Here is a 60,948-nt window from a genome sequence, read left to right as displayed (position 1 = left end):
ATGGGGAAGGGGTGCCTCAGAGGACATAGGAGGAAAGGAGACAATGCTGACCATCTCCTCTTTTTTTGCAGGGTTACCAGCTGTGCCCGATGCCACCCCGTCCTCCAGCTGTTCCTCTCTGTCTTGGCAGCCAGGGTGTTCCTCTCCTCTCCCTTAGTCAGCAATGACTTTGCGGAACTGGTCTTCTGTCCCACCACGCTTCCTACCAACTTCCTCCTGCCTGAGTCCCGCGTCTCGGTTGGCCAATCGATCTACACCATGACAGGGTCCCGGCAGCTGGTTCCCGGCGGAGGAGGGCTGCTCGAGAGGTTGTGTGGCTTGGGTTGAAGGATGGCCTCACTGGACCTGCCTTACCGCTGTCCGCGCTGCGGGGAACACAAGCGCTTCCGGAGCCTGTCCTCTCTAAGGGCTCACTTGGAGTACAATCACACCTATGAAACTCTCTATGTCTTGTCTAAGACAAACAGCATCTGCGATGCCACCATCTTCCCCCTGCCGACCGATGCTGCCCTCTTGAGTCCGGTGACCCGCCGGGACATCTTCGAAAGCACTTCCTTCCAGGGCAAAGAACAGCACCTCACTTGCGACCTCCTGACAGCCGAAGAGCTGGAGTCCTCCTCGTCTACCGCGTCATCCCGCTACTTTCACGAGATTGAGATCCCGCTGTCGGAGATCTTCACCCGCAAAGCCATGACTTCCTCCGCCACACCTCCGGCATCTGCCGTTACTGCCGCGGCGACGGTCGCAGCAGTGGACGCAGCTTACGAAGAAGGTTTGACCCGTTTGAAGATCCGGGCTTTTGAGAAGCTGGAAGTGGACAAACGTTTGGAGAAGTTCACCGAAGAAGTGGAGCAGAAGATCGCCTCCCAAGTGGGACGGCTGCAGGTGGAATTAGACCGCAAGACCACCGAGCTGGAGAAAGCCAAGCAGGAGAGCCTCAAACTTAGCCGCGAGAAACAAGAGCTGGAAGATCGGGCGGTAGAGCTCTCCCGCCAGGTGGACGTCAGCGTGGAGATGTTGGCGTCCCTCAAGCAAGACCTCGTCCTGAAGGAGCAGGAGTTGACCCGCAAGCAACAGTAAGTTCTCATTTAGGGGTTCTTGGGTTGATTCTCCAGACGGGAGGGCTGTGTTGGCAACCATCGTATCCAATGGTTGTACCGTCTGTTGTGTTGTTCAAGAAGTTTCAACCTCTAAGGCCGTGATGGCGAACATATGGCACGTGTGACAGAGATGGCAAGCAGAGCCCTCTCTGTGGGCACGCCGACCGTTGCCAGCTGGTCTTTGTGGGCACTGGAAGACTGGAAAACGGCCTGTTCTTGGAGCGCTTTTGGTCCTTTTTTTGAAGTGTTTTCAGGTGTTTTGGGGGCTGTTTTCAGGCCAAAAATGGCTGGGAATCAGTCAGAAAAGCCCCAAAATGACTTGAAAAGGGACCAAAAATGCCCACAAAACAGACCATTTCCCTGGCCGTTTTTTGGGCCAAAAACAGCCCCCAAAATGCCCAAACACAGGCATGCATGCACCAGCCAGCTGGTCTTCAGTTTTCCAGTGCGCGCACATTCACACACATTCTGGTTTGGTACTCAGTGCCAAAAAGGTTCACCATAACTGCTCTGAGGTAAGAACTGTCAAAAAGTATTAAGGTATTTAAATTTAGTAGCTGGAACCGTGAGGTGGTACAGGAAGTCCTCGATGACAATGGTTCCTTTAGTGACCGTTGTTATAACGGCACTGAAAAAAGTGACCTGGGACCGTTTTTTCACAATTACCACCTTTCCAGCATCCCCATGGTCATGTGATCAAAATTCAAATTGGCAATTGGTTCATATTTATGATGGTTGCAGTGATCCCCTTTTGCCACCTTCTGGCAAGCAAAGTCTCAATGGGGATGCCAGATTCCCTTAACACACAGGTTATTATCTTAACAATGGCAGTGATTCACTTAACAACGGAGGCAAGAAAAGTCATGAAATGGGCAAAATTCACTTAAATGTCTCTCAACTACAGAAATGTTGGGCTCAATGGTGGTCGTACGCTGAGGACTAGCTGCACAATGAGTCAGAGCACATAGCTATAGCTGATTGGTTAGAGAGAGCCGGCTTCTGCATGAGGCAATCTGTTCTGTGATTGGTTGCTGTGGGTAAAAGGGGGCGTTTCTTTGTTTCCCGCCTTTTTCTTCTGCCTGCTCTGTAATTTACCTCATGATGATGTTCCTGTGTGGATTTTACCTCAGGATGCTCCTGTTTGCCTATCGACTGATATAAATATAGATGATAAATATATTTATTTATCTAAAAGTACATGTCAGCATCCCTGACTTCATTTGGACACCTGGTGTGCAAATTCCTTGACAAAAAATGTCTATGGAGATTTTTAATAATCTAATCATGGTTTTTCCAAAAGGTGACTTGAATTTCTTGGTATTTTTCCTTTGAAAACGTTTTGCTTCCCATCAAAGAAGCTTCTTCAAAAACCAAGAAAGTTCAATTGCCTTTTTGGGACAACCATGACCTGGATGATTGAGAATTTCCAGAGACTTTTTATTGGCTATCAAAGGGCAAACTCAGAAACCGACTCTTCATTGTACATCTTCATATCTTCTGGGTTCGTTGGGACTACAATTCCCAGAATTCCACATAACTCAGAACGGACAACAAGTTGGAGAAATCTGGGTTAAATAAAACCATTAAAATTGTGTTATATTTAAGAACGTAGTTAGTGACAATGCCAGAGAGCACCTCCAAAGGAGAAGGCATTAATCGGGACAACCAAAGGGTCCTTGGAAGGTGGCAGTTCTGCTCCTACAGCGCCCTGGTGGGTGCAGTGGTCAGAGCATAGTATTGCAGGCTGACTCTGCATGCCACTGCTAGCAGTTCGATCCTAACTGGCTCGAGGTAGACTCGGTCTAGAAATTCTGATCATGTGATATGCTTGCAAGCGGAACAACAGTCATAAGGTCACTTTTTTCAGTGCCTTCGTCATTTCCAACGGTCACTGAATGAACTCTTGTGAGTCGGGTTGTGTTTCGAACAGGAAAGCTGCCAAGGGGAATTGCTTCTTTCCAAAAGAACGGAAGAAAATTGGAAATGTCCTAGGTTTGGGATTGACTAGCGTGTTTCATTGAAGGGTGGCTCAGTGGCTAAGACGCTGAGCTTGTCAATCAGAAAGGTCGGCAGTTCGGCGGTTCGAATCCCTAACTCTGCGTAGTGGAGTGAGCTCCTGTTCTTTGTCCCAGCTTCTGCCAACCCAGCAGTTCAAAAGCAGGTAAAAAATGGAAGTAGAAAAATAGGGACCACCTTTGGTGGGAAGATTACAGCGTTCCATGCGCCTTCAGCATTGAGTCATGGCGGCCACATGAACACAGAGACATCTTCGGACAGCACTGGCTCTTCAGCTTTGGAGATGAGCACCGTCCCCTAGAGTCGGGAACGACTAGCACATATGTGGAAGGGAAGCCTTTATCTTTGCCTTTAAAGTGTTTCAAAGTGAAATTGTTGAATTTTTTGCTTTCTTGCAAAGGCTGGCTTTTCTTTCCTCGGGGCTGCCTTGACGGCTCAGCGGTCGGAGTAAGCCTTCAGGAGGAAAGCTATTCGTGAGAGCAGACTTCTTTTTGGAAGCTGCTCCCTGTAGTAACTCTCCCTTTCCTGATCTTTATTTAACACCGGCATTTGCATAGAGATGAGAATCTTCGCTTCGTTTCCAATTAAGTCCCTGAAGCAGATCGGCTAGCTTTATTTTAAGTGCCGGTGAGGTTGTGCCATGTTCATCTTTGAAAATCGTGGAATTCTGGGGTTGGGAGGGACCTTGGAGGTCTTCTAGTCCAGCCCCCTGCCCAATGCAGGAGATCTTATACCCATGATGGCGAACCTATGGAACATGCGCATGCACCTCCCACCGGCCAGCTGGTCTTTGGGTCTCTGCTGCGCATGCCTGGCCTCAGACATATATGTTGGTTCAATGACTTGGAGCCAATCACCAGGAGGTTGTGAGTTCTAGTCCTGTCTTAGTCATTAAAGCTGATGAAGTCACTTCGGTTCGCCAGTTACCAGGAGACAGTGAGTTCTAGTCCTGCCTTAGGCATGAAAGCCAGTTAGGTGACTTTGGGCCAACCACCAGGAGATTGTGAGTTCTAGTCCCACATAGTCATGAAAGCTGACTGGGTGAGCTTGGGCCAGTCACCAGGAGACAGTGAGTTCAAGTCCTGCCTTAAGCACGAAGCCAGCTGAGTGATCTTGGGCCAGTCACTTTCTCTCAGCCCTAGGAAGGAGGCAATGATAACTCACTTCTTGGTGGAAATACAACCTTGTCAAAGGAACTGCAGGGACTTGACCAATGGAGACAATCTCCAAGAATGGGACACGAAACATGAGGCCAGTTCTCAGTGAGGTCAGAAGTTGATTGCTTAATTGCAATTTATTGAATGGGCTATAACGTCTCATTCAGCCATAATATATGAGTTACAAGCCCGAATGGAAGATATCCCAAATATGTTAGTTCTTGTATGAAGAACGGCTGCAGGAATCGGGTATGTCCAATTTAATGAAAAGAAGGACAACATAGTCGTGTTCCAATATTTGAGGGGGTGCCCCAAATAAGGGGGGGGGCTCCACCTATTCTCCAAAGCATCCAAAGGCAGGAGAAGAAGCAACGAATGGAAATTAATCAAGGAGAGAAGCAACCTAGAACTAAGGAGAAACTTCCTAACAGTGAGAACAATTAACCAGCGGAACAGAAATTGCCTCCAGAAGTTGTGAATGCCCCGACACTGGAAGTCTTTAAGAAGATGTTGGATAGCCATTTGTCTGAAATGGTATAGGGTTTCCTGCCTAGGCAGGGGGTTGGACTAGAAGACCTCCAAGGTCCCTTCCAACTCTTGTCGTTCTGCTTCTGGGCACAGCATCTTCTTCGCTACCCTCAAATAAATAAGTGAAAGAGGAGGATTGGTTTCTCTGGGGTTTAAGCATTTCAAGCATATCCTCCCCCCTTTCAGATGACCCCTCCCTCCCTGTGATATATATATATATATATAAATTCCGACCCCATTAAATATTCTGCCTGCTGGAATTTCACCAGCAGTTCCGCACTTTCCTTGTCTGCTCCGTGCCAATTAAACCGGTGCATATCTGAAAGTTCAGCAAAGAATTCCATTTTTATTTTTATTTTCTTGGCCCAGCGGAAGCTTCAACTGTTAACCTCCGTCTGAAAGTGCAGACAGGGAAGGAATGAACAGTTGATGCGTGAGAATTTACCACATAAATAACCTTGAGGAAGACCATGCTGGATAAAAGTCATTCCCCGCCCCCCCTCTGCAAACTGGGCTGTTTGGGAACGGATCCGTCCCCACACAACGTACATAATGGGCCTCTTTTGGGTTTTGCTGCAGGGCAGGCTTCCAAAGACCGGTAGTCCTCGGCTTAAGGCCACCACTGAGCCCAACAATTAGGTGGCAGAGCGAGAAACGGAGCTTTCGCCCCATTTTTTTAAACGACATTTCTTGTAATTGGTGCGAAGTGAAGCTCTGCAGTCGTTAAGTTAGGAACACGGTTGTTAAGTGAACCCAGCTTTCCCATTGACCTGGCTTGTCAGAAGGTCGCAAAAGGGGATCTTCACACACACACACACACACACACACACACACACACACACACACACCTGGGACACTGCACTGACCTCCCTCCCCACTCTCTTCCTCCTCCCACCCATCCTTCCCATCCTTCCCTTCCTTCCTTCACTTCCTCCCTTCCTTCCTTTCTTCATCTTCCTTCCTCCCGCCTCTCTCCAGGCGATCCATCCATCCTAAATTCCAGTCCTCCTTCCCTCGCTCCTCCCTCCCTCTTCTCCTTCCTCTCTTCCTTCCTTCCTTCCTTTCCCTTCCCTTCCCTTCTTCCTTTACATTTTTCCTTCCTCCCTCTCACCCTCCCTTCCTCCCTCCCTCTCCCTCCCTCCCATCTTCCTTCCTCTCCTTGCTCTCCTTCCTTCCTTCATCTTCCTTCCTCCCTCCAGGCCACTCATCCATCCCTCCTAAATTCCAGGCCTCTTTCCCTCGCTCCTCCCTCCCTCCCTCTTCTCCTTCCTTCCTTCCTTCCTTCCCTCCTTCCTTCCTTCTTTCCTTGCTTCCCTTCCTTCCCCTTCCTTCCTCCCTCTCACTCTCCCTCCCTCCCATCTTCCTTTCCTTCCTTCCTTCCTTCCTCTCATCTTCCCATCCTCCCACCCTCCCATCTTCCTTCCTTCCTTTCCTTCCTGTCTTTCTTTCCTTTCTTCCCCTTCCTTCTTTCCTCCCTCCCTCCCTCCCTCCCACTCTCTCTCCCTCCCTCCTTCCTTTTCTTCCTTCTTCTCACCCTCCCATCCTCCCTCCTTCCATCGAGGGGCAGCCCGCTCCCCTGAAGCCAGCCGGCCGAGGGCATTTGGCCCACCGCCTCTGACGGAGCCCCTGAGCCGTTTCCCTGCCGTCCATCGCCATCTCCCTGGGCGGCACCTCCGCCTGTGCTTATTGCCGCCAATTCGTCCTGGCGCTTCCACCCGCTTACTCACCTAAGCTTTTAATTAACACCCTCAGCGTTTCCCTGCCGCTTGCTAGCGGTTTAATGCTGCTCCCTTGCCTCTCCTCCCGATTTTATCACGTTGCTGCCTTCTTCCTTTTTAACGGAATATCCCTCTGGTCTGGTCGGTTTTTCCACTTTGGGGTTTCTGAGCTTCTTCAGTTGGAGAAAATCTGCAGAGACATTTTTCCATTTTTAAAATAATCAATTTTTGATTTAAAAAAAAAAACCCGATAGATGAAATGTTCAAGCCCAGGAGTTTCGCAGGCTGGCTGACCCTCGTCATCAGGAATATTGCAGGGCCTCTGGGTTATTGCTGAAGAAGCTGTCCTCGACGTACGACCACGATTCAGCCCAACATTTCTGTGGCTAAGCGAAAAACCATCGTTTTTTGTTTTTTTTATATAATAAAATGTTTTATTAGTTTTACAGAATTTTGAGGAAAAGGGTAATGGATATGTTTACAAATTTTGACAGCTACATTATGCAGGAAACGGTACTCCCCCCAATTCTCATAACTTTTACATATTAATAAACAAAATGATTATTGCTTAGCTAAATTTTGACAGCCTATTTTACCTTTATATCTTTCAATAATTTCGATCTATTTTGTATCGAACAGAAAAGATTCCCTATATCAGCAATTGCATTATTTTTCTAACTCACTTCTGTGATCTGAGTTTGCTCAATGTTGCCTCCTCCCCCCCCCCCCCCCCCCGCCTGCCAGCAAAGCCTCGGCACCTCGCCTGTCTTGTGTAGCATCGTCAGCTTTATCTAGGAGAGCTTTGTTTTTTTCCATGAAGGCCTCCTCCTCCATGGTTGTATTAATTCTGACTCTACATCGTTAAGTGTGTTGTGTTTTGTTCCTTGCACTTCTCTGTGCCTTAAATAGAGGTGGTCCTCGACTTACGACCACAATTGAGCCCAACATTTCTGTGGCTAAGTGAGACACTCAGTTAAGTGAGTTTTGCCCCAACTTTCTTGCAGCCGTTGTTAAGTGTAGTAGTGCTGTTGTTAAGTGGGGAACGGGGGTCGTTAAGTGGATCTGGTTTTCCCGTTGCTTTGCTGGTCAGAAAGTCACAAAAGGGGATCCCGTGGTCACCGCAATTGTCATAAATGCGAGTCGCTTGCCAAGCGTCTGAATTTTATTCACGGGGGATGCTGGAACGGTCGTTATGTGTGAACAATGGAATCAGCCGCTGTTTTCAGTTCCGTTGTAAATTTGAACGGTCATTAAATGAACTGTTGCGAGTTGAGGACTACCTGAATTCACTGGCAGGTAGTCCTCAACTTACAACCAAAGTTATAACAGAAATACACACACACACACACACACACACACACACACACCAAAGGAAGTTATGACTTCATTCCGAAATTCTGCTGTCTAAGCGAGTCCCACGCATGATTTATCACATTTTTGCCGAAAATTCCTTTGCTTCCTTCCAGTTTTCAGCAAAAACGCCCCAAAATGAACAACCTTTTCGCTTAATGACTCTAGATTCGTTTAACGGCCATGCGGGTCTGCTTAACTGCAAAAAAGGTTGTGCAATCAGGTCTGACTTGTGATGAATCCACTTTATCACCGTTGCAACTTACAACCGGAATGATGCAGTAGCCGATCTGGTTGTTAGCCAAGGACTGTAGGTCATCCTCGACTTACGACCTTTCATTTAGTGACCATTCAAAGGCAGTGAAAAAAAAAGTGACGTGACATTTTTCACACTTACGACCGTTGCAACATCCTTATGGTCAAAATTCAGGCCCTTGGCAACTGATTCATACTTGCGACGGTCGCCGTGTTCCGGGGTCATGCGCTCCCCTTTTTTTTTGCCGCCTTCTGACAATGGGGAAGCCCGATTCGCAGAACAGCGGGGTTACTGGCTTAACAAGGGCAGAGATTCGCCTAACGATGGTGGCTGTAAGGAAGGTCGTAAAATGGGGCAGAGCTCACTGAACAACGGAGGTCTCAACGAGCCCCGGAAATGTTGGCCTCGATTGTAGTCGTAAAGCGAGGACTGCCTGTACCTGTACGTGCCTTTCCAATCCAGGGTCTGATTGCTCCTCTTCTCGCCTGCAGGGAGGTCATCCAGATCGACCAGTTCTTGAAGGAGACGGCCGTCCGCGAAGCCAACGCCAAAGTCCGCCTCCAGCAGTTCATCGAGGAGCTCCTGGACCGAGCCGACCGAGCGGAGAAGCAGCTCCAGATCATCAGCAGCAGCTGTGGGACCACCCCCAATTGCAGTTTGGGAAGATGTAGCATGCCGGGGTCAAAAAACGGCAGCCGGGGCGCAGCGCATGAAGCCAAGGGCGAGGTACGTTTCCCCCAAGAGACAGAGACGGTGGTGTCAGGCAGGACCTCCACTTCCGACCCGTGAGGAACAATTAGCCAGTGGAACAGCTTGTCACCAGAAATCGTGGGCGCTTCATCACTGGAGGTGTTTAAGAAGGGACCCCTAGACAGTCACGTGTCTGGCATGGTAGAGGGTCTCCTGCTTGAGCAGAGGGTTGGGCGAGAAGGTCTCTCTTCCATCTCTTCTCTTCTCCTCCCTTCCATTCTCTATTCTTCATTCTATTCTTCATTCTATTCATGGGCACTCCATCACTGGAGGTTTTTAAAAGGGGACTAGACAGTCACTTGTCTGAGATGGTATAGGTTCTCCTGCTTGAGCAGGGGGTTGGACTAGAAGACCTCCAAGGTCCCTTCTCTTCTCTTTATTCTCTTCTCTTCTCTCATCTATTCTATTCTATTCTGCATTCTATTCTGTTCTATTCTATTCTATTCTATTCTATTCTATTCTACTATTCCTAATTCTTTATTCTATTCTATTCATGATTCTTTGTTCTATTCTGTTCTATTCTGTTCTATTCTATTCCATTCTATTCTATTCTATTCTTTTCTACTATTCCTAATTCTTTATTCTATTCTATTCATGATTCTTTGTTCTATTCTGTTCTATTCTATTCTATTCCATTCCATTCCATTCCATTCTATTCTATTCTATTCTATTCTATTCTTTTCTACTATTCCTAATTCTTTATTCTATTCTATTCATGATTCTTTGTTCTATTCTGTTCTATTCTGTTCTATTCTATTCCATTCTATTCTATTCTATTCTTTTCTACTATTCCTAATTCTTTATTCTATTCTATTCATGATTCTTTGTTCTATTCTGTTCTATTCTATTCTATTCCATTCCATTCCATTCCATTCTATTCTATTCTATTCTATTCTATTCTTTTCTACTATTCCTAATTCTTTATTCTATTCTATTCATGATTCTTTGTTCTATTCTGTTCTATTCTGTTCTATTCTATTCTATTCTATTCCATTCCATTCCATTCTATTCTATTCTATTCTTTTCTACTATTCCTAATTCTTTATTCTATTCTATTCATGATTCTTTGTTCTATTCTGTTCTGTTCTATTCTATTCTATTCTCAACTCCTCTGGGTTTCTTTTTCTTTGCTCTTTCTGGGCAACCTCTGGCATTAAAAGCATAAAAGTCTGTCAGCAAGGCTTACGCGGTGTGCGTCAATGCGAGCAGGGGCGATGTGGGTAAATAGAAACTTCATGTTCAAGAGCATGATGCAATAACAGAGTTGGAAGGGACCTTGGGGGTCTTCGTTTCCAACCTCCTGCTCGAGTAAGAGGCCCCCTACCATTTCAGACAAATGGTTGTCCAATCTCTTCTTAAAAGCTTCCTCTGTTGGAACACCCACAACTTCTGGTGGCAAGGAGTTCCACTGGTTAATTGTTCTCACTGTTAGGAAACTTCTTCTTAGTTCCAGGTTGGTTCTCTTGATTCGTTTCCATCCGTTGCTTCTTGTTCTACCCTCAGGTGCTTTAAAGAATAGCTTGACTCCCTCTTCTTTGTGGCAGCCTCTGAGATACTGGAAGACTGCTATCATGTCTCCCCTAGTCCTTCTTTCTCTTAAATTAAACATACCCAGTTCCTGCAACCGTTCTTCATATGTTTTAGCCTCCAGTTCCCTAATCCTCTTTGTTGCTCTTCTCTGCACTCTTTCTAGAGTCTCCACATCTTTTTTACATCGTGGCGACCAGAACTGAATGCAGTATTCCAAGTGTGGCCTTACCAAGGCATTATAAAGTGGTATTAACACTTCACGTGATCTTGATTCTATCCCTCTGTTGATGCAGCCTAGAACTGTGTTGGCTTTTTTGGCAGCTGCCTCACACTGCTGGCTCCTATTTAAATGGTTGTCCACTAGGACTCCAAGATCCCTCTCACAGTTACTACTACTGAGCAAGGTACCACTATGCTGTACCTGTGCATTTTACCTAAATGTAGAACCTTACTTTTGCACCAAGGGGAACATTTGGCTCATATTTATACCCCGTGGCAAACATTTAGTTTTGCTCCAAGCTCCTTCAAATCTACGTTTCGATCTGTGAAAACATCCTAAGATGATTATTTCTTCTTCTTCTTCTTCTTCTTCTTCTTCTTCTTCTTCTTCTTCTTCTTCTTCTTCTTCTTCTTCTTCTTCTTCTTCTTCTTCTTCTTCTTCTTCTTCTTCTCCTCCTCCTCCTCCTCCTCCTCCTCCTCCTCCTCCTCCTCCTCCTCCTCCTCCTCCTCCTCCTCCTTAAGCAATTGTGCGAGACTAAACGGAACGTTTTTCTCAGCCTCGGCTCTGATAAGGTAGATTGGCAGGCTTTAACCTGTATCCTTGGAGACTGAGTTATACAACAAGTTGCATAGTTACACATAGTTACTGAGCTATGTGTCTCCCCATCTAGAGAGTGTAGTTCAGCAGCCATGTTGGAAGGAGACGGCTTTTGAAAACAAAATGGTTCCTAGTCCTGAAATACGGCCCTCCCACATTTGGGATGTTGGACCTTTTGTTAAGTCCTCTGCCTTGTTCCGATCTCATCCAAGTTAAAAGTAGATGGTCAGCAGCCAGGATCTCTGTGGAGCAAGAGAACCAATTAGAAGGATCTAATTCTCCAGTTTTCTTAGGAATTCAAACATTCCGATTCAGAATAGAGCTGGAAGGGACCTTGGAGGTCTTGTAGTCCTACCCCCTGCTCAAGCAGGAGAACCTATATCATTCCAGACAAGTGGCTGTTCAGTCTCTTCTTGAGGACCTTCAGTGATGGCGTAACCACAACCTCAGGTGGCAAGCTATTCCGTTGGTTAATTGCCCTCACTGTTAGGAAATTCCTCCTCAATTCCAGTTTGCTTCTCTCCTTGATCAGCTTCCATAAATGGTTTCTTTTCCTATTTTCAGGAGCTTTAGAGAATAGGTTGGCTCACTCTTCTTTGGGGCAGTCCTTCAAATATCGGGACAATTGAGAGAAGGTTGAATCAGTGATTGGGGATTCTCCAGGCAGTCTGTAGGTGACTTGTCCACCGTTATGCAATAAAATCAATATTTTAAAATACAAGTATATGAAGGAAACTCCTGTTTAAATCATTAACAGGAACAACTTGCCACGAGAAGTTGTGGCTGGTTCATGACTGGAGGTTTTTAAGAAGAGACTGGACTGCCATTTGTCTGGAATGGGGCTTGAGCAGGGGGTTGGAGTAGAAGACCTCCAAGGTCCCTTTCCAGCTCTATTCTGATTGATCGGTTGGGGGGAGGGGAGACAAAACTGTGTTAAAAAGAGCATCCTGAAGTGTTGCAATCATTATCCACATGCAACGAAAGCCAATTTGAATTCCTGCTCTTTGTCATCATCTATACATCTGCGAAGGTGGGTGGTACCATCTGAGGAGCAGGAACGAGTGATTGAATGGACGTGGGGCGAAGTGGGGTGACCTCCCTGTTGTCTCTCCTTTCAGAGGGACAAGCAGTCGATGGCTGACACAACTCCGCACAGCTCTTATGCCGTTTCCAATCAGAGGTCATCATCCAGCACTGGGTATGGAATCAACTCACAGTTTGCGCTTCTCGTGTCTGGTCGTTTCCCTTGTTCATTTTCTATTCCAATTTAAAAGCATTAAAAACAGTGGGTCCCCAACAAAGATGGCATTCAGCCAGTTCTGTCTGGTTCGGGAGAGCTTGTAGCGGTAGGTGCGGGAGGCTCTGTCCATCCGCCCTCGTGTAATGTGAGAGCTGCACAGACCTTATCAGGCTTGGAGAGCTGCCAGGCCGATCTCTGCAAAACTTGGCAAGGAGTCTCGGAGAGTCACAAACCAATGAAGCGAACTAATGGCCTCCTGCAAACTCCACTCCCCTTTCGTTCCTCTTTTATTTGCTCTGGGAGGGGCCATTCATCGTCCACCTGTGGCCTTACTCCAATAGACCCCTGTTCTTTAGCTGTTCCCTTCGCCTGGTAGCTCTGCACATGCGAACACTGGGAACAGGCTCCACCTGTTCTTCTGCCTCATTGATGTCTGACTCCGAAGGCAGCTGATAACTGTCAGACGGCCCTGGCCCCCTCTCTGCCTCTGACACAGAGCCCTCATCTGAGCCTTATCTGGCTTGGAGAGGTGCCAGGCCGATCTCTGCAAAACTTGGCAAGGAGTTTTGGAGAGTCCCGAACCAATGAAGCGAACTCATTGTCTCCTGCAAACTCCACTCCCCTTTCGTTCCTCTTTTATTTCCTCTGGGAGGGGCCATTCATCGTTCACTTGTGGCTTTACTCGCAAGTCGACCTTGTGCCTTAGCTGTTCCCTTCGTCTGGCCACAGTGGGAACAGGCTCCAGCTGTTCTTCTGCCCCACTGATGTCTGACTCTGAAGGCAGCTGATAACTGTCAGACGGCCCTGGCCCCCACTCTGCCTCCGACACAGAGCCCTCCTAAGAGCCTTCCCCAGACTCCAGGACTGGCCCAGGTTCCTCCCCAACCTCCTCACTGTCCAAATCGGCCGCCAGCTCTGCTGGCCACTGACGGGCCACAACACAAATATTCTCCTTTATTAGATTCCAGATTTTTGAATGTTTAATTTCAGGGCGTCCAGCTGCGCCAAAGCAGTCTCCCAGAGTTCGGGGTGCTACGACAGCGACAGCCCTGAAGCCTATCACGGGGGCGAGAACAGCAATGGGCCCTCCTACCAGTCTCGAGGCTCAGAGAGCGGCTTTGACCGGCCCGGTGGGGTGCGCAGCTCGGCTTTGCGCAGACAGGCCATTCAGAATTGGCACCGCCGGCCGTACCGGAACAGCACCGAGGGTGAGGAAGGAGACATTTCCGATATCGGATCACGGACCACCGAGTCGGAGGCGGAAATGTGGGAGCTGGAACCAAGGGTGACCCCTGAGGTCCAGCAGGTGAATTTCTCCAGGCCAGGACACAATTCCAGGATGGCAGGTAGAGTTATGTCCACTGAGCAGACCAGGGTCCCATAGAGGTAGAGGGTTAATCATCAGTTAACTGTAACAGAATAACAGAATTAATAATAATTGTAAGTTGAGGACTACCTGTATTTAATCTCTCAAAGTCTGCACCTCTGTTTTGATGATACTCATAAACTGCGCTGTTCTGACCGAGGCTTCCCCAAAGCATGAAACCGACTCCTCGTCCCAATAAAACCCCTTTTATTTAGTTTAAAGTGAATTCCTCTCCAGCAAACTCCCGGCCAACCTTCTTTCATGAGATTTCACAACTACAGATCTTTATCAGGCTTGGAGGGCTGCCAGGCTGGTATCTTCCAAACTCCATGCTGTAGCAGCAATTCCTTGGCAAGAAGTCAGGAACGGATCTTCACCCGAATGAATGGAACTCATGGTCTCCTGCAAACTCCACTCCCCTTTCGCTCCTCTTTTATTCCCTATGGGAGGGGCCATTCATCATCAACCTGTGGCGCTACTCCAGTGGTGGGTTTCAAAATTTTTTAGAACCTCTTCTGTAGGTGTGGCCTGCTTTGTGAGAGTGGCTTGCTGGCCATGTGACTGGGTGGGCATGGCCAACTTGTAAAATGTGGTGAAACTCACTTAACAACGCTCTTGCTTAGCAACCAAAATGTTGGCTCAGAAACTCTGGCATTTGAAGCACGCAAGTCTTAAAGCTGTCAAGTTACAAGACCCTTGCACCCCAAACCCTTTAGAAAAAAAAAAAAAACCAGGAGTATTTAAACTTGACAGCTTTAAGACTTGTGGACTTCAACTCCCAGAATTCCTCCTCCAGTCATGTTGGCTCAGGAACTCTGGCATTGAAGTGTGAAAGTCTTAAAGCTGTCAAGTTACAAGACCCTTGCACCCCTAACCCTTTAGAAAAAAAAACCCAGTAGTGTTCAAACTTGACAGTTTAAGACTTGTGGACTTCAACTCCCAGAATTCCTCTTCTCGCTCTTCATCTTGATGATGTGCGGACGGGCGGTGGGAGGGAGCTGGAACTGGTTCTAAACTGCACTGTAGATTTGTGGAACCTCTTCTACAGAAGAGGTTAGAACTGTCAGGAACCCAGCCCTGATTTACTCCCAAGTCGACCCCTGTTCTTTAGCTGTTCCCTTCGTCTGGCAACTCTGCGCATGCGCACACTGGGAACAGGCTCCAGCTGTTCTTCTGCCTCACTGATCTCCGACTCCGAAGGCAGCTGATAACTGTCGGACGGCCCTGGCCCCATCTCTGCCTCCGACACAGAGCCCTCGTCTGAGCCTTCCCCAGACTCCAGGACTGGCCCAGGTTCCTCCCCAACCCTCCTCACTGTCCGAATCTGCTGCCAACTTCCCTGGCTGCTGACGGGCCACAAAATGTGCAGAGTTTCTTGACAATGAAATGAGCGGCATATAAATATAATTAATAATTTTTTACGTCCCAGCCAGGTCCGATGCTGGAAAAGCGGGCCGGACGGAGAGGGGAAGCGCCTCCCGTTCCAACGAGGTCATCAGCCCAGAGATCCTGAAGATGCGGGCTGCCCTCTTCTGCATCTTCACGTACCTCGACACCAAGACTTTGCTCAGGGCTGCGGAAGTCTGCAAGGACTGGAAATTTGTGGCGCGACATCCCGCCGTGTGGACCAGGGTATTGCTGGAAAATGCCAGAGTCTCCTCAAAGGTAAAACAGAGCTTTCTGCTCCCGAGATTGGAGGTTCTTTGCTTTTATTAGAGGTACTCCTCGACTTACAACCATTCATTTAGTGACCAAAGTTAACATGGCACAGAAAAAAGTGTCTTATGACTGTTTTTCCTATTTACGACCATTGCTGTCAGGTTTCCGAAAGATGCCCTAATTGATTCATGAGCCTCGAGCCAAGTTTCAAAAGAAAAACAGTCATTTATTAGGAGCACCATTTTGGCAATACCTATTGCAGTCAGATCTGAGCCTCATTTGAATTATGGCTGAACTTTACCCCTGTTCCTTCCCTCCCCTCAGTCTGTATCATAAATCACATTCTCCAATGAGGTGCACCCCTCCAAAGCCTGCTGTAGTAATCTGAGATCCGACTCTAGCTGAAGGTATGCGTGGAATGCGCTCCCCCCCCCTTTCCTCATCATGGCAACTTTATGAGTTGACATTTACAGCATCCCCATGGCCAGGTGATCAAAAGTCAGACACTTGGCAACTGACTCATATTTATGACGGTTGCAGTGGCCCCGGGGTCACGTAATCCCCTTTTGCGACCTTCTGACAAGCAAAATCAATGGGGAAGCCAGATTCGCTTAACAACTGTGTCACCAACTTAGCAACAGCAGTGATTCACTTAACAACTGTGGCATGAAAGGTCGCAAACGGGGCAAAACTCAATCATTGTCTCACTTAGCAACATAAATTTAAGTCGCGCCCTAACTGTATATACCAGTTGCCAAATATCTCAATTTTAATCATGTGAACATGGGGATGCTACGGCCATTGTTGTAAATCGTTCCCCCCCCCCCCAGTGACATTGTAACTTTAAACGGCCACTAAACGAATGGTTGTAAGTCGAGGACTACCTGTGTGATATTTGTGTCACAAGCTTCTCAGAGTCTCTGAGGGTCTTCTCGATGTGGTGTGAACTGATGTTCCCTTTTCTCCTTGTCCTGGGCTGTCATTCCAGCTTCCAAGTCGAAGCAAAAAATTTTTGCACATCATTCTGAAAAATGTGGCTGTGTTGAGGTGGATTTGCATGGAATATTTATTTTCCTAATGGAGTCTGGATTTGATAGATGGCTTATACTTTTTTCCCCCCAATTCAATATTTGCTTTATGATAATTGCCAGTTTCTTTATTTATTCGCTCTGTCCCAACTTCCTGCTCATTGAACGCATGCCAACTCGCCTTAAAGAACAAAACTTAACATCCCATTTTTTTAAAAAAAACAGTTAAAACTAACTATTCATGAACTCAAACGCTCTGAAAAGAAGGCCTTGAATTCCGATAACAAGGCCTTTTCCTCTGCATCCTTCAGAGCTCCCTTAAAAGCAAATTCGGTTCCAAGGTAGCTTATTTCTTAAACGGGCCCTTTGGACCCAAAGGGACCAAAAAACCAAGGCCTTGAATTGTATCTAGCAAACAATGTGCACAATATGCATGCAATGTGGTGCGACATGGTGCTGTTGTGGCCCGCTAGCGGCCAGTGGATCTGGCAGCATATTCAGCTAGTGAGGAGGCTGGGGAGGAAGATGGGCCAGTCCTGGAGTCTGGGGGAGGCTCTGATGAGGGCTCTGTGTCGGAGGCAGAGAGGGGGTCAAGACCGTCTGACAGTTATCAGCTGCCTTTGGAGTCAGACATCAGTGGGGCAGAAGAACAGCTGGAGCCTGTTCCCAGTGTGCGCATGCGCAGAGTTGCCAGATGAAGGGAAAAGCTAAAGAACAGGGGTCGACTTGGGAGTGAGGCCACAGGTGGATCATGAATGGGCCCTCCCAGAGGAATTAAAAGGGGAGCGAAAGGGGAGTGGAGTTTGCAGGAGTCAATTAGTTCGCTTCATTGGTTCATGACTCTCCGAGACTCCTTGCTTAAGTTCTGCAGAGATCGGCCTGGCAGCTCTCCAAGCCAGATGAGGTCTGTGACCGTAAATTCTCCCTTGAAAGACTTTGCTGGATGTGAATGAGCAGAATTCACAGCCAATTAATAAAAGGGGTTTTGTCAGGACAAGGAGTTCGCTTCAGGCTCTTGGGAAGCCTAGGTGGAGATGCAGCTCACAACAGAGCCCCAAATCTCTGTGAGACAGTGGTTCAGTAAGCTTTGCCCCATTTTACGACCTTTCTTGCCACGGTTGTTAAGTGAATCCCTGGAGCTGTTCAGTTAGCAACATGGTTGCTAAGGGAATCTGGCTTCTCCATTGACTTTGCTTGGGAGAAGGTCTCAAAAAGCAATCACATGACCCCAGGATACAGTCCTAAATATGAGTCAGTTTGCCAAGCGTCTGAATTTTGTTCGCATGGCCGTAGAGATGCTGCAACGGTCGTAGGTGGGAGAAAACAGTCATGCATCACTTTTTTGAGTGATGTAACTTTGAACGGTCACTAAGCAACGTGTTGTAAATCGAGGACTACTCGTATCAGTTTATTGTGGTTGCAAAGCAGGCTCATGTGCTGGAGGCCATCTCTCTCTTTTTTCTGTAGTGTCTTTGCATAATAGCGGCTCTGATAAGACATTTAATCTTATTAAAGATTACTGCGAAGTGTACAGTATAATGAGCCCAGAACACACCGTTGTAGTTGATTGATTGGAGAGTGTGGGCTCCTGCCTGAGGCAATCTATGTGTTAGATTGGGTAATGGAGAGGCACACACAGGCTTAACATTAACCACAGTTCTTTATTAGGTACCACAAGTGAGAACAATCCAGCGAAGGTTGAATCTGACAGCAGCCCTTTTATAGGGAGCTGTCAGACCCTTCGACCAATAGGATTAAACCTCTGTTCCCGCCGGAACAGAGGACCTTGGTGGAAACCACTGTAGTTAGAACAAGTATCTAACATTATGATTGGTTGTTGGATATAAAAGGGGTGTTTCCCTTTTTCCCGCCTTTTTCCCCCGCCTTTTTTTCCCGCTTTCCCCCCGCCTTTTCCCTCCCCCGCCTTTTTTCTCTTCTGTGTACTCTGTATGCTGTTCTGTAATTTACCTCACGATTTACCTCATGAATCGACCAATAGGATTAAACCTCTGTTCCTGCCGGAACAGAGGACCTTGGTGGAAACCACTGTAGTTAGAACAAGTATCTAACATTATGATTGGTTGTTGGATATAAAAGGGGTGTTTCCCTTTTTCCCGCCTTTTTCCCCCGCCTTTTTTTCCCGCTTTCCCCCCCGCCTTTTCCCCCCTGCCTTTTTTCCCTTCTGTGTGCTCTGTATGCTGTTCTGTAATTTACCTCACGATTTACCTCACAATGAAGCGATGTGCCTGACTCTCTTGTTTGTTATATATGTACACATGGTCTTCGATTTACAACAGTTCACTTAATGACCATTGGAAGTTACCCCATCCCTGAAAAAAGGGACTTGCAACCATTATTTCACACTTACAACCATTACAGCTTCCCCAAGATTAAAATTCAGACTCCTATTTTTGACGGTCGCAACATCCCGGGGAATCACTTGATCGCCCTTGGCAACTTTCGTCACGCCAAATCAAGGGGGAAGCCAGATTCCCTTAACAACCGAGTTACTAACTTAACCACTGAAGCTATTCACTTAACAACGGTGGCAAGAAAGTTGGTTCAAAACTCACTTAACATAGGTCTCACTTAGCAACAAACATTGCTCAGTGGGCTCAATTATGGTAGTAAGTCGAGGACTACCTAAAAATGTGAAATATATTTATTTAGAGAAAACTACAATTTCGTGCCGGCGTCTCTGACTCCATTTTTGTTTTTCTTCCACAGTTCCTGGTCATGTTGTCACAATGGTGCACCCAGACCCATTCTCTCACCCTCCAAAATCTCAAACCCAGGCAAAGGGGGAAGAAGGAGACGAAGGAGGATTACATGAAAAGCACACGGTGAGGAAAAGTGCAGCCTTCCAATATCTGAAGAAGCAATGGGTGGAAACTAATCAAGGAGAAAAGCAACCTAGAATTAAGGAGAAGTTTCCTAATAGTTAGAACAATTAACCAGTGGAACTCCTTGCCAGCAGAAGTTGTGGGTGCTCCATCACTGGAGGTTTTGAAGAAGAGTTTGGACAGCCATTTGTTTGGAATAGTGTAGGGTCTCCTGCTTGAGCAGGGGGCTGGAGTAGAAGACCTTCAAGGTCCCTACCAACTGCAATTCTGATTAGATCGATAGAAAGTGGGGAGACTGGTCGTACCATCCAGTGGCCCCTTTTTTCCTGGGTCAAGAGAGGAGCTACTGACATGTTCCAGGCCAAAGACCATCAGCCACTGCTGTTGGCACAGAGACAGGGCACTAGTTTTGGGGGTCCTGGCAGGGGCACATGGGTCTAGGGTTTGGTGTTTCCATTGGGCTTTCGTTTTAATGGGATTATAGGAGGGACGTGGGGATTCAGTGGCTCAGATGCTGAGCTTGTCGAACAGAAAGGTCGGCAGTTCGGCGGTTCGAATCCCTAGCACCACATAATGGAGTGAGCTCCCGTGACTTGTCCCAGCTTCTGCCAACCTAGCAGTTTGAAAGCAGGTAAAAAACGCAAGTAGAAAAATAGGAACCACCTTTGGTGGGAAGGGAACAGCGCCCTCAGCATTGAGTCAAGCCTGCCACATGACCACGGAGACGTCTTCGGACAGCGCTGGCTCTTCGGCTTTGAAATGGAGATGAGCACCGCCCTCTAGAGTCAGGAATGACTAGCACAGATGTGCAAGGGGAACCTTTACCTTTAATGTGATTCTCCATTCCCATTGGTTCGCTACTGAGGTTCTTGGTGGATAGAGGGGCTGCAGTTCATCAATTGAAACTTAATAACATCTGGTACAACGATTCCCATCATCCCCAGCCAGCACAGCTCTCAGGTTCCACTAGGAAGGCTGGAATTTGGAACGAAGAGTTTTAACTCACTGTAGGAAATTCTTCTCCAAGGGTCATAGGAGCCCTGGAGTATTTCTCAGTTTCAGCATCTTTATAAGCTATATGGCCTGCATGCTGTTGGGGAATTCTGGGAGTTGAAGTCCACATGTGCTACCTGGGAAAATCTGGGAGTTGAAGTCCATGTGCGCTACCTGGGGAATTCTGGGAGTTGAAGTCCACATGTGCTACCTGGGAAAATCTGGGAATTGAAGTCCACATATCCTGTATAGGGAATTCTGGGAGTTGAAGTCAATGAGTGCTGGCTGGGGAATTCTGGGAGTTGAAGTCCACACATCTTAAAATGGCTGCGTTTGGAAAACACAGACTTAAATCACCCCTTTTCCAAATAAGTTGCATTAATATATTTTCCCCCCAATTGATAGGGAATTCTGGATAGGGAATTCTGGGAGTTGAAGTCCATAAGTGCTGGCTGGGGAATTCTGGGAGTTGAAGTCCACACATCTTAAAATGGCTACGTTTGGAAAACACAGACTTAAATCACCCCTTTTCCAAATAAGTTGCAATATATACGTATTCCCCCCCCCCCCACTTTTCTTAGCAATTGACAGTGTTATAAGTTGAGAATGTTGAAAATCAAACGCAGGGTTTTTCAAACACAACAGGCAAACAAATCAGGCTATGCATTACGCCCGTGGCTGATCAACGTAGTTGATCCTATTGATTTAAACCTTGTTTTTCTGAAGTGTTTTAATTTGCAGGAAAGGCTCACTAGCAGCCTCAGCAACTCCACAGAGCCATCTAACGAAATCGATTTAAATCATTTGTAACTTTCCTCTTCCTCTTTTGGGGATTTGTCTTGCTAGGGGATGCCTCGAAGCAGGACTGGAGTCCTTACTCAAAGCCTCCGGGAGTAACCTCTTGATCCTACGGGTTTCCCACTGCCCCAACATTTTGACGGATCGTTCCCTCTGGCTGGCCAGCTGCTACTGCCGAGGTCTCCAAGCTGTCACCTATCGGTAAGCGGGGGCCATTGGGGGACCTCCAACCAAATCAGAGTTTATCATCCCGTTTTGGTCACCACGATATGGAAAAGATGTGGAGACTCTAGAAAGAGTGCAGAGAAGAGCAACAAAGAGGATTAGGGGACTGGAGACTAAAACATATGAAGAACGGTTGCAGGAACTGGGTATGTCTCGTTTAATGAAAAAAAGGACTAGGGGAGACATGATAGCAGTGTTCCAATATCTCAGGGGTTGCCCCAAAGAAGAGGGTGTCAAACTATTCTCCAAGGCACCTGAGGGTAGAGCAATGGATGGAAACTAATCAAGGAGAGAAGCAACCTAGAATGAAGGAGAAATTTCCTGACAGCTAAAACAATTAATCAGTGGAAAAATTTGTCTCCAGAACAGAGGTGGGTTGATCCCGGTTAGGCCCGGATCCGGCGAACCGGTAGTAGTGATGATGGGAGACTCTACCTACGCGTCCAGATGCTTCTGCCCGTGCATGAGCAAACCGGTAGTAAAACAATTGGAAAACCACCACTGCTCCAGAGGTTGTAAATGCTCCAACACTGGAGGTTTTTAAGAAGAGGTTGGATCGCCATTTGTCTGAAGTGGTGGAGGGTTTCCTGCCTAAGCAGTGGGTTGGACTAGAAGACCTCCAAGGTCCCTTCCAACTCTCTTATTCTATTCTGTTCTGTTCTATTTCTTTTCTATTTCTATTCTATTCTATTCTATTGTAATGGGATTCTCTCCTTTCATGCCCTGTTCCTAACAGCGAGGACACATCTCTGCAAGTACTGTAGCTATTCAAGAAGACTGACATCCCTGCATTAGCTTCAACCAGGGCTTTTCAGATTTCAGATGCCTGGATTTCAACTCCCAGAATTCCCCAGCTGGTGTGAAGGAATTGAGCCAGAATAAAATAAAACCCTAGACCAGGGGCCTTCAAACTTGGCAACTTTAAGACGTGTGGACTTCAACTCCTAGAGTTGACAAGTTTGGGGACCCCTGTCCTAAATAAAAAAAACAGCCTCCCTATTGGTCTAATGTGGTGTAGGGGTTTCCTGCCTAAGCAGGGGGTTGGACTAGAAGACCTCCGAGGTCCCTTCCAACTCAGTTATTCTATTCTGTTCTGTTCTTTTCTATTCTTTCATTCTTATTTCTATCCTATCCTGTCCTATCCTATTCTGAGGAGAAGGACTGACCCTGTTTGGTTGACCAGCCTCAGGCCGAAGTAATTCCACTTTGACCAAGAAGGTCTTTCCAGCAAGATTGTGCTGGTGTAGGAAAAGAAGAGCTGATGGAGGAGTCAATGGTCGTGCAATGAGGCAAAAAAATATTGGAAAATGATCCAATCATGGTTAGAACAAATGGTGGGAGAACAAATTATGTTTAAACCAGAAACCTTTCTCCTAGGCATAATACCGGAGGGGTTTAAGAAAGATACACTCTATCTAATTATACATATACTGACTGCAGCGCGCATAACCTATGCGCAGTATTGGAAAAAAGAAAATACACCATCAGAGCTAGATATAATCAGAAAAGTCTTGCCCTGTGCAGAAGCAGATAGGCTCACTCTTGAACTTAAAAATAAAGGGGAATCAGAATATTTTGAAGTCTGGAACAGATTTTATGATGGGTAGAAGACAAGATGACAAGACGGGAACAAATGTACATATTGTGATTGGACAGAAGGATAGACAATGTATCAAGTAGTTTAATTGTCAATGGTTGAAACTAGCTGTATATAATGTGAATGTATGGTCACTCCGACTCCGCGGTATTGCATTGCTTTTAAATGTAAAAATAATAAAAATATATTAGGAAAAAAAAAAGGAATTCGCCTAGAGCCCTTACCTTTCCCCAACTTGCAAGTAGTTCTCCACTTAACAATCACTCGTTTAGTGGCCGTTTGTAGTTGCTGCAGTGGCGTGGGGAAAAAAGGTGCTTATGACTGTCACACTTAATGACCAATGGCAGCATCCCGATGGTCAATCAAAATTCTGACGCTTGGCAACTGGCATGCACCTTTGACGGTTGGAGTGTCCCGGAGGTTACCTGACCCCCTTTTGACAAGCAAAGTCCACGAGGAAGCCAGATTCGCTTAACAACAAGGTCCCTAACTTAACAACGGCAACGACTCGCCTAACCACGGCAGCAAGTAAAATAAAATGGGGCAAAACTCACACAGCTGTTTTGCTTTAGCCACGGAAATGTTGGCCTCAAGGGTGGTCGTAAGTCGGGGACGGCCTGTCTTGTGCTTTGGGACCAGTCACAATGGAACCGGGAGAAGGAGAAGATCCCCTCCCCCAGCCCCGTCAGTTCTGTTTTCAGCGCTGCAGATTTGAAGCCATCCTCCCCAGAGACGCATCTGAGCCCCCGGGGGGAACAACGGCGGAGTTGGCAGCGATGCCAACCAGACAGCCCTTGGCACCGCACGGAGAAGGGAGAGGCGGTGTGAGATAATCACAGCCTTTACTCTCTCCGTCGGGGCTGGAGAAGCAGCAAGAGAACAAAAGATTGGGGAGGGGGGGTGGCACCCACCTCGCCGGGGCTTCGCTCTTGGCAGAGTTGGCACTGCCAAGGAGACAGGCTCTCCCCAGTGGGTTGTGACGGGTGATTGTGGTGTCACGCTTGAAGGGAGACACCTTATAATTAGCCCAGCTGGAATCAGGCATTGAGACGGTCTCCGGGGAAGGGGGGTAAAAAAAAAGAGGGAGCAGCCCTCAAAACATAGAACCAAAGAATAACAGGGTTGGAATTGACCCTGGAGGTCATCTAGCCCAACCCCCTGCTCAGGCAGGAAATCCTGGCCCATACAATGGTTATCCATTTCCTTCTTGAAATTCAGACGCTTAACAACTGGCCTGTATTTAAGAGGGTTGTACAGTGGTGGGTTCGTACCGGTTCGTACCGGTACGGCCGAACCGGACGTGATTTGTCGGCCTGGGTAGCTGGAACCGGCAGCGGCCTGACACGCCCCCTATGGCGGTGCCATCTTGTTTTTTTAGTTTTGTGCACGCGCAGAACAATTTAATTGCACTTTGCGTGCAATGTGCATGAAACACAAGTGAACTAGCAGTAGTGCCTGTCGGAACCCACCTTGTGATTGTAATGTCCTGGGATCATGCGATCCCCTTTTGCGACCATCTCACAAGCCAAGTCAATGGGGGAAGCCAGACTCCCTTAAAAACCGGTTGTAAAATGGGGCAAAAATTCACTTAACTGTCTCTCTCCCAGCACAGGGGCTCAATTGTGGTCGTAAACTGAGGAGCACCTGTCCTGTGGTCGTTCTCAGTGTTTCCTGAGCAGGGGGTTGGACTAGAAGACCTCCAAGGCCCCTTCCAAGTCTGTTATCCTGTTTAGGTTTGATCCGTGATTCAGGCGTGGAAGATTATTTCAAATCCTCCACTCTTGCCTGTTTGCAACCTTCTCTGACCCATTTGCTGTGCCGTTGGGTTTCTGCCGGAGGAAATTAGCGGCATAGACAACGAGGCTCTTATCAAAGGTGGCCGCGGCGCAGCGCGAGCTCGAGGTGGCGTTCAGACATGACGCCGCTTCTAAGAATAGAGGGTGCCGGGGACACATCGCTGGCAGGAGAGAGGAGAGCACAGAACAATTTCTCCACTGCAGAATTTTCCAGAGCAGATGGTGTGAAAGGAAACACACAACACCCCTGGCATCTGTTGCGTTGGCATCTCTGTTCCTGCCATTCTTATACTCCAGCCAGCCTGGAGATTAACTCACTGTTGGTATCTAAGAGGGCATCGTGTGGACAAGCTGTTCTAGGGACCATCTAGTGCTTTCCTGGTCCTTCCTTGGCCACATCAGAGCTTTGGTGAGGTAGAACGTGGTTGTTGTGGCCCGCCAGTGGATCTGGCAGGAGATTCGGAGAGTGAGGAAGTTGGGGAGGAAGATGGGCCAGTCCTGGAGTCTGGGGAAGGCTCCGATGAGGGCTCTGTGTCGGAGGCAGAGAAGGGGCCAGGGCCATGTGACAGTTATGAGCTGCCTTCAGAGTCAGCCATCAGTGGGGCAGAAGAACAGCTGGAGCCTGTTCCCAGTGTGTGCATGTGCAGAGCTGCCAGACGAAGGGAACAGCTAAAGAACAGAGGTCGACTTGGGAGTAAAGCCACAGGTGGACGATGAATGGCCCCTCCCAGAGGAAAGAAAAGAGGAGCAAAAGGGGAGTGGAGTTTGCAGGAGACAATCAGTTCGCTTAATTGATTCCTGACTCTCCAAGACTCCTGGTCAAGTTTTGCAGATATCAGTCTGGCAGCTCTCTAAGCCAGATAAGGTCTATGACTGTAAATCCTCCCTTGAAAGACTTTGCTGGATGTGACTGAGCAGAAGTCACAATTAATAAAAGGGGCTAATTAAGGTCAGGGGGCAAGAAGGGGGAGTTTCAGTTTACCTTGGAGAGTTTCTTTTTAGCCTGATTCCCCTTATCTTAATGGCTCTACTTAAGTGTTTCTGTGGTCAGCTTTGTTACTTCTGTAACAGTCCTTAGCAGGGCTGCTCTGAGTTTTCCTTTCAGCTGGTGCTTTTGCCTGGGGTTTTCTTAAAGGGGGAAGGGATGGCTTGAGTCTCCTGGCACTATTTTCCTAGGTTTCTGCTGCTTTTGGGGGTGTACTACTTCCCACACTTGCTTAGCGAAGGAAGCCTTGGGCTCAATGGCAGTCATAAAACGAGGATTATCTTTTAATTCGGGTTTAACGGTCTGGCTGGGAGCAATGCACCGCATTAGATCTGTGGTCCTTCCAGGTGCAAATGCCCCATCCTCCACTCCCTCCCTCCCTCTTTTTCACTCTGGAGAGTCAGATGTACCTGCAGAATTTGGCAGTTTTCTAATCTGTCAAAATGACTCACGCCTTTAATTAAGGCCACGCCAAACAATTCAGGAGCCCCGGGGCTGGAGAGGCGGATGGATTTTTTCCCAGATAATTCATGCTTGCTTATTTTTAGGCTCTTCTGTAGCGTGGAATTGGGTCATGCAACACCACAAAAAAGCCCAAGCTAGTTTTATAAAGGTTGTTTCTTTTAACTGATTAATTGATTGATTTGCCACCTCGAAAACTGGCGGGGATGAGCGGGAATTTATAATGCTTACCTTTTTATGGCGATGTTGGAAGACATGTCCTTCTGGGTTCGGCTCCAAGTGGGGAAAAAAAGACACTGGAGACATGGAGGCTGCTTGGAAAGATGGTTTAATGGTGGACGGGACCACAAGGCTTGAGTTCCTGAACAGAAAAGGGGGATCCCATGCTTCCAGATGTTGGGTGAAGAAGAAAAGAGAGTGAGATGCTGGAAGTCTTGATGATTCTTGATAATTCCTTAATTAGGCTGTTATTTACTGCTGGATTGTTAGTCTGAGATGGTAGTTCCTTGATTGAGGTGTTGTTTATGGCTTGGTTGTTGGTCTAGTCTTAATCCTGGTGTTAATGGCTGTCCTATTTGTGTGTTGATTGTCATCAAGAAGGTAGTTTCATCTTTTTGATTCCTTTTCAGCTTTTTCATTGTCTCTTTTGAAAGGTGTCTAAGCATTGTTTATCTCTATGTGCCAGTTGATGGCCGATTTGTCTGAATGCCAAGCTTCCAAGAATTCCCTGGGTATTTTTTGGGGGGGGGGTTAGCTTAGTCTAGGATGCTCACCACCTTCCTAATGAAAGTGAAGTCTGCCAATCTGGTGGTGCAATTAAGGAGATTCCGTCATGTCCTCCAACGTCTAGTAAGCCTGGCTTATATAAACAAGTGCAGCCTCTGAGAACATACAGATCAGGCAACTGGTTGCAAACCAATTCTCTCCAACTCTGCCCTCGTTCTGTGATTTAAAAAAAAAAACCCAGACAAATATCAATATTCGTTTTCCTATGCAGCTCCTCTACCAGACCTCATCTGTGCCAACTTTCTAGAAGAAATAATCTATATATTTTTTCCCTTCTGTTTTCCGTTCCAGGAGCTCCACCGATCCTGTGGGCCATGAAGTCATCTGGGCCTTGGGAGCAGGTTGCCGAGATATCATCTCTCTGCAGGTGGCACCCCTCCACCCTTGGTAAGAGGCACCCCTGGACATTCACAGCAAAGGTGGGCTCCTACCTCTTCGGACTGGTTCAGCCGAATAGGTAGTAACTCGGCTGGACACGTGACTGTACCGGTTCTATCCCGGGCACCGCCATCTTTATTTTCTGTTCTACGCATGTGCGCATTTCAATCTTCATGGAAAACATGTATTTCCCCCTTTTTGAATGGTGTGCGCATCCCAGTCCCAGAGGGGTCCCAGAGATGGGCTCTTTTTGCCTTCCCCCAGCCTCCAGAAGCACTCTGCAGGGAAGGCAAAAATGCCCCCGTTTTTGTGAAAAACGGCCCGTTTCAAGCCCATTTTTTGCAAAAACGGGGGCATTTTTCCCTTCCTCCAGCCCCGCTGAAGCCTGCAGATCGTTCTTCAGGGCCAGGGAGGACAAAAACTTTGTTTTACTTACTGGGTAGTTTGCAGGCGCTCCCTTAGCTCCGGTGAGGCTGGAGGGCCACCCCCATCAAAACTTTTTCCTCCGTTTCAGTGGACGTGGCTTGGTGAGGAGGGTCATGTGACTGAGGGTTGGCCAGGCCCACTCAGTCACATGCCCCGCCCCCAATCTAGCCCCACCCACCGAACCAGTAGCCAAAATTTGTGAACCCCCGCCCCCCTGATTCATAGGTCTCCTCTTTTCTCTCTTGGACACCCGCCACCTCTGCTGTCTGGAGACCCCAGCTCCGGGGACCGGCTCTCTTCCTCGTTTGTATTTCCGTGACGTGATCTTCACGGTTATTTTCTTTGTCTCTCTTCTTTTAAAAATATTTTCCAGCCAGCAACCCACCAGGTTTAGCAACCGTTGCCTGCAGATGATTGGGCGTTGCTGGCCACACTTGAGAGCTCTGGGCGTTGGAGGGGCCGGCTGCGGCCTGCAGGGACTGGCTTCCTTAGGTAAGTCCAGATTTGGGACCTTTTCTGGGCCAGGAAGGAGGAAGGGAAAGATACACGGAAGGTGGCTTTCTCATGTCTTCAGGCTGACCATGGTTTAAGGCAAGGGTGGCCAAACTTGGCTACTTTAAGACTTGTGGACTTCAACTCCCAGAATTCCCCAGCCAGCCATTCTGGGAGTTGAAGTCTACCCTTCTTAAAGCATCATGGCCGGGGGATTCTAAGAGTTGAAGTCCACCTACCTTAAAACATGCCGGCTGGGGGGTTCTGGGAGTTGAAGTCCATCCCTCTTAAAGCCTGCTGGCTGGAGGATACTGGGAGTTGAAGTCCACCTACCTTAAAGCCTGCTGGCTGGGGGGTTCTGGGAGTTGAAGTCCATTCCTCTTAAAGCCTGCTGGCTGGGGGATTCTGGGAGTTGAAGTCCATCCCTCTTAAAGCCTGCTGGCTGGGGGATTCTGGGAGTTGAAGTCCATTCCTCTTAAAGCCTGCTGGCTGGGGGATTCTGGGAGTTGAAGTCCATTCCTCTTAAAGCCTGCTGGCTGGGGGATTCTGGGAGTTGAAGTCCATTCCTCTTAAAGCCTGCTGGCTGGGGGATTCTGGGAGTTGAAGTCCATTCCTCTTAAAGCCTGCTGGCTGGGGGATTCTGGGAGTTGAAGTCCATTCCTCTTAAAGCCTGCTGGCTGGGGGATACTGGGAGTTGAAGTCCATCCCTCTTAAAGCATGGAGGCTGGGGGATTCTGGGAGTTGAAGTCCATTCCTCTTAAAGCCTGCTGGCTGGGGGATTCTGGGAGTTGAAGTCCATTCCTCTTAAAGCCTGCTGGCTGGGGGATTCTGGGAGTTGAAGTCCACCTATCTTAAAACATGCCGGCTGGGGGATTTTGACCAGCTTAGTATGCAAGGACCGTGGCCTCTTGACCACCCAGGTGCAACATCCAGGCCGGTCAGATTCTCCAATGTTTTTTCTTGAGTTGGACAACCTTTTGTCTGGAATGCTATAGAGTTTCCTGCCTAAGCAGGGGGTTGGACTAGAAGACCTCCAAGGTCCCTTCCAGCTCCATCATCCCATTCTATTCTGTTTTCCCCCCTCTCAGCCCGCAATTGCATGCGGCTTCAAGTCCTGGAGTTGGACCACGTGACGGAGGTCAACCAAGAGGTGGCGGCCGAGGTGTGTCGCGAAGGCTTGAAAGGCCTGGAGATGCTGGTCCTCACGTCCACTCCGGTCACCCCCAAAGCCTTACTGCATTTCAACAGTGAGTAGGAGCTCAGGAAGGGGGAGGGGGGATGAAGGTGGGGGGTGTGATGGGACAGAGATGGTATGGCTGTGAAAAATAGGGGATGTAAATCTGGGTCAGCCACTAGGGGGTGGCAAAGAGCTGAGCCAGAGATGCCCAAACCTGGCCTCTGTAAGAGCTGTGGACTTCAACTCCCAGAATCCCCCAGCCAGCTCTTGATCAATGGTGTTATTAAAAACTGGCAGCCCCGTTAATCAAATAAAAGCACATCATTTATTTTCCATTTTGGGAGACATAGATAGTCATAGATAGATAGATGATAGATAGATAGATAGATAGATAGATAGATAGATAGATAGATAGATAGATAGATAGATGATAGATAGATAGATAGATAGATAGATAGATAGATAGATAGATAGATAGATAGATAGATAGATGATAGATAGATGATAGATAGACAGACAGACAGACAGATGATAGTTAGATAGATAGATAGATAGATAGATAGATAGATAGATGATAGATAGATAGATAGATAGATAGATAGATAGATAGATACAGATAAATAGATAGATAGAGATAGAGATGGATAAAGATATAGATGATAGATAGAGATACATAGATGATAGATAGAGATACATAGATGATAGATAGATAGATAGATAGATAGATAGATAGATAGATAGATAGATAGATGATAGATAGACAGACAGACAGACAGACGATGATAGATAGATAGATAGATAGATAGATAGATAGATAGATAGATAGATAGATTAACCAGATTAATTTATCAACTGCAGTGATTCACTTAACAACTGAGGCAAGAACAACATAAATCCTGGGCTCAATTGTGGTCATAAATCGAGGACCACCTGTATATATATATATGTATATATGTATATATGTATATATGTATATATGTATGTATGTATGTATGTATGTATGTATGTACATATAAATAATTGCTTGACTAAACTCTTCCTGCTGCATAAAGACCGCTAGGCCCTTGGTTGTGAGTTTTGTTTTTGTCTGTGTGTGTGTGTGTGTTTGTGTGTGTGTGTGTGTGTCAAAAAAGCCAAGATGGCGCCCAGAGTCATGTGGTCAAGGACGCCATTTTGACTTTTTTGAACCTCGCCGTCCGCAGTATCAAACTAGGTTCTCTCCCCTTTCAAGGTGTTTGCCGGAACCTGAAGTCCATTGTGGTCCAAGTTGGGATTGCCGATTACTTTAAGGAACCAAATAGTTCGGAGGCCAAGAAAATGTTTGATGAAATGATCAACAAACTCCAGGTATGAGGGATTCCCCTCCCCCACACCATTTTGACTTATGGATGGGAGCAGCGGGTGTCCCCTTATAACAGGCCTCCAGCCCTTCAGTCACAGGGACTAGAAACTTAGATAGTGCAACTGATGGGGATGTGTGGAAAAGAAGAGAAAAGAGGCCGAGAAAAGAAACACCTGAGGGCAGAGATTGAAGGCAGATGTTGTATTTCCAGCTGCTAAATTCTAAAAGGGGCTTCACCGGGTCACAGAGCTTGGTAGTTTTCTTGCAGACGTTTCCTGACCCAACTAGGTAACATCATCAGTGCTCTGTGGATGGATGATGTTACCTAGTTTCTTAATGAAACGTCTGCAAGGACACCACCAAGCTCAGAGAGCACCAAGGATCCCACAGTCATCACCCCCCTCCTCCTCCGCCTCCTCCTCCTCCTCCTCCTCTTCCTCCCACAAGCCACACTCCCTTATGGCACTGATGATGTTACCTAGTTTGGTGATGAAACACCTGCAAGAAAACAACCAAACTCAGAGAGCACCAAGGACCCCACAGTCGTCCTCCTCCTTTCCCCCTCCTCCTCCATCCCTTCTTCCTCTTCTCCTTGTCCTCCCCCTCCTCCTCCTCCTCTCTGCCAACCCATCTCCCTTCTAGCACTGATGACGTTACCTAGTTGGGTCATGAAACGTCTGCAAGAAAACAACCAAGCTCAGAGAGCACCAAGGACCCCACAGTAATTCCCCCCCTCCTCCTCCTCCTCCTCCTCCTCCAAACCCCACTCCCCTCTAACACTGATGATGTTACCTAGTTGGGTCATGAAGTGTCTGCAAGAAAACAACCAAGCTCAGGGAGGACCAAGGACCCCACAGTCCTCCTCTCCATTAGACCAGGGAGTCTCCAACCTTGACAACTTTCAGACTTGTGGACTTAAAATCCCAGAGTTCATCTCTGGGAGTTGAAGTCCACAAGTCTGAAAGTTGCCAAAAGTTAAAGACCCCTGCCATAGACAACCTTCCCTTTCCTTCCTCCTCTTCCTCCTCTTCCTCTTCCCTCTCCAGGCTTTGAAGAAGAGGCCGGGCTTCTCAAAAATTTTACACATTAAGGTGGAATCCGGTTGCTAACCTTGGTGAGGGACGAGCCCGACCGACCGTCGCTAACATCCCCGTTCCGAAAGACTGCCTGGGATTCGAACGCCGGCTTCCGTTGCTCCTGAACTGGCAACCTTGGAAGGCCATCTGATGCCTCCTCATTTTGGAGCAGGTCTTGAGTTCCGCAAGAGATGGGGGCTCCTTCTCCAGGCGGGAGGAGCCGAGGAACACCAGAGGTTGACGGTGCTACCGAAACTCACCCAAGACTGAGAAGAAGATCCGTCCTCCTGTCGTCTCCCCACCGTTTTCTCTCGCTCGCTCGCTCCGCTGGCAGAGGCGGCTGTGCGACCGCCTGCCTCCCACTGCCGCATCGTTTTCGTTCTCCTCTCCCGCCTAAATTTGGGACTGGTTTTCCGCCAGACGGCCGAGAACTCACCGGGACCAGGATCGTGCAGGAAAAATGGTTTTGGTAGTTCCTTGCTGGGGGGGGGGGACCCTCCTGCGCTGACAACACACCATCGTTTCCTGCCGCCCACCCTCTCCCCCAATTCAAAACTCCGCCACGGCAGGCCCCTGTCCTCTTGCTTGCTTTTTATATATATATATATTTTTCCCCCCAAACCGGCATTTATTTTGGATTTATTTATGTATTTTAAGGATGGGTGAGCTTCTACGGTGTAAAGGGACATGGATCTAACGCTAAAAATTTTTTAATTTTTCATTTTGAAAGGATAAAGCAGCGTATCCAGATTGGATATCGCTCTCTGCAGCGTGGGAAACGTTACGGAATACGGCTTAATGGAATCCACGTTTTTTCTGTTCTCCAAAGTGAACATTCACACAGGCACCTCTCTGCTTTTGAGCCGGGATGCTTAACCCCCCTCATCTTGGTGTAAAAAAGCATTTTGCAAGCATTCTGGTGGCCTCCTCTTATCTTCTATCAGTCACTTCATCTTTTCTGAAAGACTGTAATAAATCGGTGTGTCGTCATCGTCGTCCCCCCAGATAGCAGCTCCAGCAAGGGGACCCCTGAAATTTAAGACGGGGGGAGCTGGAGGGGGGTTAGAAAAAAATGGCCTCCTCGGATGTAGGCATCTCCCTGGAGTAAGGCTGGCTTTGTAAAGAGACACCAGATCCACCAACTTTCCATTTTTTATTTTTATTTTTTTAGAGCTCTGTAAATTTATTCTGGACAAAATCTTAGCCGGTTGCTGTATTTGCTGCTTTCTGCCAACTGAATAACGGAGTTGGAAGGGACCTTGGAGGTCTTCTAGTCCAACCTTTGGGAGATATTGGCGATCAAGGAAGGCGGAATTGCTTCCCTCCCGTTTCCTGTATACAACATCGCTTTGGTTTCTTGAAGGGAAGCGAGTTCGAAACTCACAGGGTTTGGTCTCACAAGGAGAAGCTTGCAAAAAAAGCCAACACTCAGCTGTCGGGATGGGGAAGCTGACTTCTGGAAGGTGGCAGCTTCTACTCGGGAGTAGCACATCTTGCCCAGTGAGCTGGTTTCAAAGTTCCGCATGGAAGCTTTTGCTCTAAATTTATTCTTTTACGAAGAGACATTTTTTGGGGGAAAGTCTTGAAGGCACCCAACCTGGCCTTCGAAGAAGTCTTTCCCAACCAAACTCCAGAATTGGGTCGGAAAATCCAGCTGTGCCAAAACATCTCAGGACTCTTGAAAACAAAGGAGAACCTTCGATCTGTGGGACTTCGACTCATCACACCCAGAGTGGGCTGCCCTATTCCTTGTGTGACTCACGACTTCCAAGAAACAACCGTCTCTTCGTCAATGCCAAAGCTGCCGTCGTCTCAGCCTTCTGCCACAAGAATAAACGAGGCCAAGAAAATTGGGTTCTCAAGGCCAGGAGCTGAGAGGAGAACTTCCTTGCATCTTGGCTTTTGGGAATGGCACACACACACACACACACAACACATACGAAAAGACACAGCTGTGCCAACAAATGCTCCGAGTCCCATTGGACCCTTTGAATCTGGACGGTTGCCCAGGCCAAGGTTAGAGAATTGAAGGTGAGGTGCCCCGTGCCAAGGGCATCTAGGTGCCAGGATCATCCCCCCCCTCCCCAAAAAAGTCAAGATTGCCGCACTAAAGCCTTCTCACCAGGGCTTTGCTGGTGCAGCTGCCATCTTGCCTTTTTTGTACCCCTCCTAAGGTCTATTTTCAGGAGCCAACCCTAGTATAGATCAGAGGCAGGTTTCTACCGGTAATTTGGCCTGAGTCGCAGTAAACGGCAGTGTGCGTGAAGCAAACCGGTACCAATGCCGGTAGGAACTCCTCGTTCCTGGCATAGATCTCTCGTTTTCACTGGTTGTCCTCTAAATAATCTCCCCGTTCAGGCCGGGGTGGGTGGGGAGGAAGTGTTTTTTTGTTTGTTCCATTAAACAGGCGAGACCGCTTAGCGCCCAAAATGATCAAGGCGTCGTAGAAGCCAACGGCGGACGTCAACAGAGCTTAAGGTCCAGGCTTCGTTTGGACCGCAGGCCTCAAGTGGTTGAACGGTCATTCCCTTCTTCTCCAAGGACCGCGGGATACAGGGTTGGTTTGGACCAGAAGCTCAGCATCCTGGCCAAACAAAAATTTCTCAGGAGTCTTTGAAAGGAAACGATGACTGGCCGAACACTTCAGGTCCGTGTGGAGGGGAGACGGGGAGGGCCACGCCCACCATTCTTACGATTTAAGAGGAACTTCAGGCAGGAAAGAGAGACAACCTCCCCCCACCCCCCAGCTGCAAATCAAGAGTTGGAGTTTGAAGTCCAAGCTGCAAGCCGTCTCTTCTGGACCCCAAGACAGGCAGGGCTCCCCAATTGATCATCAAGTTAAAATCAGAAGTGGGATTCAGTCGATTCGGACCGGTTCGTATGAACCGGTAGCGGCAACCTGCGGTGCAATCCTGTCCTACATCCCTGTGTTTTTGAGGGTGCTCTTGTTTTGTTTTTGAGGGTGCTCTTGTTTTGTGATGCCGCACACCAGAGGTGGGTTGTCACCGGTTTGCATTGGTTTGGGCGAACCAGTAGTGGAAATGGCGACTGGGTCACCAAATTGGTAGGAATGGTAGGCTCGCCACGCCCATGAACCGGTTCCCCGGTCCCCCATGCCATTGCCGTCATGTGTTTTAGCCATTTTATAATGTTCTTGCGCATGTGCAGAACAATTTATAGGCAACTGCACATGCGCAAGCAACGTGCGGCAGCCACGCGAAGCGAACAGGCCTTGTAACGCCTTGCCGCACACATGCGCAGATGAGCGCAGGCAGGCTGACATTTCCGGCGCTGGGCGAACCGGTAGTAACAGTAAGTGGATCCCACCTCTGGTTAAAGTGCTCGGGGTGCCCTGGGAGCAGCCTAGTCCAGGTGCCCGTTTCTTGCATGCGTGAGACACACTCAGAAAAATCAGAAGAACATCTGAAGATGTCTTCTTCAATCATCCTCCCGTGTCTATGTCAGGCACTACTGCAAGTGGTTAAAGCTCCAGATCTGAGCTGCAAGCCTTGTGATGCCCACTGGAGGGCAGCAAAGAATGCAAATTATTCCGCACTGCTTTGCTGCCCTCTAGTGGTCACTGGGGTCAGTATTCCTGGAGGCTACCTGCATATCTCAGCCTGGATCCATCAGCCTAGATAGCTCTTACAAGGTTGGGTTGGTGGCCCTACAGCAGACCACAACTGGATTGAATGGGTTTGTTTTTGTTTTTAAAAGAAGTACAGTCTCCTAGGATAGGCACAGTCTTGACTACACCCCTGGAAATGGAATGGAGGAACAGCCAGGGGGCAACTGGCCACTTCAGACCACAGGAGGAATTTCTTTTGATTATTATTATTATTATTTTTAAAAGGGGCAATGGCAAAATTCGTATATTTGGAAGGGAGGGTGGGGGTGGGGAAACCGGGAGGATTTGCACCCGGATCGGTCTCCGTCAAACCAGCCTGAGGAAGTTATCAAGATCTCCTGTTTTGGAGGGATTTATTTATTTATTTATGTATTGCCCGAAAGGAGAAAAAAAAGAGTAGGTGCCAAGAATAGGTTAGGGTTACAATTTCTCACGCTTGGCCATTTTAAGAGCAGTGGACTTCAAATCCCAGAATTCTGGGGGATTCTGGGAGATGAAGTCCATGCGCCTTAAAAGTTGCTGGCTTTGCATTCCCAAATGCATAATTTGTTCAGCCTGTTGTGGGCAGGTTTTCCTTTGGAGAGACGGTTGGAAATAAGGATTGCAAGCTTTGGATGTTTGTTTTAATTTTAGGCCTAGCTCCATAGAGGAGATTTAAGATTTTTAGTGGAAAAAATAATCTGGGCCCAGCCCCAAAACTTGTCACAACAAACATCCAAAGCTTGCAATCCTTGTCGTGCATCAAAATGTGTTGATTTGCTAGCAGGCGGGTTTGAGGTTCTCCAGCCAGGATTCCATAAACAGATTTATAGAGTAATAATTAGCATAATTGTCACTTTAAGATGGGTGGACTTCAACTCCCAGAATTCTGGAAGTTGAAGTCCACCCACCTTAAAATGACCACAATTTTTTTAAAAAATGACTATTCTAAAACCTTCCTTAGTTGCCTTCACAATCCTAACGGGCAAGCTTTTAAAAGAGACCAGGGTTTTTAAACCTGGAATGTCAGGTTTGAATAAAGCTAAAGCTAAGCCAGGATACAGATTTCCATGCTCGAGGCGCAATGTTGGAGTCGCAGAAATGTGCTGGCAGAGATTTGGAGATATTTATCTGGCTGAAACGTTCTCTCGAGCCCCTACAGGTAGTCCTCGACTTACAATAGCTCATTTAGTGACCGTCCAAAGTTACAACTGAAAAAAAGGTGACGTAAATGACCGTTTTTCATTCTTGCAACCAATGTAGCATCCCTGGAAAGGGGTGTGTTTGTGGTGTCACATGATCAGAATTCGGATACTTGGCAACTGGCTTCATATTTACAATGGTTACGTGATCGGTTTTTACGACTTTCTGGCAAGCAAAAATCAATGGGGGAGCCAGATCCATTTAACAACCGTGTTGCTCACTTAACAACTGCACGATTCACTTAACAGCAGGTGGTAAAACGGGGCAAAATTCAGTGGTCTCACTTAGCAACAGAAAGTTGTGGTCATAAGTCGAGGACTACCTGTACTTGAGGGCAAGCTGGCTTTAGTGGCCAAATAACAGGAATAATATTTGCCCTTGGATTTTTTTTTTCAGTGCATTATTCAGCTGTCCTTGATCGGCTGCCTCCCAAACCTGTTGGGGCTTCATCTCCCATAATCCTCAGCCTCCCCTTTCACCCTGCTGCCTGGAGGATTCTGGGAGTTGAAGGCCAGATGAGGTTAATGGGTGTAAGGCAGCTTTATTTGCAGAACCAGAAAATCAGCAGAGAAGCGCAGAATCGTCTCCAAAGGCGAAGCGAAACGTTGGTTGCAGAGCTGCCAAAATCCTTTTTTTCATTTTTTTTTTGCCCCCCTCCATCAAATCGCAGCCCTCATCAGCGTCAAAACTCTTTAAAAATTAGTTGCCGGAAAGAAATATTTTTGTACCTTCTTTTTGCACACTTGCACACGCTTCGACTTTCTTCTGTTGTGGGTGGGTGTGGAGCACAAGCGGCCGACGTTCTCCGAAGCTTTCTGGGGTGGGAGACGGATTGAAAAGGAGGCCACGCAGCTCCAGAATTCACCGTGGACCGAGATGCCGGATGGTGCTGGGATGAGAACTCTTTCCCCCACCCCCCCATAGAAAAAGGAAAAAAAATACAAGCCACCTTCCGGTTTGCACAAAAGGTAGCCACTTTGTCGGACTACAGAAAGAGCGGGTGACCTAAGCCCACGGTCCTGCCAGGCGGCACGGCTGAAGAGTCAAGGATGCCTCAAAAACCAGCAAAGAAAAAAATTAAATAAATATTAAATTCAGAGTGCAAAAAGAGATATAGACATAAATATATATATATATGGATATTCACCAGGGAGGTGGGAAAGCCATCTTCCTGAGTTTTCACATTTTGATATTTGCAAACCAACCTCTTTTCGGATCACGAGCATTCATCACCGCCAGCCGAACTTTCCGAAACCACAGGACAAGACAACTCCGAAACTTTTCCTTCCGCACGAGAAAGCGAGTTTGAAGGCGTTTCAAAGCAGCAGACCAAAATCAGGAGAGGTTTTCCGAAAGCTTATTTATTCAAGCATGTGTCTAAAAGCTTTGTCCTTAGTGAGGCGTTTCCTTTAGGGGGGGGCGAAAGAAGATCGTTGGGGTTTTTTGGGGGTGGGTGGAATTCTGTTCGTTCCTCATTCATCTTTTCCAGAGCGGGGTACCAATCGCATCCATCCACTCATCCTGGCTCGCTGGGAAAAAAAAAGACCAGATGCATAGAGAACTAAGAAGAAAGAAAGAAAAGAAGAAGGATAAGGACTTGAGCATCGCACCTTTATTTATTCATCTATTTATTTATTGCGGGGAGGGGGGAATTTTAGGGGTTTGTTGATTGCCTGGGCTCTGCAGAAAACCTCGCTGGGGTTCTGAAAATTTTTGAAAGAACGGGGCAGGGGGACCCCCTGATTAATCCAGGGGTGTCCCCCAGGTAACTGTGAATCGAGCTGGATAATGTACCTCCCTCTTTCTCCCAGCCAGGGAGGTGGTGGGAGTCAGCCCAGGAAAAATTGGGCAGGGGTGGGGGGGAAATGGGGAGGCGTCCCAGGGGAGATGGGACATTCAATGCCAGCCTGTTTTCCAAACGGAAACCTTTGGGAGAACACAAAAAATGGGGTTTTTTTATTTTTATTTTTTTGCACTGGCCTCCAGATGTGGAGAAGGGAGGCCGGTTGGAAGACAAACAGGGTAGGGCTGATCAGAGGCCAAAGGGATTTTTTTTTTAAAAAAGATATGTAATCCTCAGTTCCAGGGTTTGGAAGATCGGAGAAAGCAAGTGGATTTCTGGATGGATGGATGGGTGGGTGGGTGAGTGGATGAGCGGTCCTTGCCATTTTCCTTTCTCAAAATAATCGTAATTGTGGTACTCTTTACAGGCAGTGTTTTTTCCCCCAAATCCGGTAACTTGGAAACGGGTGGATTTCAACTCCCAGAATTCCCCAGCTGGCATACTTTCAGATGCTTGTGTTGTAGCCCGCCAGCGGCCAGTGGAGCTGGCAGACTCGGGCAATGGGGAGGTTGGGGAGGAACCGGGGCCGGTCCTGGAGCCTGGGGAAGGCTCTGATGAGGGCTCTGTGTTGGAGGCAGAGAGGGGGCCAGGGCCGTACGCCAGTTATCAGCTGCCTTCAGAGTCGGACATCAGTGAGGCAGAAGAACAGCTGGATCCTGTTCCCAGTGTGCGCATGCACAGAGCTGCCAGACGAAGGGAACAGCTAAGGAACAGGGGTCGACTTGGGAGTAAGGCCACAGGTGGACGGTGAATGGCCCCTCCCAGAGGAAATAAATAGGAGCGAAAGGGGAGTGGCCTTTGCAGGAGACAATTAGTTCATTAGTGGGAAGATTTGCTGATCTGGGAGAGTCCTTGCCAAGTACTTCCTTGTACAGCTTTGCGTCTGGAAGCTACCGATCTGGCAACCATCCAAGGACTGATAATGTCTGTGTTTGCAATTCACCTTTGCCGGGACTTTGCTGGATGTGAATGCTAGGAATTCACATTAGCCAAATAAAAAGAGGGGGGATTTTTTGGACAAGGAGTCTCTTTCATAATTTGCTGAAGCTTAGGTCAGAACAGCTTGGACTTCAATTCCCAGAATTCCCCAGCCAGCTGGCTGGGGAATTCTGGGAGTTGAAGTCCAAGCATCTGAAAGTTTGCCAGTTGAGGGATTCCGGGAGTTAAAAGCCAAGCACTTTAAAGCATGCTGCCTGGGGAATTCTGGGAGTTGGAGTCCAAGCGTTGCAAAACATACTGGCTGGGGGATTCTGGGAATTGGAAGCCAAGCATCTGAAAGTGTGTGGGCTGGGGAATTCTGGGAGTTGAAGTCCAAGCATCCTCACATTACCAAAGGTGAAAACAACTGGCGTTTTAACTGCTTGTGGTCAGATGCAATTGTGAATGTCTCTTTTACTATTGGCATCCATTTGTGGGTTTTGGGCCTTGGGGAACCCCATCTTTGCCATTTGGGGGTGCAAGAAAAAAAGGGCTAGGAAGGAAACTAGATCCATCCTTTCCATTTGGGGGGGACATCTCCCTTCCGTGCCAAGGTTCTTTTGGGGGGTGAGTGGAAAGGAAGGGGAAATTAGAAATATCCATCATCTCCCCATCCTTCCCCCCCTTCCCAAAACTCATTAATGTCTATTGCAAATTTGAGGAGATTAAACTGCTCCCCCTGCCCCCCCAAAAAACAAGTCAACCTGGCTTAAAAGGGGTTAATTCTGCATTCTTCTGCATCGTCACTAACGTCTCCATTGCTCTGAAGTCAACTTTCAACTGTTGAAGAATTGTGTGGGGTATCCAACCTTGGCCATTTTTAGTCTTGTGGACCTCAACTCCCAGAATTCCCCAGCCAGCATGGCTGGCTGAGGAATTCTGGGAGTTGAAATCCATAGGCCTTAAAGTGACCGTGTTTAGACACTCTTACTGTACTCAGCATTTCTCAATCTTGGCAGCTTTAAGATGTGTGGACTCGAACACCCACAATTCTCCAGCCAAACACGTTGTGACCGAGGCTTCCCAAGAGCCTGAAGTAAACTCCTTGTCCTGACAAAACCCCTTTTATTAATTGACTGTGAATTCTGCTTGTTCACATCCAGCAAAGTCTTTCCAGGGAGGATTTACAGTCACAGACCTTCTCTGGCTTGGAGAGCTGACAGGCCGATATCTGCAGAACCTGGCCAGGAGTCTCGGAGAGTCAGGAACCAATTAAGCGAACTAATTGTCTCCTGCAAACTCCACTCCCCTTTTGCTCCTCTTTTATTTCCTCTGGGAGGGGCCCTTCATCGTCCACCTGTGGCCTTACTCCCAAGTCGGCCCCTGTTCTTTAGCTGTTCCCTTCATCTGACAGCTCTGCGCATGCACACACCGAGAACAGGCTCCAGCTGTTCTTCTGCCCCACTGATGTCTGACTCTGAAGGCAGCTGATAACTGTCAGACGGCCCTGGCCCCCTCTCTGCCTCCGACACAGAGCCCTCATCAGAGCCTTCCCCGGACTCCAGGACTGGCCCAGGTTCCTCCCCAACCTCCTCGCTCTCCGACTCTGCTGCCAGCTCCGGTGGCCATTGGCGAGCCACAACACACGGTGGAATTAAACTCCCAGAATTCCACAGTCAATAATACTGGATGGGGAATGCTGGGCGTTGAAGTTTTCACACATCTTCAAGTTGGCAAGTTTGAGCAAAACTGGTTTACAGCGAGGCCAAGGAAAAAAACAGAATACTAACTATGTTGATTGACATCAGTATTGCTGACTTAGGCAAAGATGCTGTAAAGCAGGGTTTCCTAATAGTTTTTCTTTTGCCGTATTTTTACTCACAGCCTGCTTCTGAGCCTGGTTTACTTCCCTGACACTCCCCTTATACACACACACACACACACACACATTCACACGTAGTCGCAGTTAGCTGGAAATTGGGATAGTTTAGCGTCTTCACTCTTTATTAATCTAAGCCGTATCAAACAGCACAGAGTGAGTAGTTTTGCAAAGGGTAGAGGAGAAGGGACTGAAGGGTTCATTGTTTTCAACTGGGAAGGAAAGGGCACCACTTGGTGTGAGTTGTTATTGACCACAGAAAGAGAGAAGCTGAGTGCTTTTAGCTCCTCCGGTGAGAAGTTTTTATTTAAAAGGCGTCAGGCGGCTTCAGGATGGATCTCGAACAGTGTCCAAAGAGGGGGAAGGTTGTGGATTTGCCACAGCATCCCCATAATCATGTGATCAAAATTCAGAGGCTTGGCAACAGGCATGTACTTATGACAGTTGCAATGTCCCGGAGTCACAGGATCAGTGACCTTCTGACAAGCAAAATTAATGGGGGAAGCCAAATTCACTTAGCAACCATGTTACTAACTTAACAACTGCAGGTGATTCGCTTAAGAACTCTGGCTAAGAAAATGGGGCACTTTACAAATGTCTCGCTTAGCAACAAACGTGCGGCTCAGCTGTGGTCGTAACTCGAGGACCACCTGTAAAATCCAGTTGCCTTTTGGGAAAGCAGCTTTGTTACAAGCGTGGCTTAGGGGATGGAGAATGTCCATAGCTGCATAATCACGGTGCAAAATCTCAAATTCCCTTTCCGATGTTCCATTCTTTCCTTCCTCCGACTTTCCCACTGTTACACAGGGACACACAGCGGACAATCCTGCAGAGAGGAGGGGGGGGGGAAATGAAGAGATTAAACTCTAGTCAAAGCCATCAAATAATTCCCAGGTTCCAGGAGATTAAACCCGGAGAAAGGGAAATCAACTTTATTGTGTCAATCAATCCCACTTCAGATCTCCCAAGAGCTGGGATTAAAATTGGCACGCAGGGTACAAGGTAGATTTTATACGGAATTTGCCTCTGTGACGGGTGTGCGACAGGCGACTTTCCGACCTGTGGACTACAACTCCTAGAGGTCCTGAGCCAGCCATAGCTGGGAGTTGGAGTCCAGAAGCTGTACAATTGCTATAATTGCCCATCCCTGCTCTACAAGACGCCAGGTTCAATGTATTGATGTTCAATGTTCAATGGTATAGGGTTTCCTGCCTAGGCAGGGGGTTGGACTAGAAGACCTCCAAGGTCCCTTCCAACTCTACTATTGTATTGTATTCTGAAAATTCTGAGGGCCGAATTTTCTCTCTTTTGCACACCTCAAAAGAGAGAGAAAAAGTTCCAGAGGATAGTGATTTGTCCATGTTTCTTTTCTTTTTAAAAAAAAGTTTATTTCTGAATATTATAAGGTACAAAAGTACAAAAGAAAATAGCAGGAATGATAGGGGTGGGAAAAGGGGGGAAAAGAAAGAAGAGGCATTGATGTTTGACTCTCTTTTGGTGCAGTAAAAATCATAACATCAATCCTCCAATTTTTGCTTTTGCATAATAGTATAAAGTAGCCATTTCTATAACAACAAACCTATCTAATCGCTTTGATTGAAGACAAAAACACGACGACTTTTGTTTCTGCTTGGAAACCACTTCTGGGCTTTATGCTCGAGGTGGGGTGGGAAATGAAATTTTGGTTTTGGGATTTGTCCATGTTTTGTGTGTTGTTGGGCTTCTGGAAAGCAATGCCAAATTCCCAGGAGAAACTACTCAGAAAGCTGGTGTGAATATAGTTAGTCCTCGACTTACGACCATATTTGAGACCCGCATTTCGGGTGACAAAACTACAATCCCCAAAATCCTTTGCAAGGGTGTCTAATATACAGGGGATATACAGGTGGTCCTTGATTTCTGAGCACAGTTCAGGCCAGGATTTCTGTCGCTAAGCAGGCCCGATGTTACAGCCTTTTTTTGCCACGGTTGTTAAGTGAATCATTGCCGTTAAGGGAATCGTGCACCGTTAAACGAGTCCAGCTTCCCTTATTGGTTTTGCTTGTTGGAAACTGGCCATGGAGATCAGAAACGGTAAGGGCATATTTCTGAGATTCTGCAACCTCTCATAAGTACATGCCAGTTGCCCTGCCTTTGAATTCTGATCATGTGATTGTAGGGATGCTGGGACGGTCATAGGTTGAGGGGACCTAAGTTACTGTGTTCAGTGGTGTACGTTTGGTCACTAAACGAATGGTTGTAAGTCAAGGACTACCTGTTTTTCAATATGGCTGTTGTCTGAACGTGTTCCTCTGTGGGCTTGGGAAAGATCTTGCTGAGCATATAAAATTGTGATGTGCCCAGAATTTCTGAGCTGCAATTTTGCTGAGGGCTCCTGGCCATAACTAGGAGGACCTCATCGGAGTTGGAAGGGAGCCGGGCTAAAATTAATTGCCGGCCTCCAAGTGAGGATGAAGTGATGCAGTGAGACGCTCGATCCTCATTTCAGATTTTGCTCCTGGGAGATAAGAGAGAAAAAAAATCTTGGTTTCTGAAAAGCACTTATAGTCTTTCTGGATCAATCATGATAAATCACCAAAAATGTTTGAAGCGTGCCAGAAATAAAGAAAGAATGAAAGAATGAATGAAGGGAAAGAAGAAAGAGAGAGGGGTAGGGAGGGAGGGAAAGAAAGAAAAAGAAAGAAAGAAAGGAGGGAAGGAGAAAGAAAAAAGTAGAGAGAAAGAAAAAAAGGAAAGAAAGGGAAGGAGGGAGGGATGAGAGAAAAAGAAAAATAATGAATGAATGAAAGAGAAAATAAGGAGAAAAGGATGGTGGTTTGGCTTTTAAGCTATTTTTTTAATTATATAAATATAAGTATATTTTATTAGGCGTCAGTGGAAATGTGTCAGTGGTCTTTTGAGAAACAAAAGGGTCTTTTTGGCGTGCAGACATGGATCTTAAGTAAAACACAGAGAAAGCAAAGACAGAAACTTGGCAGGGGAAGTTAATGGAATGATAATCTTTTTCTCTCATTGGATTGATAGATGGATGAAAGCCCCTCTGGAAAACATTGAGGCACGGCTGAATTTAAATCATTCCCCCTCCCCCCCCCGATTAACTTAACCAGCAAATGTTCCTTCTTATAAAATGCCTCTTTTGCAATTAGGTGGAAAAGGTCAAAATCCAGATCTTTCTGGGTTTTTGTGTTTTTCCCAGCACAAACTAGAGATTCCAAGATTAGGAGATTATTCCAGTACCCCGTGTTATATTTTTCACGCTGGAAAAACTGATGTGAAAAAATAATAAATTCAAGCAACGGGGCACACATGAAAGGAACATGTAGTAATTCTCCGATTTGATTCTAAGGTTAAAGCGAATATCTAAAGCAAGGGCCCATCTGTCACCATGGCAACAGGCAAGCCATCTTTTAGATAAATCCACTTTTCCTGGCTTGCAAATAGAGCTTTCTAAGCCCAGAGATAAAGATGGTGAGACCTCTGCCTTCATTTTGGTCAGAGAAAGGGGCTACAAGCCAGATTGATGCCTGGAAAACAGATATCACTCCTGGGAATGATGGATGGCAGCAATGGAATTCAAGCAGTATCCCCAAGTTAGAGCTGAAGTCGGGTACCACTTCTGAGCTGCAGAAAGCTATACAGCCACCAGAGGGCAGCATGGGGCAAGAGAGAATGTTTGTGTATCTTGGTTGTCCTCTAGTGGTGAATTTATTAAATTTATTTACTTATTTGCTATATTTATTAATTACAATGATTTGTTACATTTATTTATTTGCTGTATTTATTAAATTTATTTCCACATTTATTCTATGTATTTATTTTTCATATTACATTTGTTTATTTTTCATATTTATTCATTTGTTGGCCAAATTTATGCATTTGTTCTATTGATTGCATTTGTTTATTTTACCTATTGATTCCATTTTCTTCTTTGCTACATTTAAAAATGATGACGTTTCTTTATTTGCCATATTAGTTTGTTGCATTTATTAAATTTATTTTTTTAAAATTTTCCTACATGTTAACGTTTTTTTACTTCTTGGCTGTGCTTGCTTTCATATTAAATGTATTTATTTTTTCTATGTATTGACTTTATTTCTTTGCTACGTTTATTTAGTTTTATTTAATTTATTGATTTGCTATATTTATGCATTAAATTGATTTATCCACAATAAGCACGAAACACCTGCCCTTCCCTGCAGTTGGTGCCTCTCTTTTCTCCCACTATTCTTTTTCTCCCACAAACACCCTGCTCCTTTGGCGGGCTCCTTGCCTTGACCGAGCCCCCCAAAGCTAAACAGGTTTGCACCCCTAAATATCCTGCTAGTCTTTGACGAAGGGAGATTCGTTTTCGCTGCTGTTGTAATTCAGGGGTGGAATTTTTGGTGGTCAGATGTCAGAGGAAAACCTGCCATTTCAAACCCATCTATGTAGAGCAGGTAGCTGCATTATTTGTTTTATTTCTTATTTCATTTCATTTACAGGGAGTCCTCGACTTACAACTGCTTCGTTTAGTGACTGCTCAAAGTTACAACAGCACCGAAAAAAGTGACTTAGGGCCGTTTTTCACACTTACAACCGACCAAAATTCAGATGCTTGGCAACTGACTCGTACTTATGATGGTCTCAGCGTAGCTGGGGTGGGGGTGGGGGGGGAATCACACGATCCCCTTTTGCGACCGTCTGACGAGCAAACTCAAAGGGGGGAAGCCACATTCGCTTAACGACCATGTTGATTAACTTAACACAGCGGCGATTCGTTTAAGAACGGCGGCAAGGAAGGTCACAAAAGTGGGGGGAGGGGGCGAAACTCCCTGAACGAGTGTCTCCCTTAGCCGCAGAAATTTCGGCCTCAACGGCAGTCGTTAACTCAAGAACTTACCTCTGTATTATAATCGCTCTCGATATTTGTTGCTCGGGATGGTTTTCCAAAGAAAACGTTGACAAAAAGTGTGTGTGTGTGTGTGTGTGTGTGTGTGTGTGTGTGCCAAACTCACACCTGGGTGCAGCCCTTGCTTGGAAGGAAGATCCGGGTTGTGAGAACCAAGGTTGTTTTGGGAGGAAGGAAATGGACCTGCGAAGATCAGAAGGCAGACCTTTGCACTTGTAGTTTTGAGTAGGTGAGGTTTTTTTACGGGCCTCTTAAGGCCAGTCTAATCCAACCTGGCTCCTTCCAGATGTGCTGGGCTCGGTTCCCAGAATCCCACCGGGGGGTGTTCCCCAAACATCTGGACGGTGCCCATTGGGGAGCAGCTGGTTTCCAGGGGTGCATTGGCAAAGGACGAGAGGAAGACAGGTGAAGAGGCAGACAGGGGTGTCCGATTTTTTTTCCCTGCCTGCGGAAGGTGGAAGCGACCGACGCCTCCATTTCATTCATCCCGGCGACCCTCTCCAGAGGGCAATTCCGCCGGGAGACCATGGTTTTAAAAAACAAAAACCGCCGGGGAGGTGGGGGTCAGAATTTTTGTCTGTAAAATGCACTTTGATGTTTTTGCTCTTGAACTTTGTCGAATGTAAACCATGCGTATTTAAAATTTAAGACACAAAGGGAGAAGAAGAAGAAAACAAAAAAACAAAACCTTACGAATAAGAGCTATTTTATGACTCAGTGTTGAATAAAGAATTCTTCAAACAAAGGTGTGGCTTTGTGGGCTTCTTTGGGTGACGACAACACAAACAAACACAAACACACAGAGAGAGAACAGTGGTGGGTCGCTCCTACCATCGCTACTCGTGGTCCGTTCATTCATGCGCACTCCACCGTCCCTGCTCACCGGAGGTCACGGTTGACAACTGGTACAGTGGTCGCTGCTCCTGACTACTACCAGGATGGCCCTACTGCCCAGAATCCAGCACTGACACACAAGTGGATTTGGAGTGTGTGTGTGAGTGTGTGTGTGTGAATTCAAGTTGTGAATCTTTGGGGACTAAAGTCAAAAAGGGCTTTGGATCAGGGATGTCCAATCTGGGCCCCTTTTGAAGACTTTGTGGACTTCAACTCCCAGAATTCCAGCGTGGCTGGCTGGGGAATTCTGGGGGTTGAAGTCCACAAGTCTTCAAAAGTGGCCAAGGCTTTAGAGCAGTGTTTCTCAAACTTGGCGACTTTAAGTCCTGTGGACTTCAACTCCCAGAATCCCCCAGCCAGCATGGCTGGCTGGGGAATTCTGGGAGTTGAAGTCCACAGGACTTAAAGTCGCCAAGTTTGAGAAACACTGCTTTAGAGCAATGTTTTCTCACCGAGTAAGAGAGCTGGGAGGAAGACCTTGGAGGCCTTCTAGCAGGGGTGAAATGCTCCCAGTTTGTGTGAACTTGTAGGGACGATTGTAGTTGGTTCTGCAAACTGGTAGTAAAAAAAAAAAAGTTGTAATATACAGTTTGAGTTACTTTATTTACCATCCCTTCCTCCTGTTGTAACACCACATTATTTTCCCTTTCTTTTCTCCCTCGCTCCCTTCTCTACTTCCTTCCTTCCTCCTCTCCTTCCCCTTCCTTCTTCCCCTCCTTTTCTCCTACTGCTACTCTTCCTCTTCCACTTCCTACCCTCTCTCCTTCTCTTCCTCTCCCTTCCATCCTCCTCTCCTTCCCTCTTTCTTCTTTCCCCCCCTCTTCCTTTCCTTCTCTCCTCCTCTCTCGCTTTCTTTTTCTATTATTGTAGGTGTCTCTCTTTCAGATCTCAGTTTATGTTTCCTTGGGATGGTATTTCCGCAAACCCGAATGTAATTTGATATCATTTCCTATTCCCTTGCCTTTGCTGATCTATCCTAATTATATTTTCCTCCCCTTTATATCTCGCTTTTGGATATATGTTTATATATTCAATATTTTCTTCTCTGTGTTCCCCTTCTTCTCCCATCTTCATCAGAAGCTTCCCCCACCCCCCCCAATTTTTAAAGCAGTTTTTTTCCTGCCAGTTCGGGCAAATAGGTAGTAAAAAAAACGCTTTTAATTTTTTAAAAAAAGTTGGCCACTCCCACCCAGTCCCATGACCCCTCCCACCAAGTTTCACCACTGCCTTCGAGTCCAAACCCCCTACTCAAGCAGGAGACCCTTACATTTCAGTCCAATGGCTGTCCAGTCTCATCTTAAAAACCTCCATTGGTGAAACATCTGCAACTTCTAGTGGCAAGCTGTTCCTCTGGTCACTTGTCCTCACTGTCATGAAGTTCTTCCTTCGTTCTCAGGCCTGCTTCTCTCCTGGATCCGTTTCCACCCTTTGCTTCTTGTCCTGCCTTCTGGGGTGCTTTGGAGAAGAGGTGGACCCCCTCTCCTTCTTTGGGGCAGCCCCTCAAATATCGGAAGACCGCTACCATTGTCCCCCCTAGTCCTTCTCTTCGTTAAGCGAGACGTACCCAGTTCTTGTTTTAGCCTCCAGCCTCCTAAATCCTCTTCGTTGATCTACGGTTTACCTGCCTGGGTCATGTACCTGCAATCATGGCTTGGTAAACCACAGTTCCTCAGCCAACGTTGGACGCTTGAGGGGGGGGGGGTTGCTTGGTTGGATGCTGCTTGAGGAGCCTGAGAGTCCTGGGGGGCATCTCCTGCCCTGCCAAAGGATTTGTGTCGAAGGCTGAACTACGCTGTCCTCTTGGAGAAAGGGGCAGCTTTGGGGAGAGAGATTTGGGGCCCAGGTGTGCATTGGAGGTAGAGGGGGGGCAGATAAATTGGGCGATGGGTGTATTGAAGCAACCCATCTGTCAGATTGCTGCTGAAGCTCAAAACCACCCCATAATCCAGAGCCATTTTGGCTGCCTTGGGAAAGGGAGGGGAGTCAGACTGGGGACGGTTATAGAAAGCCCCCCCCCACACACACACACCTTTCATGCCCATCGCAGGGGCTTCCATGATGCGTCTGCAGCTGCCATTCTGTTTGTTGTCGTCTCTTCCCTCCTCTCCCCTTCCTTCCCTTCCATCCATCCCATTCCTCCTCTCCCCTTTGTTCCTTCCCTTCTTTTCCCCTCTCCTTCCTTCCATCCATCCGTTCCCTTCTCTCCCCTCCTCCCTTTTCCTCCTCCTTGCTTCCTATTTTTCCTCCCTTCATTCCCATTTCCTCCTCTCTTGTCCGTTCATTCGTTCCCTCTCCTTCCGTCCTTCCACCCATCCCTTTCCCTCTGTTCCTTCTTTCCTTCCCTCTCCTCCCTTCCATCCATCCCATTCACTCCTTTGTTCCTTCCCTTTTCCTGCTCCTTCCTTCCTTGTTCCCTCCATCCATCCCATTCCCTCCTCTCCCATTCCTTTTTTCCTTCCATCCATCCTGTTCCCTCTCCCATTCTTTCCTCCATTTGGTTCCCTTCCCTCCCCTCTTCCCTTTTCCTGCTCTTTCCTATTTTTTCCTCCCTTCCATCCATCACATTTCCTCCTCTCCCATTCCTTCTTATTCCTTCCTTCCATTCATACATCCCGTTCCCTTCTCTCCCTTTTCCTCCCCTCCTCTCCCTTGTTCCTTCATTCCTCCCCTCCTCTCTTCTATCCATCCCATTTCCTCCTCTCCCTTGTTCCTTCCATCCATCCCGTTCCCTCTCCTCTCCTTCCTTCATTCCCCCTCCCTTGTTCCTTTATTCCTTCCCTCTCCTCCCTTCCATCTATCCTATTTCCTCCTCTCCCTTGTTCCTTCCCTATTTTGTCCTTCCTTCCTTCCATCCATCCTACTTCCTCTTCCTTGTTCCTTCCATCCATCTCATTCCCTCCTCTCCCTTTTCCTCTCCTCTCCTTCCTTCATTCCCCCTCCCTTGTTCCTTTATTCCTTCTCTCTCCTCCCTTCCATCCATCCCATTTCCTCCTCTCCCTTGTTCCTTCCCTATTTTTTTTCTTCCTTCCATCCTGCTTCCTCTCCATTGTTCCATCCATCCATCCCGTTCCTCCTCTCCCTTTTCCTCCCCTCTCCCTTGTTCCTTCATTCCTCCTCTCCTCCTTTCTATCCATCCCATTTCCTCCTCTCCATTGTTCCTTCCATCCATCCTGTTCCCTCTCCCTTTTCCTCTCCTCTCCTTCCTTCATTCCTCCTCCCTTGTTCCTTTATTCCTTCCCTCTCCTCCCTTCCATCTATCACATTTGCTCCTCTCATTTGTTCCTTCCTATTTTGTGCTTCCTTCCTTCCATCTATTCTGCTCCCTTCTCCCCTTTTTCCTCCCCTCCCCTCCTTCCTTCCTTCCTTCCTCTTCTCCCTACTGCTATAGCCATTTACAATTCCATGGGTGGTTTATAATTCCCTGCAGCTACCTTCACCAAGAGCCTTTGATCTTGGCTGCTTTTCCTAACCTCTTAAGCTGCGAAGTAATTCAACCTAGAGGTCTCTTAAGACAAGTGAGGCTTTTACCAGACAAATGTCCATTAAGGCCGCACAGGGGGAGGTTGGTTGTAAATCTTTCTGGCTGGGGAATTCTGGGAATTGAAGCCCGCAACTCTCCCAATGGAGAAATCCCCGCAGTCTCTCTCTTAAATCTGATCCTTAATGCAATCAGGTTAATAAAAACACCCGCAAATCTGCTTTCTGTGCAGTGTTTTGCCCAGAAATGAGAAGGCAAGCAATTAAAATAAGTATATTCTTCTCCCCAAAACCTTGGATTGAAATTAAAATTATAACCTGGGTGTGGAAAAACTTCTGGAGTTACTTTTCCTTAAAGCCACTGAGAAAAACATGCAAAATGTTGACCTGTTTGGTTTCTTGCACAAACGTGCGTGAATATTGTGAGAGTCCCTCCTGGGCTAGTTACCCAAAGGGCTGGGGGGGGGGGGGAGCAAAACTTATGGGAAAAGATCCGTTTTATCCTCCCTGTAAGATCCCACAACCTGCGCAAACCCACTTTGGTAGTCATCTACTAGTCAGCCTTTTCTGTCTTCTTGTACACCCAATACTTTCCTTGAGGACTCCTTCCCCTTGCATCCCGCTTCCGTGTGGGGTTTCTCCCGGAACACGGCTTGGCCTCGCCCGCCAGGCAGCCTCCCAAGTGGGCAGGAGTGATCACAAAATGCAGGCTCCTGAGGAAGGAAGGAAGGAAGGAAGGAAGGAAGGAAGGAAGGAAGGAAGGAAGGAAGGAAGGAAGAAGGGGAATGCAATGGATGGTTGGATGGAAGAAAGAGGAATACAATGGATGGATAGGAAGGAAGGAAGGAGGGAAGGAAGGGGAATGCAATGGATGGATAGGAGGGAGGGAGGGAGGGATGGATTTGGAGATAGAAGAGAGGGAGAGGAAGGGGAAAAAGGGAAATAAATGATGGAGGAATAAAGAAAACAGAAGGGGAAGGAAAAGAGGGAAGGAAGGAAAATGAAGGAACAGAGAGAAGAAAACAATGAAGGGGCAGGAAAAAGCAAAAGCGAGGGAAGGGAGGAAGAAGAGGAGAAAGGGAAGGAAAACAAAAGTAAATGAAGAGAGGAAAGGAGAAAGGAAAACAGAAAGAGGAAGAGAAGTGGGTGGAAGGAAAAAAGACGGAGGGAGGGAAGGAATCTAGCAGATAAATGGTTAAGCTAATAGCGCTTTCCTTGGCGACATTCGCTCTGGGCCCAGCAGCTCTGAATCTTCAACAGCCACACAAGACCCATCAAACCCAAGGCCTGTTTTTAAGAGCGGCTAAAATCAAGAGGGGGCAAAAATTCCAGAAAGCGACTGTTGTTTTCTCTAAAAGAATTGGGAACAGGGTGGAATTAAAACACGACTCTCATGTTTCCCTTTGCAATAATGTGGCTTCGATCCAGCATGGACTGGGCACTGCCACCCAAGTGTGTTGTGGCCCTCCAGCGGACAGTGGATCTGGCAGCAGATTCGGACAGTGAGGAGGTTGGGGAGGAACCTGGGCCAGTCCTGGAGTCTGGGGGAGGCTCTGACGAGGGCTCTGTGTCGGAGGCAGAGAGGGGGCCAGGGCCGTCTGACAGTTATCAGCTGCCTTCAGAGTCAGACATCAATGAGGCAGAAGAACAGCTGGAGCCTGTTCCCAGTGTGCGCATGCGCAGAGTTGCCAGACAAAGGGAACAGCTAAAGAACAGGGGTCGACTTGGGAGTAAGGCCACAGGTGGACGGTGAATGGCCCCTCCCATAGGACATAAAAGAGGAGCGAAAGGGGAGTGGAGTTTGCAGGAGACCATGACTTCGCTTAATTGGTTCGTGACTCTCCGAGACTCCTGGCCAAGTTCTGCAGATATCGGCCTGTCATCTCCCCAAGTCAGATTAGGTCTGTGACTGTAAATCCTCCCTTGAAAGACTTTGCTGGATATGAAGGAGCAGAATTCACAGTCAATTAATAAAAGAGTTTTTTTGTCGGGACAAGGAGTTTGCTTCGTGCTCTTGGGAAGCCTTGATCAGAACAGAACGGAAGATGATGGATCAGAATTAGCTGGCGGGATTGAGGTGGTCAGGAAATCTCAGAAACGAGACTTCGACTCCCAGAATTCTCCAGTCTTTTTCTCCTGTTTTCTCCTAACATTACAGGGAGTCCTCAACTTACGACTGCAATGGACCCCCCATCCCACCCAAATTTTCCACTGCTAAGACACCTGTTTGGTGACTTTGGTCCCCCATCTTACGGCCTTTCTTCGCAGTGAATCCCTGCAGTTGTTAAAGTTAGTGACATAGTTAATAGTTAATCCAGCTTTCCTGCTGCTTGTCTGAAGGTCACAAAAACGGATCGCATGTCACCCTGGGACACGGCATCTGTCTTAAGTGTGAGTCAGCGACCAAGCGTCTGAATTTTGATCGTGCAATGGCTGTGTGAAAAACAGTCATGAAGCCACTTTTTAAAAGTGCCGTTGTAACACCAGTCACTAAATGAACGGTTGTAAATCGAGGACTGCTCGCATTTATTTGACATGGAGGGACTCCAACACCTGAAGCCCAATTCATGCGTGGGAGAAGCATCGGCACAAACAGGGAGACCGGGGAGAGGGAAGGATTTATTGTGATTGTGGTTTTAAGCCTCCATAAAACCCCAATAAATACAACCTCCAGCAAACCGCCTAATATCCAAGCGTTTTGTCAAATCTGCAGAGATTCCTTTGGGGGGTGGGGGGGGTGGGGGGGGTGAGGGGCTTTAGAAACCAGGAGAGGAAGGTGGAGGCTGCTGGATGTCAGCACTCTGAGGAAAATCCTCCCTGGAATTTCGAGGGAGCAAATGACCCCCACAAAACTCAATGGCGCCGAGAGGGCTTGTGAATGCGGAAAGTGGCTCCGCTCAGCCACGGGGGAAAATCGGGACAAAACGGACGGGGGGGGGGGGGCGGGGGGAGACAGGACAGGGATGTGCCTGGTTGTCTTCGTGGCCCCCCCCCCCCCCGCCTCTCCCGCCCGCGACATAAGCCTGGCTTTTCAGTGGTTGTGCGGCCGGCCTCGCCCTCGTCCCATGGGAGGGGCGTCCACGGTGGAGCGGGGGTTCTTGATGGTTTCGTCCACAGAGATGATGAGGCAGGCGGCCTCGGAGGCGGCCGTCAGGGCGTTGATGCGCACGACGGCCGGTTCCCACACGCAGGCCTCAAAGTTGTCAGCGATGTCTTCGTTGTTCACGTCCACGCCGTACCAGGTGCCTCCCTGCAGGGCGGACAAGACAGAAGAGGCCTGAAGCCACCGGGCACCGCCAACCTCAGAACCCCACGCCTTCCGCGGCCAAGGAAGAGCTGGGACGCAAGGCAAGGTCTCCCTCTGGAGCCAAGCAGGGTATACGGGCAAGGGCTTTTGGCAGAGGCAGGGATTGGGACACAGTGACCGGCCAGCCGGCCTGGAGGAAGGTGGAGAAGGCCAGAAGGTGGGAATGTCTGGCTGGTGTTAAAAACAACGTTGTTAAGGCTGTTGTTTGTGAACTGCCCAGGGTCACTTAGCTGAGATGGGCAGGGTAGAAAAGATGATAGATGAGATAGACAGACAGAGAGAGGAATGGATGGAAAAGAAACATAGGTGCATAGAGATAGAAGACAGACAGACGTGGATAGAAAAATGAGAGATGAGATAGATAGATAGATAGATAGATAGATAGATAGACAGAAAGAAAGAGGGAGTAGTGACCTTCCTCCCATATTTAGGCATACCAGGGGTTGTAACACAAATAGATAGATAGATAGATAGATAGATAGATAGATAGATAGATAGATAGATAGATAGATAGATAGATAGATAGATAGATAGATAGATAGATAGAAAGAGGGAGTAGTGACCTTCCTCCCATATTTAGGCATACCAGGGGTTGTAACACAAATAGATAGATAGATAGATAGATAGATAGATAGATAGATAGATAGATAGATAGATAGATAGATAGATAGATAGATAGATAGATAGATAGAAAGAGGGAGTAGTGACCTTCCTCCCATATTTAGGCATACCAGGGGTTGTAACACAAATAGATAGATAGATAGATAGATAGATAGATAGATAGATAGATAGATAGATAGATAGATAGATAGATAGATAGATAGATAGAAAGAGGGAGTAGTGACCTTCCTCCCATATTTAGGCATACCAGGGGTTGTAACACAAATAGATAGATAGATAGATAGATAGATAGATAGATAGATAGATAGATAGATAGATAGATAGATAGATAGATAGAAAGAGGGAGTAGTGACCTTCCTCCCATATTTAGGCATACCAGGGGTTGTAACACAAATAGATAGATAGATAGATAGATAGATAGATAGATAGATAGATAGATAGATAGATAGATAGATAGAAAGAAAGAGGGAGTAGTGACCTTCCTCCCATATTTAGGCATACCAGGGGTTGTAACACAAATAGATAGATAGATAGATAGATAGATAGATAGATAGATAGATAGATAGATAGATAGATAGATAGATAGATAGATAGATAGATAGATAGATAGATAGAAAGAGGGAGTAGTGACCTTCCTCCCATATTTAGGCATACCAGGGGTTGTAACACAAATAGATAGATAGATAGATAGATAGATAGATAGATAGATAGATAGATAGATAGATAGATAGATAGATAGATAGATAGATAGATAGATAGATAGAAAGAGGGAGTAGTGACCTTCCTCCCATATTTAGGCATACCAGGGGTTGTAACACAAATAGATAGATAGATAGATAGATAGATAGATAGATAGATAGATAGATAGATAGATAGATAGAGGGAGTAGTGACCTTCCTCCCATATTTAGGCATACCAGGGGTTGTAACACAAATAGATAGATAGATAGATAGATAGATAGATAGATAGATAGATAGATAGATAGATAGATAGATAGATAGATAGATAGATAGAAAGAGGGAGTAGTGACCTTCCTCCCATATTTAGGCATACCAGGGGTTGTAACACAGATAGATAGATAGATAGATAGATAGATAGATAGATAGATAGATAGATAGATAGATAGATAGATAGGAAGATGGATGAACAGATGTACAGATAGGAAGATGGATGGCTGGACAGACAGACAGATGATGGATGGATGATAGATGTGGGTGGATGGATAGATGGAGATAAAAGACAGACAGATATGGATGGATGGACGGATGAATGGATGGTGGCCGTAAATCGAGGACTCCCTATAACAGCAGTCAGCACCTCTGCATTTTCATCTTTAAGCCTGTTCACAGTTGGTTCCTTAAATTCATGCCTGTTGCGCGTACAACCTTCACTCACTTGTTGCTGGGCTACAACTACGATTCTCTCCAGCCCAACCCTTGAAGGCAGCGCCAGGCTGGGAAAAGCAGACCTCGGGGCTTCAGCCTTCTTCCCTTGCAGCTGTTTCTCCGTGGCCCTCACAAAAGCAGGTTGAATTTTGAAATAAAGGCAAAGACTGGGATCCCCGAGAAGATCCCAAGGCCCAGGGTTAGACATCGAAAGAAGCCAAAACGTTTTTGCAAAAGGCTCGCAGCCCGTCGTCCCCTTTCCGGGGCAAGCTCACCTGGGCGTGTTTGGCTCGGAGCTGGTTGAGGATGTTGGTGGCGTCGAAGCCGGCGTTGTCGCAAAGTTGGCGTGGGATAATCTCCAGGGCTTTGGCGTAGGCCCCGATCAGCAGCTGCTGCTTGCCCGGAATGGTTCTGGAATAATCCCGCAGGTATTTGGAGATTTCCATTTCTATAGCGCCTCCGCCGCCCACTACGGAATCGTTCTGGGGAGGGGAGAAAAAAGTAATCCAGATTTCTTTTGAATAGCTGGAATCTGGCAGGTGGCCGGTAGGACGAGATCGAGTGTCCCCTGGGACCCCCCCTCCCTCGGGACGTTGTTACCTTGATGGCCCTCCGAACGATCATGATGGCATCGTGCAGGGAACGCTCCGTCTCTTCCATGAACTGCTCTGCGCCGCCTCGCAAGATGATTGTGCATGTTTTGGCCTTAGGGCAGCCTGTGAAGAAGTTATACCTGCGAGAGAGAGAAAGACAGAGAGAGAGAGAGAGAGAAAGACAGAGAGAGAGAGAGAGAGAGAGAGAGAGAAAGACAGAGAGAGAGAGAGAGACAGAGACAGAGAGAGAGAGAGAGAGAGAGAGAGACAGAGAGAGAGACAGAGAGAGAGACAGAGAGAGAGAGACAGAGAGAGAGAGAGAGAGAGAGAGAGAGAGAGAGAGAGAGAGAGAGAGAAGGACTTTAGGTCGAGGAATGGAAAAGGGAAGCCTTCAAAGAGATACTGCACTGTAGTCACTTTATTGTCACACTGAGTGGCCACTAATTGTCATACATTAAATTTTAATTTTTGTTGCTTACAGCTCTCAAAGGATCACCGCCTCCAAAAGACGCTACGTGAGCAGGACAAAATAGGTAAAATTACCATATTTTTCAGAGTATGAGACAAACCTTTTTCCCGCAAAAGAGGCTGAAAATGTGGGTGTCTTATACACTGAATATAGCATTTTTGGCCTCCCAAAGCCCCGCCCCCTTCACCAAAATGGCCGTGCAGAGCCTTTAGGAGGCTTATAGAGTGCTCCCGGGGGCTGGGGAGGGCAGAAACGAGCGACAAACAGGCCGCTTTTTGCTCAATTTTGTCCCCCCACCGCCCCCAAGATCACTCTATAAGCCTCCTAAAGACTATGCATGCCCCCCCTTTTTTTCTTTTACAAAAAACAGGCCGTTTTTTGCTCCTTTTTGGGGTGCCCTACCTGCCAGGAGCACCCTACAAGCCCCCTAAAGCAGGGGTGTCCAAACTTGGGAACTTTAAGACTTGTGGACTTCAACTCCCAGAATTCCCCAGCCAGCCATGCTGGCTGGGAAATTCTGGGAGTTGAAGTCCACAAGCTTTAAAGTTCCCAAGTTTGGACACCCCTGCCCTAAAGGCTACTTTCACAAAAAAACGGGCCGTTTTGGGGAGATCTGCAGAGTGCAAAAACTTTTTTTTTTTTAATTGCCTCTTCAAAACCTTGGTGCATCTTATACTCTGAAAAATACGGTAGTACAATTTCAGATCTTCAACATTCTCAGGTCCCAGCAAATTTAGGATAACGGAGCAAATAATTTAAAGGAGTAAAGGTTCCCATTGCCCGTGTGTGCTACTTGTTCCAGACTCTAGGATGGGGGGGCGGGGCGGGGCCCTCATCTCTGTTTTAGAGCCAGCGCTGTCCGAAGACGTCTCCGTGGTCTTGTGGCCGGCATGACTCAATGCCGAAGGCGCACAGAACGCTGTTCCCTTCCCACCAAAGGTGGCTCCTATTTTTTTACGTGCTTTCAAACTGCTAGGTTGGCAGAAGCTGGGACAAGTCGCGGGAGCTCGCTCCGTTACGTGGCGCTAGGGATTCGAACCGCCGACCTTTCTGATCGACAAGCTCAGTGTCTTAGCCCCTGAGCCACCGCGCCCCTCTAATTTAAAAGAGGCATTCCTTTAAACCAGGGGTGTCAAACTCATGGCCCACGGGCCGGATGCATCCCAAGCTGGCCACGCTCACCCCTGGTTTAGCGAAGAGGGGGAAGTTGCGGGGCGTCACGTGAAAACGCGAGTTGGAGACCCCTGCTTTAAGTGAACACGTGGGAGACATTGTTTCCCGGGGAGCAAACGTTCACAGCATCCGTGATCTGGGATCATGGAGACCCAACGGGAGCCCTCCAGATGTTTCGGATTCCCAGGACACTGGCGACATCTGGCTTCCAGAAGACCCCCGTCTGCCCAGGCCGAATTCAGAAGCGTCAACAAGGCGAGGAAGCCCAACGGCCGTTCTCATCCAGCGCAATCGGTTGCAGAACAAAGAGCGGGTGATGTGCTGGGCGAGTGAGGCTCGTCTAATGATTTCTCTGGCCCTGAAGCCCCCCCCCCTCCCTCCAAGCCAACCGCCCCTTACCTCTCCCCTCCAATCTGGGCCTCTTCGAAGACGACGCAGCGTCCGAGGACGTCGTCCGTGAGGGCGTTTGCGCTGCTCTGAATGGATCCCCCGCAGGCCTGCCGTGCAAAACAGACCCTTTTGAGGGCAACCTTTACGCAGCCACAAGGGATTCAGGAGCCCACCGGAGATTCCCACGGCTGGATGGCCCCTTCCCCCCCTTTAACAGTCACATCTGTACCGACAGAAGGGAATATCTGTAGCTTGGGGTTGAACTGGGGGGGGGGGGGGGGTCCTTGGTGCCCTCTGAACTCAGTGGTTTTCTTGCAGACGTTTCATGACCCAACTAGGGAACATTGTCAGTGGTAGAAGGGTTTGTAGGAAGGAGGGGAAGGGAGGGAGGGGGGAAGGAGGAGGAGGGCTCTGGGGTCCTTGGTGCTCTTTGAGCTGGGTGGTTTTCTTGGAGACGTTTCATGACCCAACTAGGGAACATCATCAGTGCTAGAAGGGAGAGGGGTTTATAGAGAGGAGGAGGAGGATGGCTGTGAGGTCCTTGGTGCTCTCTGAGCTGGGTGGTTTTCTTGCAGATGTTTTATTACCCACCTAGGTAACATTGTCAGTGGTAGGAGGAGGGGGGTTTGCAGGGAGGAGGGGGAGGGAGGGAGGAAGAGGAGAAGGATTGTGGGGACCTCAGTGCTAGAAGGGAGGGGGGGTTGGAGAGAGGAGGAGGAGGAAGAGAAGGAGAAGAATGACTGTGGGGTCCCTGGTTGCTTTCATGGAGACCTTTCATGACCCAACGAGGGAACATCATCAGTGCTGGAGGGCTTACAGAGAGGAGGAGGAGGAGCCACAAAGGAAGCCAAAGCACCTCCTCGCCAGCATTCAACACACAGAGGAGCAGGTATTAACACCAAGATAAATGCTAGACCAACAATCACACTGCAAACAACTGCTAAATCAAGAGACCCAGGAGACTCCCACCCAGGCTGACTGGGCAAGCCGTCTGTCCAGAGAGAGCACATTCTCCTGTGCCTCAAGGAATCCCTCTCACGTCTCCATGCGCACATTTCGTTCTGCGCAATAGAATTACCCAGCACACCCACTGAGGGAGTCTTGCCCCCCACCCAACCCTCGCTCCAATTCCGACTGGGCAATTGTCCCCCCTGCCCACACGGGGAGCCCAGGGGAAAAGGGGCCCCTTACCATCATGGTCCTCTTCAGGTCTTCTTCGGGGACCCGGCCAGCGCAAAACATGTCCCTGTCCGCAAAGTACTGAGTAGCCACGTCCCCGATGGGCAGTTTGGAGAGGATGACTTTGGCCCCGGATTTGTGGAGCTTCTCCAGCTTGTCGTACAAGATGTTCCACTCGGCGTCCACAATGGCCTGATAATCCTGTGGGACCAGAGGCAAAATGCTGGGGTTATCTACCACAACCGACCCATAGGAAGCTTGGCGCATGTCATGCATCAGATTAGGACTAGGACAGGGATGGTTAACCTTTTTAGCACCAAATGCCCAAACCTGGAACCTTGTGTGCCGGCCAGCTGGAAGCCAGAACCTGGGAGAGCGCAGCTGGCCACTGGGCGTGCACGTGACTGGAAGAGGAGCTGGCGACTGAGCACGTGCCCACAGAGGAGGCTCTGAGAGCCACCTCTGGCAGGCGTTCCAAAGGTTTGTGTCAGGGTAATGACAATGGAATGGCTGACCAGCTGCTGTAAAGCTGTAAACTGAGATGATAAATAAATAAAGGGAGACTAGTATAGATCTATTTCAAGCTATTTAGTTCTCATCAGCTAGCCATACCCTTGCTGGGATTTGAACCTGGGCTGTATTACATATTAGGGAGAAGTCTTAGCCACTAAGCCACAGGCTCTCCTCCCTAAATCCAAATAAACTAAACTAAACTTATCAGCTGAGCCAGGGAAATAGGTGTGTATTTGTGTTACAACCCCTGGTATGCCCAAATATGGGAGGGAGCTCACTACTCCCTCTTTCTGTCCTTCGGCTCATTACAGAGGACCATCCAGGCAGAAAACCATATTTTTATTTTTAATGTTGCCTTTTTATATTTGTGTTGTATTTGTGCTGATAAATATATATATATATATATATATATATATATATATATATATATATATATATATATATATATATATATATATATATATATATATATATATATATATATATATATATATATATATATATATATATATATATATATATATATATATATATATATATATGGGAGGCCATGTGAAGGGTGTCTCTCTCTCTCTGAGTTATCTATTGTGAAGAGCTGAAGATTGATTGCTTGCTTAGTATTTGCGTGACACCTGTATCAGTGGTGAAATTCATTTTTTTTTTACTCCCAGTTCTGTGGGAGTGGTACAGGAAGGATACTGCAAAATCCCCATTCCCT

General features: G+C 47.4%; 2 protein-coding genes across 2 annotated transcripts in view; one reads left to right on the top strand and one right to left on the bottom strand.

Annotated features, from left to right (window-relative positions):
- Window positions 1-330: 330 nt before the first annotated feature.
- FBXO41 (F-box protein 41) lies at window positions 331-32,568 on the top strand (the record flags this gene model as incomplete). The annotated part of the gene is made up of 12 exons (XM_081960370.1): window positions 331-1,076; window positions 8,617-8,851; window positions 12,341-12,420; window positions 13,453-13,808; window positions 15,258-15,493; window positions 19,243-19,358; window positions 21,198-21,350; window positions 27,292-27,387; window positions 28,178-28,296; window positions 29,385-29,543; window positions 30,705-30,820; window positions 31,862-32,568. The coding sequence occupies 12 exons, from the start codon at window positions 331-333 to the stop codon at window positions 31,922-31,924; spliced, it is 2,475 nt and encodes an 824-aa protein (XP_081816496.1). The 3' UTR covers window positions 31,925-32,568.
- A 20,632-nt stretch (window positions 32,569-53,200) lies between these two features.
- Window positions 53,201-60,948, bottom strand: part of CCT7 (chaperonin containing TCP1 subunit 7) — a 21,097-nt gene continuing 13,349 nt past the window's right edge. Inside the window, exons 8-12 of the mRNA XM_081960392.1 lie at window positions 59,730-59,918; window positions 58,548-58,645; window positions 56,514-56,646; window positions 56,189-56,395; window positions 53,201-53,850 (exon numbers count right to left, since the gene is read on the bottom strand). Of these exons, the coding sequence (XP_081816518.1) occupies window positions 53,632-53,850; window positions 56,189-56,395; window positions 56,514-56,646; window positions 58,548-58,645; window positions 59,730-59,918 (846 nt within the window). The 3' untranslated portion in view covers window positions 53,201-53,631. The remainder of the gene's footprint in view (window positions 53,851-56,188; window positions 56,396-56,513; window positions 56,647-58,547; window positions 58,646-59,729; window positions 59,919-60,948) is intronic.

This window comes from Natrix helvetica, assembly GCF_964273705.1.
Source record: "Natrix helvetica genome assembly, chromosome: 7".
NCBI lineage: Eukaryota > Metazoa > Chordata > Lepidosauria > Squamata > Natricidae > Natrix > Natrix helvetica.
This window is presented reverse-complemented; position numbering and strand designations above follow the sequence as displayed.